A 72,089-nucleotide genomic window follows, 5' to 3' on the forward strand; every position below is an offset into this window, starting at 1 on the left:
TACTGCACTAGCCCTCCAGGAGACTCTCACCCAGTTTCTAAGCATGTTCAGCACCTTGGCTTAGGCAGGATTGATACCACTTGCTCCTGCCACATCTCAGGTCAGGGGAAGAGCACATACTCCCATTGCTGGTACCCTAGAGTAGCGGGTTGAGGTCGATCAGGTTCCAGTGATCAAACCGATGCAGCCGTTAGCTCCAGTTCAGCCCGAGGATAAGGTAATAGTTTCTGAGGAGCAACTCAGGTTTGAGAGGTACAAGGAGTACCACCATCCTACTTTCAGTGGCTTGGCATCAGAGGATGAATAGGGTTTTCTTTATGAGTGCCACCGTATCCTCCATACTATGGGTGTTGCGGTGTCTATTGGGCTTTCTTTGACTACGTCCAGCTTAGAGGAGCGACTTATCAGTGGTGGAAAGCATATGAGTTGGGTAGTGCGGCCGAGGCAAATTCACTCACTTGGACTCAGCTCTCATATATGTTCTTGAGGGAGTATGTCCCCCAGATTTTCAAAGATGCATGTCAAGAAGAGTTTGAGTAGTTGTGCCATGGTTCTATGACCATGTCAGAGTATGCAGTTCGGTTTAATGTTTTGGCCAGGCATGAACCAGCCTTGGTTTCTACTATGCGGGACCAAGTTCATCAATTTATTGAAGGGCTCAACCCTAGTATCAGATTTAGCATGGCCCGAGAGCTGGAGATGGACATTAGATACCAGCAGGTAGTAGGGATCGCCAGGAGATTTGAGGGTAATCTGACTAGGGAGAGAGAGGAGAGAGAGGCCAAGAGGTCTCGAAAGGTTGGCACTTATAGTGGTACTTGTGCCCCAGCTGCAGCCCGTCAGGGCAAGGTTAATGTGGGTTGTCTTGTTCATTCAGCACTACCATCCACTAGTGGTGCTCCGGCCACTCCTAGGCCCCAGGATCCCTATTATACACCGCCAGTGCCTAGTGTACCTCCTGTATGGGGTGCTTTCAGCAGTCAGTCCAGCCGATTAGGCCCGAATAAGTCACAGTAGCCACATCCTCCGAGAGCTTGTTTTGAGTGTTGTGACACTCTTCATATAGTGAGGGATTTCCCTAGACTTAGGAGGGGTGTACCTCCACAGAACATTTAGCAACGACATGCTCCATCGGGTCCTCAGGCTATGGTTACAGCACCAGCTACCACCCCACCTGAGCTTAGCCCCATGCGCACGGTACCTTGCGGCGCTACTTGCACGAGGCTTCGCTGTTCCGTTGCCAAAGGCCATCAGCCGCCACGAGCGATGCCAGACACAACTCACAAAAACCGATGGAAATCGACATGTACTAAGCTTAGCCCCATGCGCACGACACCTTGTGGCGCTACTTGCACGAGGCCTCGCCGTTCCGTTGCCAAAAGCCATCAGCCGCCACGAGCGATGTCGCCTCCCGATGTTGCCTACAACAACCGATAGATATCGACATGTACTGCGTTTAGCTCCAATCACACGGCACCTTGCCGCGCTAATTGCATGAGGCCTCGCCATTCCGTTGACAAAAGCCATCAGCCGCCACAAGCGATGCCAGACACAACTCACAACAACCGATGGCAATCGACACGTACTAAGTTTAGCCCGATGCGCACGGCACCTTTGTGGCACTATTTGCACGAGGCCTCGCCGTTCCATTGCCAAAAGCTATCAGCCGCCACACCGATGTTGCCTCCTGATGTTGCCCCAACAACCGATGGCAATCGGCATGTACTGAGCTTAGCCCCATGCGCACGGCACCTTGCGGCGCTACTTGCACGATGCTTCACCGTTCCGTTGCTAAAAGCCATCAGCCGCCACGAGTGATGTCGCCTCCCGATATTTCCCACAACAACCGATGGCATTCGGAATGTACTGAGTTTAGCCCCATGTGCATGGCACCTTGCGACGCTACTTGCACGAGGCCTCGGCGTTCCGTTGCCAAAATCCATTAGCCACCACGAGTGATGCCAGACATAACTCACAACAACCTATGGCAATCGGCACGTACTGAGTTTAGCCCCATGCGCATGGCACCTTATGGCGCTACTTACATGAGGCTTCGCCGTTCCGTTTCCAAAAGCCAACAGTCGCCACGAGCGATGTCGTCTCCCGATGTTGCCCCCAAAAATCGATGGCAATCGACACGTACTGAGCTTAGCCCGATGCGCACAGCACCTTGTGGCGCTACTTGCACGAGGCCTTGCCGTTTCGTTGCCAAAAGCCATCAGCTGCTACGAGCGCTGTCGCCTCCCGATGTTGCCCACAACAACCGATGGCATTCGGAACGTACTGAGTTTAGCCCCATGCACAAGGCACCTTGCGGCGCTACTTGCATGAGGCCTAGCCGTTCCGTTGCCAGAAGCCATCAGCCACCACGAGCGATGTCGCCTCCTGATGTTGTCCCCAACAACCGGCGGCAATCAGCACATACTGAGCTTAGCCCCATGCGCACAGCACCTTGCGGCGCTACTTGAACGATGCTTCGCCGTTCTGTTGCCAAAAGCCATCAGCCACCACGAGCGATGCCATACACAACTCAAAAACACCGATGGCAATTGGCATGTACTAAGCTTAACCCCATGCGCACGACACCTTGTGGCGCTACTTGCACGAGGCCTCGTCGTTCCGCTGCCAAAAGCCATCAGCCGCCACGAGCGATGTCGCCTCCCGATGTTGCCCACAACAACCGATGGAAATCGGCACGTATTGAGTTTAGCCCCATGCACACGGCACCTTGCGGCGCTAATTGCACGAGGCCTCGCCGTTCCGTTGACAAAAGCCATCAGCCGCCACAAGCGATGTCGCCTCCCGATGTTGCCCACAACAACCGATGGCATTCAGAACGTACTGAGTTTGGCCCCATGCGCACGGCACCTTGCGGCGCTACTTGCATGAGGCCTAGACGTTCCATTGCCAAAAGCCATCAGCCGCCACGAGCGATGTCGCCTCCCGATGTTTCACACAACAACCGATGGCAATCGGCACGCACTGATCTTAGCCCCATGCGCATGGCACCTTGCAGCGCTACTTGCATGAGGCTTCACCGTTCCGTTGCCAAAAGCCATCAGCCACCACGAGCGATGTCGCCTCCCGATGTTGCCTACAACAACCGATGGCATTCTGAACGTACTAAGTTCAGCCCCATGCGCACGACACCCTGCGGTGCTACTTGCATGAGGTCTAGCCATTCCGTTGCCGAAAGCCATCAGCCGCCGCGAGCGATGTCGCCTCCCGATGTTGCCCCCAACAACCGATGGCAATCAGCACATACTGAGCTTAGCCCCATGCGCACGGCACCTTGTGGCGCTACTTGCACGAGGTTTCGCTGTTCTGTTGCCAAAAGCCATCAGCTGCCACGAGCGATGCCAGACACAACTCACAAAAACTGACTGCAATCGGCATGTACTAAGCTTAGCCCCATGCGCACGAAACCTTACGGCGCTACTTGCACGAGGCCTCGCCGTTCCGTTGCCAAAAGCCATCAGCCGCCATGAGCGATGTCGCCTCCCGATGTTTCCTAAAACAACCGATGGAAATCGGCACGTACTGCGTTTAGCTCCATGCACACGGCACCTTGCGGTGCTAATTGCACGCGGCCTCGCTGTTCCGTTGACAAAAGCCATCAGCCGCCACAAGCAATGCCAGACACAACTCACAACAAACGATGGCAATCGACATGTACTAAGTTTATCCCGATGCACACTGCACCTTTGCGGCGCTATTTGTATGAGGCCTCGCCATTCCGTTGCCAAATGCTATCAGCCGCTACACCGATATCGCCTCCCGATGTTGCCCCCAACAACCGATGGCAGTTGGCACGTACTGAGCTTAGCCCCATGCGCACGGCACCTTGCGGCGCTACTTGCACGATGCTTCGCCGTTCCACTGCTAAAAGCCATCAGCCGCCACGAGCGATGTGGCCTCCCAATGTTTCCCACAACAACCGATGGAATTTGGAACGTACTGAGTTTAGTCCCATGCGCATGGCTCCTTGCGGCGCTACTTGCACGAGGACTCAGCGTTCCGTTGCCAAAAGCCATCAGCCGCCACGAACGACGCCAGACACAACTCACAACAACCTATGGCAATCGGCACATACTGATTTTAGCCCCATGCGCACGGCACCTTGCGGTGCTACATTCACAAGGCTTTGCCGTTCCATTTCCAAAAGCCAACAGTCGCCACGAGCGATGTCGCCTCCCGATGTTGCCCCCAAAAACCAATGGCAATCGACACGTACTGAGCTTTTCCCCATGTGCACTGCACCTTGTGGTGCTACTTGCACGAGGCCTTGCCGTTCCATTGCCAAAAGCCAGCATCCGACACGAGCGATGTTGCCTCCCGATGTTGCCCCCAACAACCGATGGCATTCGGAACGTACTGAGTTTAGCCTCATGCGCATGGCACCTTGCGGTGCTACTTGCACGAGGCCTCGTCGTTCCGTTGCAAAAAGCCATCAGCCGCCACGAGCGATGCCAGACACAACTCAAAACAACCGATGGCAATCGGCACGTACTAAGCTTAGCCCCATGCGTACGGCACCTTACGGCGCTACTTGCACGAGGCCTCGCCGTTCCGTTGCCAAAAGCCATCAGCCGCCACGAGCGATGTCGCCTCCCATACGCACGGCACCTTTGCGGTGCTATTTGCACGAGGCCTCGCAGTTCCATTGCCAAAAGCTATCAACCGCCACACCAATGTCGCCTTCCGATGTTGCCCCTAACAACCGATGGCAGTCAGCACGTACTGAGCTTAGCCCCATGCGCACGGCATCTTGCGGCGCTACTTGCACGACACTTCGCCGTTCCGTTGCTAAAAGCCATCAGCCGCCACGAGCGATGTCGCCTCCCAATGTTTCCCACAATAACTGATGGCATTCGGAACGTACTGAGTTTAGTCCCATGCGCATGGCTCCTTACGGCGCTACTTGCACGAGGCCTCGGTGTTCCGTTGCCAAAAGCCATCAGCCGCCACGAGCGACGCTAGACACAACTCACAACAACCTATGGCAATCGGCACGTACTGAGTTTAGCGCCATGTGCATGGCACCTTGCGGCGCTACTTGCACGAGGCTTTGCCATTCCATTTCCAAAAGCCAATAGTCGCCGCGAGCGATGTCGCCTCCTAATGTTGCCCCCAAAAACCGATGGCAATCGACACGTACTGAGCTTAGCCCCATGCGCACAACACCTTGTGGCGCAACTTGCACGAGGCCTTGCTGTTCCGTTGCCAAAATCTAGCATCCGACACGAGCGATGTCGCCTCCCGATGTTGCCCCCAACAACCGATGGCAATCAGCACATACTGAGCTTAGCCCCATGCGCATGGCACCTTGTGGCGCTACTTGCACGAGGCTTCGCTGTTCCGTTGCCAGAAGCCATCAGCTGCCACGAGCGATGCCAGACATAACTCACAAAAACTGACTGCAATCGGCATGTACTAAGCTTAGCCCCATGCGCACGAAACCTTGCGGCGCTACTTGCACGAGGCCTCGCCGTTCCGTTGCCAAAAGCCATCAGCCGCCATGAGCGATGTCGCCTCCCGATGTTGCCTACAACAACCGATGGAAATCGGCACGTACTGCGTTTAGCTCCATGCACACGGCACCTTGCGGTGCTAATTGCACGCGGCCTCGCTGTTCCGTTGACAAAAGCCATCGGCCGCCACAAGCGATGCCAGACACAATTCACAACAAACGATGGCAATCGACACGTACTAAGTTTATCCCGATGCACACTGCACCTTTGCGGCTCTATTTGCACGAGGCCTCGCCATTCCGTTGCCAAAAGCTATCAGCCGCTACACCGATGTCGCCTCCCGATGTTGCCCCCAACAACCGATGGCAGTCGGCACGTACCGAGCTTAGCCCCATGCGCACGGCACCTTGCGGCGCTACTTGCACGATGCTTCGCCGTTCCGTTGCTAAAAGCCATCAGCCGCCATGAGCGATGTCGCCTCCCAATGTTTCCCACAACAACCGATGGAATTTTGAACGTACTGAGTTTAGTCCCATGCGCATGGATCCTTGTGGCGCTACTTGCACGAGGCCTCGGCGTTCCGTTGCCAAAAGCCATCAGCCGCCACGAGCGACGCCAGACACAATTCACAACAACCTATGGCAATCGGCACATACTGATTTTAGCCCCATGCGCACGGTACCTTGTGGCGCTACATGCACAAGGCTTTGCCGTTCCGTTTCCAAAAGCCAACAGTCGCCATGAGCGATGTCGCCTCCCGATGTTGCCCCCAAAAACCAATGGCAATCGACACGTACTGAGCTTTGCCCCACGTGCACTGCACCTTGTGGCGCTACTTGCACGAGGCCTTGCCGTTCCGTTGCCAAAAGCCAGCATCCGACACGAGCGATGTTGCCTCCCGATGTTGCCCCCAACAACCGATGTCATTCGGAACGTACTGAGTTTAGCCTCATGCGCATGGCACCTTGCGGTGCTACTTGCACGAGGCCTCGCCGTTCCGTTTCCAAAAGCCATCAGCCGCCACGAGCGATATCTCCTCCCGATGTTTCCCACAACAACCGATGGCAATCGGCACGTACTAAGCTTAGCCCCATACGCACGGCACCTTTGCGGCGCTATTTCCACGAGGCCTCGCCGTTCCGTAGCCAAAAGCTATCAGCCCCCACACAATTGTCGCCTTCCGATGTTGCCCCCAACAACCGATGGCAGTCGGCACGTACTGAGCTTAGCCCCATGCGCACGGCATCTTGCGACGCTACTTGCACGACGCTTCGCCGTTCCGTTGCTAAAAGCCATCAGCCGCCACGAGCGATGTCGTCTCCCAATGTTTCCCACAACAACCGATGGCATTCGGAACGTACTGAGTTTAATCCCATGCGCATGGCTCCTTGCGGCGCTACTTGCACGAGGCCTCGGCGTTCGTTGCCAAAAGCCATCAGCCGCCACGAGCGATGCTAGACACAACTCACAACAACCTATGGCAATCGGCACGTACTGAGTTTAGCGCCATGCGCATGGCACCTTGCGGCGCTACTTGCACGAGGCTTCGCCATTCCGTTTCCAAAAGCCAACAGTCGCCGCGAGCGATGTCGCCTCCTGATGTTGCCCCCAAAAACCGATGGCAATCGACACGTACTGAGCTTAGCCCCATGCGCACAACACCTTGTGGCGCAACTTGCACGAGGCCTTGCCGTTCCGTTGCCAAAATCTAGCATCCGACACGAGCGATGTCACCTCCCAATGTTGCTCCCAACAACCGATGGCAGTCGGCACGTACTGAGCTTAGCCCCATGCGCACGGCACCTCGTGGCACTTCTTGCAGGACGCTTCACCGTTCCATTGCCAAAATCCATCAACCGCCACGAGCAATGTCGCCTCCCGATGTTGCCCACAACAACCGATGGCATTCGGAATGTACTGAGTTTATCCCTATACGCACGGCACCTTGCGGCGCTACTTGCACGAGGCCTTGCCGTTCCTTTGCCAAAAGCTATCAGCTGCCACACCGATGTCGCCTCCCGATGTTGCCCCAACAACCGATGGCAGTCGGCACGTACTGAGCTTAGCCCCATGCGCACGGCACCTTGCGGTGCTACTTGCACGACGCTTCACCGTTCCGTTGCCAAAAGCCATCAGCCGCCACGAGCAATGTTGCCTCCCGATGTTGCCCACAATAATCGATGGCATTCGGAACGTACTGAGTTTATCCCCATGCGCATGGCACCTTGCGGCGCTACTTGCACGAGGCCTTGCCATTCCATTGCCAAAAACCATCATCCGCCACGAGCGACGCCAAACACAACTCACAACAACCTATGGCAATCGGCACGTATTGAGTTTAGCCCCATGCGCACGGCACCTTGCAGCGCTACTTGCACGATGCTTCGCTGTTCTGTTGCCAAAAGCCATCAGCCGCCACAAGCGATGCCGCCTCCTGATGTTGCCCACAAAAACCGATGGCATTCGGAACGTAATGAGTTTAGCCTCATGCGCACGGCACCTTGCGGTGCTACTTGCACGAGGCCTCTCCGTTCCATTGCCAAAAGCCATCAGCCGCCACGAGCGATGCAAGACACAACTCACAACAACCGATGGCAATCGACACGTACTGAGTTTAGCCCCATGCGCACGGCACCTTGCAGCGCTACTTGCATGAGGCCTCGCCGTTTCGTAGCCAAAAGCCATCAGCCGCCATGAGCGATGGCGCCTCCTGATGTTGCCTGTAACAACCGATGGCATTCTGAACGTACTGAGTTTAGCCCCATGAGCATGGCACCTTGCGGCGTTACTTGCACGAGGCCTCGCCGTTCCGTGGCCAAAATCCATCAGCCGCCACGAGCGATGTCTCCTCCCGATGTTGCCCACAACAACCGATGGCATTCGGAACGTACTGAGTTTAGCCCCATGCGCATGGCACCTTGCGGCGCTACTTGCATGACGCCTCGCCGTTCCGTTGCCAAAAGCTATCAGCCGCCACACCGATGTCGCCTCCCGATGTTTCCCCCAACAACCGATAGCAGTCGGCATGTACTGAGCTTAGCCCCATGCGCACGGCACCTTGCGGTGCTACTTGCACGACGCTTCACCGTTCCGTTGCCAAAATCCATCAGTCGCCACGAGCGATGTCGCCTCTCGATGTTTCCCACAATAATCGATGGCATTCAGAACGTACTGAGTTTATCCTCATGCGCATGGCACCTTGCGGCGCTACTTGCACGAGGCCTTGCCATTCTGTTGCCAAAAACCATCATTCGCCACGAGCGACGCCAAACACAACTCACAACAACCTATGGAAATCGACACGTATTGAGTTTAGCCCCATGCGCATGGCACCTTGCAGCACTACTTGCACGATGCTTCGCTGTTCCGTTGCAAAAAGCCAACAGCCGCCACAAGCGATGCCGCCTCCTGATGTTGCCCACAATAACTGATGGCATTCGGAACGTACTGAGTTTAGCCTCATGCGCACGGCACCTTGCGGTGCTACTTGCACGAGGCCTCTCCGTTCCATTGCCAAAAGCAATCAGCCGCCATGAGCGATGCCAGACACAACTCACAACAACCGATGGCAATCGGCACATACTGAGTTTAGCCCCATGCGCACGGCACCTTGCGGTGCTACTTGTACGAGGCCTCGTCGTTCCGTAGCCAAAAGCCATCAGCCGCCACGAGCGATGGCGCCTCCCGATACTGCCTGTAACCACCGATGGCATTTGGAACGTACCGAGTTTAGCCCCATGAGCATGGCACCTTGCGGCACTACTTGCATGAGGCCTCACCGTTCCGTTGCCAAAATCCATCAGCCGCCACGAGCGATGTCGCCTCCCGATGTTGCCCACAACAACCGATGGCATTCGGAACGTGTTGAGTTTAGCCCCATGTGCATGGCACCTTGCGGCGCTACTTGCACGAGGCCTCGCCGTTCCATTGCCTAAAGCTATCAGCCGCCACACCGATGTCGCCTCCCGATGTTTCCCCCACCAACCGATGGCAGTCGGCACGTACTGAGTTTAGCCCCATCCGCATGGCACCTTGCGGCGCTACTTGCACGAGGCCTCGCCGTTCCGTTGTCAAAATCCATCAGCCGCCACGAGCGACGCCAGACACAAATCACAACAACCTACGGTTACGTTGCCAAAAGCTATTAGCCGCCACACCGATGTCACCTCCCGATGTTGCCCCTAACAACTGATGGCAGTCGGCACGTACTGAGCTTAGCCCCATGCGCACGGCACCTTGCAGCGCTAATTGCACGACGCTTCGCCGTTCCGTTGCCCAAAGCCATCAGCCGCCACGAGCGATGTCGCCTCCCGATGTTGCCCACAACAACCGATGGCATTCGGAACATACTTTGTTTTGCCCTATGCGCACGGCACCTTACGGCGCAACTTGCACGAGGTCTCACCGTTTCGTTGCCAAAAGTCATCAGCCACCACGAGCGACGCAAGACACAATTCACAACAACAGATGGCAATCGACACGTACTGAGTTTAGCCCCATGCGCATGGCACCGTGCGGCGCTACTTGCACGATACCTCACCGTTCCGTTGCCAAAAGATATCAGCCGCCACACCGATGTCGCCTCCCGATGTTGCCCCTAACAACTGATGGCAGTCGGCACGTACTGAGCTTAGCCCCATGCGCACGGCACCTTGCAGCGCTACTTGCACGACGCTTCGCCGTTTCGTTGCCGAAAGCCATAAGCTGCCACGAGCAATGTCGCCTCCCGATGTTGCCCACAACAACCAATGGCATTCGGAACATACTTTGTTTTGCCCCATGCGCACGGTACCTTACGACGCAACTTGCACGAGGTCTCGCCGTTCTGTTGCCATAAGTCATCAGCCACCACGAGCGACGCCAGACACAACTCACAACAACCGATGGCAATCGACACGTACTGAGTTTAGCCCCATGCGCACGGCACCGTGCAGCGCTACTTGCACGATACCTCACCGTTCCGTTGCCAAAAGCTATCAGCCGCCACACCGACGTCGCCTCCCGATGTTGCCCCTAACAACTGATGGCAGTCGGCACGTACTGAGCTTAGCCCCATGCGCACGGCACCTTGCAGCGCTACTTGCACGACGCTTCGCTATTCCGTTGCCAAATGCCATCAGCCGCTACGAGCGATGTCACCTCCCGATGTTTTCCACAACAACCGATGGCATTCGGAACGTACTGAGTTTAGCCCCATGCGCATAGCACCTTGCGGCGCTACTTGCACGAGGCCTCGCCGTTCCGTTGCCAAAATCTATTAGCCGCCACACCGATGTCGCCTCCTGATGTTGCCCCCAATAACCGATGGCAGTCGGCACGTACTGAGCTTAGCCCCATGCGCACGACACCTTGCAGCGCTACTTGCGCGACGCTTCGCTGTTCCGTTGCCAAAAGCCATCAGCCGCCACGAGCGATAGTGCCTCCCGATGTTGCCTATAACAACTGATGGCATTTAGAACATACTGATTTTAGCCCCATGCGCATGGCACCTTGCAGCGCTACTTGCACGAGGCCTCGCCGTTCTGTTAACAAAATCCATCAGCCGCCACGAGCGACGCCAGACACAACTCACAACAACCTATGGCAATCGGCACGTATTGAGTTTAGCCCCATGCGCACGGCACCTTGCGGCACTACTTGCAAGATGCTTTGCCATTCCGTTGCCAAAATCCATCTGCCGCCACAAGCGATGTCGCCTCCCGATGTTGCCCCCAACATCCGATGTCAGTCGGCACGTACTGTGCTTAGCCCCATGCGCACGGCACCTTGCCGCGCTACTTGCACGACGCTTCGCTGTTACGTTGCCAAAAGCCATCAGTCGCCACGAGCGATGTTGCCTCCCGATGTTGCCCATAACAACCGATGGCATTCAGAACGTACTGAGTTTAGCCCCATGTGCACGGCACCTTGCAGCGCTACTTGCACGAGGCCTCGCTATTCCATTGCAAAAAGCCATCAGCCGCCACGAGCGACACCAGACACAACTCACAACAACCGATGGCACTCAGCACGTACTGAGTTTAGCCCCATGCGCACGGCACCTTGTGGCGCTACTTGCACGAGGCCTCGCCGTTCCGTTGGCAAAAGCCATCAGCCGCCACGAGCGATGTCGCCTCCCGATGTTGCCCACAAAAACCGATGGCAATCGGCACGTACTAAGCTTAGCCCCATACGCACGGCTCCTTGCGACGCTACTTGCACGAGGCTTCGCAGTTCCATTTCCAAATGCCATCAGTCGCCACGAGCGATGTTGACTCCCGATGTTGCCCCTAAAAACCGATTGCAATCGGCACGTACTGAGCTTAGGCCCATGCGCATAGCACCTTGTGGCACTACTTGCACGAGGCCTCGCCGTTCCGTTGCCAAAAGCCATCAGCCGACACGAGCGATGTCTCCTTCCGATGTTGCCCCCAACAACCGATGGCAGTCGTCACGTACTAAGCTTAGCCCCATGCGCACGGCACCTTGCGGCACTTCTTGTAGGATGCTTCGCAGTTCCGTTGCCAAAAGGCATCAGCCACCACGAGCGATGTCGCCTCCCGATGTTGCCCACAACAACCGATGGCAATCGGCACGTACTGAGCTTAGCCCCATACGCACGGTACCTTGCGGCACTTCTTGTAGGACGCTTCGCCTTTCTGTTGCCAAAAGCCATCAGCCGCCACGAGCGATGTCGCATCCCGATGTTGCCCACAACAACAGATGGCATTCGGAACGTACTGAGTTTACCCCATGCGCATGGCACCTTGCGGCGCTACTTGCACGAGGCCTCGCTGTTCCGTTGCCAAAAGCTATCAGCCGCCGCACCGATGTCGCCTCCCGACATTTCCCCCAACAACCGATGGCAGTCGGAACGTACTGAGCTTAGCCCCATGCGCACGGCACCTTGCGGTGATACTTGCAGGAGACCTCGCCGTTCCGTTGCCAAAAGCCATCATCCGCCACGAGCGATGTTGCCTCCCGATGTTGCCCACACCAACTGATGGCAATCGGCATGTACTGAGCTTAGCCCCATACGCACGGCACCTTGCGGCGCTACTTGCACGACGCTTCGCCGTTCCGTTGCCAAAAGCCATCAGCCGCCACGAGCGATGTCGCCTCCCAATGTTGCCCACAACAACCGATGGCATTCGGAACGTACTGTGTTTAGCCCCATGCGCACGGCACCTTATGGCGCAACTTGCACGAGGCCTCGCCATTCCGTTGCCAAAAGCCATCAGCCGCCACGAGCGACGCTAGACACAACACACAACAACCGATGGCAATCGACACGTACTGAGTTTAGCCCCATGCGCACGGCACCTTGTGGCGCTACTTGCACGAGGCCTCGCCGTTCCGTTGCCAAAATCTATCAGCCGCCACACCGATGTCGCCTCCCGATGTTTCCCCCAATAACCGATGGCAGTCGGTACGTACTAAGCTTAGCCCTATACGCACGACACCTTACAGCGCTACTTGCACGACGCTTCGCCGTTCCGTTGCCAAAAGCCATTAGCCGCCACGAGCGACGCCAGACACAACTCACAACAACCTATGGCAATCGACACGTACTGAGCTTAGCCCCATGCGCACGACACCTTGCAGCGCTAGTTGCACGATGCTTCGCCTTTCTGTTGCCAAAAGCCATCAGCCGCCACAAGCGATATCGCCTCCCGATGTTGCCCACAACAACCGATGGCATTCGGAACGTACTGTGTTTTGCCCCGTGCACACGACACCTTACGGCGCAACTTGCACGAGGCCTCACCATTCCATTGCCAAAAGCCATCAGCCGCCACGAGCGACGGGAGACACAACTCACAACAACCGATGGCAATCGACACGTACTGAGTTTAGCCCCATGCGCACGGCACCTTGCGGCGCTACTTGCACGAGGCCTCGCCGTTCCGTTGTCAAAAGCCATCAGCCGCCATGAGCGATGTCGCCTCCCGATGTTGCCCACAAAAACCGATGGCAATCAGCATGTACTGAGCTTAGACCCATACGCACGAATCCTTTTGGCGCTTCTTGCACGAGGCTTCGCCATTCCGTTTCCGAAAGCCATCAGTCGCCACGAGCGATGTCGACTCCCGATGTTGCCACAAACACCGATTGCAATCGGTACGTTTTGAGCTTAGCCCCATGCGCACAGCACCTTGTGGCACTACTTGCACGAGGCCTCGCCGTTCCGTTGCCAAAAGTCATCAGCCGACACGAGCGATGTCGCCTCCCGATGTTGCCCCCAACAACCGATGGCAGTCGGCACGTACTGAGCTTAGCCCCATGTGCACAGCACCTTGCGGCACTTCTTGTAGGACGCTTCGCTGTTCCGTTGCCAAAAGCCATCAGCCAACACGAGCGATGTCGCCTCCCGATGTTGCCCACAACAACCGATGGCAATCGGCACGAACTGAGCTTAGCCCCATACGCACGACACCTTGCGACGCTACTTGCACGATGCTTCGCCGTTCCGTTGCCAAAAGCCATCAGCCGCCACGAGCGACGCCAGACACAACTCACAACAACCTATGGCAATAGACACGTACTGAGCTTAGCCCCATGCGCACGACACCTTGCAGCGCTACTTGCACGATGCTTCGCCTTTTTGTTGCCAAAATCCATCAGCCGCCACAAGCGATGTCGCCTCCCGATGTTGCCCACAACAACCGATGGAATTCGGAACGTACTGTGTTTAGCCCCATTGGTACGACACCTTATGGTGCAACTTGCACGAGGCCTCGCCGTTCCATTGCCAAAAGCCATCAGCCGCCACGAGCGACGGGAGACACAACTCACAACAACCGATGGCAATCGACACGTACTGAGTTTAGCCCCATGCGCACGGTACCTGCGGCGCTACTTGCACAAGACCTCGCCGTTCTGTTGCCAAAAGCTATCAGCCGCCACACCAATGTCGCCTCCCGATGTTGTCCCCAACAACTGATGGCAGTCGGCACGTATTGAGCTTAGCCTCATGCGCACGGCACCTTGCGGTGCTACTTGCACGACGCTTTGCCATTCCGTTGCCAAACGCCATCAACTGCCTCGAGCGATGGCGCCTCCCGATGTTGCCTATAACAACCGATGGCATTCAGAACGTACTGATTTTAGCCCCATGCGCATGGCACCTTGCGGCGCTACTTCCACGAGGCCTCGCCGTTCCGTTGCCAAAATCTATCAGCCGCCACACCGATGTCGCCTCCCGATGTTGCCCCCAATAATCGATGGCAGTCGGCACGTACTGAGCTTAGCCCCATGCGCACGACACCTTGCAGCGCTAGTTGCACGATGCTTCGCCTTTCTGTTGCCAAAAGCCATCAGCCGCCACAAGCGATATCACCTCCCGATGTTGCCCACAACAACCGATGGCATTCGGAACGTACTGAGTTTTTCCCCATGCGCATGGTACCTTGCGGCGCTACTTGCACGAGGCCTCGCCGTTCCGTTGCCAAAATCTATCAACCGCCACACCGATGTCGCCTCCCGATGTTCCCCCCAACAACCGATGGCAGTCGGCACGTACTGAGCTTAGCCCCATGCGCACGGCTCCTTGCGGCGCTACTTGGGCGACGCTTCGCCGTTCCGTTGCCAAAAGCCATGAGCCGCCTCGAGCGATGGCGCCTCCCGATGTTGCCTATAACAACTGATGGCATTCAGAACGTACTGAGTTTAGCCCCATGCGCATGGCACCTTGCGGCGCTACTTCCACGAGGCCTCGCCATTCCGTTGCCAAAATCTATCAACCGCCACACCGATGTCGCCTCCCGATGTTTCCCCCAACAACCGATGGCAGTCGGCACGTACTGAGCTTAGCCTCATGCGCACGGCACCTTGCGGCGCTACTTGGGCGACGCTTCGCCGTTCCGTTGCCAAAAGCCATCAGCCGCCTTGAGCGATGGCGCCTCCCAATATTGCCTATAACAACCGATGGCATTCGGAACGTACTGAGTTTTGCCCCATGCACATGGCACATTGCGGCGCTACTTGCACGAGGCCTCGCCGTTCCATTGCCAAAATCCATCAGCCGCCACGAGCGATGCCAGACACAACTCACAATAACCTATGGAAATCGGCACGTACTGAGTTTAGCCCCATGCGCACGGCACCTTGCGGCGCTACTTGCACGATGCTTCGCCGTTCCGTTGCCAAAAGCTATCAACCGCCACAAGCGATGTCGCACCCAACATCCGATGGCAGTCAGCACGTACTGTGCTTAGCCCCTTGCATGATGCATCGGCGTTCTGTTACCAAAAGCCATCAGCCGCCACGAGCGATGTTGCCTCCCAATGTTGCTCATAACAACCGATGGCTTTCGGAACGTATTAAGTTTAGCCCCATGCGCACGTCACCTTGCGACCCTACTTGCACGAGGCCTCGCCGTTCCATTGCCCAAAGCTATCAGCCGCCATGAGCGAGACCAGACACAACTCACTACAATTGATGGCAATCAGCACGTACTGAGTTTAGCCCCATGCGCACGGCACTTTGCGGCACTACTTGCACGAGGCGTCGCCGTTCCGTTGCCAAAACCATCAGCCGCCACGAGCGATGTCGCCTCTCGATGTTGCCCACAAAAACCGATGGCAATCGGCACGTACTGATCTTAGCCACATACGCACGGCTCCTTGCGGTGCTACTTACATGAGGCTTCGCCGTTCCGTTTCCAAAAGCCATCAGTCGCCACGAGCGATGTCGACTCCCGATGTTGCCCCCAAAAACCGATTGCAATCGGCATGCACTGAGCTTAGCCCCATGCGCACAACACCTTGTGGCACTACTTGCACGAGGCCTCGCCGTTCCGTTGCCGAAAGCCATCAGCCGACACGAGCGATGTCGCCTCCCGATGTTGCCCCCAACAACCGATGGCAGTCGGCACGTACTGAGCTTAGCCCCATGTGCACGGCACCTTGCGGCACTTCTTGTAGGACGCTTCGCAGTTTCGTTGCCAAAAGCCATCAGCCACCACGAGCGATGTCGCCTCCCGATGTTGCCCACAATAACCGATGGCATTCGGAACGCAGTGAGTTAAGCCCCATGCGCACGGCACCTTGCGGCGCTACTTGCACAAGGCTTCGTAGTTCCGTTTCCAAAATCCATCAGCCGCCACGAGCGATGCCAGACACAACTCACAAAAACCTATGGCAATCGGCACGTACTGAGTTTAGCCCCATGCACACGGCACCTTGCGGCGCTACTTGCACGATGCTTCGCCGTTCTGTTGCCAAAATCCATCAGCCACAACGAGCAATGTCGCCTCCCGATGTTGCCCACAACAACCGATGGCAATCGGCACGTACTGAGCTTAGCCCCATATGCACGGCACCTTGCGACGCTACTTACATGAGGCTTCGCCGTTTCGTTTCCATAATCCAACAGTCGCCACGAGCGATGTCGTCTCCCAATGTTGCCCCCAAAAATCGATGGCAATCGACACGTACTGAGCTTAGCCCCATGCGCACGGCACCTTGCGACGCTACTTGGGCGACGCTTTGCCGTTCCGTTGCAAAAAGCCATCAGCCGCCTCGAGCGATGGCGCCTCCCGATGTTGCCTATAACAACCGATGGCATTCAGAACGTGCTGAGTTTAGCCCCATGCGCATGGCACCTTGCGGCACTACTTCCACGAGGCCTCGCCGTTCCGTTGCCAAAATCTATCAACCGCCACACCGATGTCGCCTCCCGATGTTGCCCCCAACAACCGATGGCAGTCGGCACGTACTGAGCTTAGCCCCATGCGCACGGCACCTTGCGGCGCTACTTGGGCGACGCTTCGCCGTTCCGTTGCCAAAAGCCATCAGCCGCCTCGAGTGATGGCGCCTCCCGATGTTGCCTATAACAACCGATGGCATTCGGAACGTACTGAGTTTTGCCCCATGCACATGGCACCTTGCGGCGCTACTTGCATGAGGCCTCGCCGTTCCATTGCCAAAATCCATCAGCCGCCACGAGCGACGCCAGACACAACTCACAATAACCTATGGAAATCAGAACGTACTGAGTTTAGCCTCATGCGCACGGCACGTTGCGGCGCTACTTGCACGATGCTTCGCCGTTCCGTTGCCAAAAGCCAACAGTCGCCACGAGCGATGTCGTCTCCCGATGTTGCCCCCCAAAATCGATGGCAATCGACACGTACTGAGCTTAGCCCCATGCGCACAGCACCTTGTGGCGCTACTTGCACGAGGCCTTGCCGTTCCGTTGCCAAAAGCCATCAGCTGCTCTGAGCGTTGTCGCCTCCCGATGTTGCCCACAACAACCGATGGCATTCAGAACGTACTGAGTTTAGCCCCATGCACAAGGCACCTTGCGGCGCTACTTGCATGAGGCCTAGCCATTCCGTTGCCAAAAGCCATCAGCCGCCACGAGCGATGTCGCCTCCTAATGTTGTCCCCAACAACCGATGGCAATTAGCACATACTGAGCTTAGCCCCATGCGCACAGCACCTTGCGGCGCCACTTGCACGACGCTTCACCGTTCCGTTGCCAAAAGCCATCAGCCACCACGAGCGATGCCATACACAACTCAAAAACACCGATGGCAATCGGCATGTACTAATCTTAACCCCATGCGCACGACACCTACTTGCACGAGGCCTCGTTGTTCCGCTGCCAAAAGCCATCAGCCGCCACGAGCGATGTCGCCTCCCGATGTTGCCCACAATAACCGATGGAAATCGGCACGTACTGAGTTTAGCCCCATGTACACGGCACCTTGCGGCGCTAATTGTACGAGGCCTCGCCGTTCCGTTGACAAAAGCCATCAGCCACCACAAGCGATGTCACCTCCCGATGTTGCCCTCAACAACCGATGGCATTCAGAACGTACTGAGTTTGGCCCCATGCGCACGGCACCTTGCGGCGCTACTTGCATGAGGCCTAGCCGTTCCGTTGCCAGAAGCCATCAGCCGCCACGAGCGATGTCGCCTCCCGATGTTTCCCACAACAACCGATGGCAATCGGCACGTACTGATCTTAGCCCAATGCGCATGGCACCTTGCAGCGCTACTTGCATGAGGCTTCGCCATTCCGTTGCCAAAAGCCATCAGCCGCCACGTGCGATGTCGCCTCCCGATGTTGCCTACAACAACCGATGGCATTCGTAATGTACTAAGTTCAGCCCCATGCGCACGACACCCTGCGGTGCTACTTGCATGAGGCCTAGCCATTCCGTTGCCGAAAGTTTCAGCCGCCACGAGCGATGTCGCCTCCCGATGTTGCCCCCAACAACCGATGGCAATCAGTACATACTGAGCTTAGCCCCATGCGCACGGCACCTTGTGGCGCTACTTGCACGAGGCTTCACTGTTCCGTTGCCAAAGGCCATCAGCTGCCACGAGCGATGCCAGACACAACTCACAAAAACCGACTGCAATCGACATGTACTAAGCTTAGCCCCATGCGCACGGCACCTTGCGGCGCTACTTGCACGATGCTTCGCCATTCCGTTGCTAAAAGCCATCAGCCGCCACGAGCGATGTCGCCTCCCAATGTTTCCCACAACAACCGATGGAATTCGGAACATACTGAGTTTAGTCCCATGCGCATGGCTCCTTGCGGCGCTACTTGCACGAGGCCTCGGCGTTCCGTTGCCAAAAGCCATCAGCCGCCACGAGCGATGCTAGACACAACTCACAACAACCTATGGCAATCGGCACATACTGATTTTAGCCCCATGCGCACGGCACCTTGCGGCGCTACTTGCACGAGGCTTCGCCATTCCATTTCCAAAAGCCAACAGTCGCCACGAGCGATGTCGCCTCCCGATGTTTCCCCTAAAAACCGATGGCAATCGACACGTATTGAGCTTTGCCCCATGTGCACTGCACCTTGTGGTGATACTTGCACGAGGCCTTGCCGTTCTGTTGCCAAAAGCCAGCATCCGACACGAGCAATGTTGCCTCCCGATGTTGTCCCCAACAACCGATGGAATTCGGAACGTACTGAGTTTAGCCTCATGCGCATGGCACCTTGCGGTGCTACTTGCACAAGGCCTTGCCGTTCCATTTCAAAAAGCCATCAGCCGCCACGAGCGACGCCAGACACAACTCACAACAATCGATGGCAATCGGCACGTACTAAGGTTAGCCTCATGCGCACGGCACCTTGCGGCGCTACTTACACGAGGCCTCGCCGTTCCGTTGCCAAAAGCCATCAGCCGCCACGAGCGATGTCGCCTCCCGATGTTGCCCACAACAACCGATGGCAATCGGCACGTACTAAGCTTAGCCCCATACGCACGGCACCTTTGCGGCGCTATTTGCATGAGGCCTCGCCGTTCTGTTGCCAAAAGCTATCAGCCGCCACACCGATGTCGCCTTCCGATGTTGCCCCAAACAACCGATGGCAGTCGGCACGTACTGAGCTTAGCCCCATGCGCACGGCATCTTGCGGCGCTACTTGCACGATGCTTCCCCGTTCCATTGCTAAAATCCATCAGCTGCCACGAGCGATGTCGCCTCCCAATGTTTCCCACAACAACCGATGGCATTCGGAACGTACTGAGTTTAGTACCATGCGCATGGCTCCTTGCGGCGCTACTTGCACGAGGCCTCGGCGTTCCGTTGCCAAAAGCTATCAGCCGCCACGAGCTTTGCCAGACACAACTCACAACAACCTATGGCAATCGGCACGTACTGAGTTTAGCGCCATGCGCATGGCACCTTGCGGCGCTACTTGCACGAGGCTTCGCCATTCCGTTTCCAAAAGCCAACAGTCGCCGCGAGCGATGTCGCCTCCTGATGTTGCCCCCAAAAATCGATGGCAATCGACACGTACTGAGCTTAGCCCCATGCGCACAACACCTTGTGGCACAACTTGCATGAGGCCTTGCCGTTCCGTTGCCAAAATCCAGCATCCGACACGAGCGATGTCGCCTCCCGATGTTGCTCCCAACAACCGATGGCAGTCGACAGGTACTGAGCTTAGCCCCATGCGCACGGCACCTCGCGGCACTTCTTGCAGGACGCTTCGCCGTTCCATTGCCAAAAGCTATCAGCCTTCATGAGTGATGTCGCCTCCCGATGTTGCCCACAACAACCGATGGCATTCGGAGCGTACTGAGTTTAGCCCTATACGCACGGCACCTTACGGCGCTACTTGCACGAGGCCTTGCCGTTCCTTTGCCAAAAGCTATCAGCTGCCACACCGATGTCGCCTCCCGATGTTGCCCCCAACAACCGATGGCAGTCGGCACGTACTGAGCTTAGCCCCATGCGCACGGCACCTTGCGGTGCTACTTGCACGACGCTTCACCGTTCCGTTGCCAAAAGCCATCAGCCGCCACGAGCGATGTTGCCTCCCGATGTTGCCCACAATAATCGATGGCATTCGGAACGTACTGAGTTTATCCCCATGCGCATGGCACCTTGCGGCGCTACTTGCAAGAGGCCTTGCCATTCCGTTGCCAAAAACCATCATCCGCCACGAGCGACGCCAAACACAACTCACAACAACCTATGGCAATCGGCACGTATTGAGTTTAGCCCCATGCGCACGGCACCTTGCAGCGCTACTTGCACGATGCTTCGCCGTTCCGTTGCCAAAAGCCATCAGCCGCCACAAGCGATGCTGCCTCCTGATGTTGCCCACAACAACCGATGGCATTCAGAACGTACTGAGTTTTGCCCCATGCGCACGGCACCTTGCGGCGCTACTTGCATGAGGCCTAGCCATTCCGTTGCCAAAAGCCATCAGCCGCCATGAGCGATGTCGCCTCCCGATGTTTCCCACAACAACCGATGGCAATCGGCACGTACTGATCTTAGCCCCATGCGCATGGCACCTTGCAGCGCTACTTGTGTGAGGCTTCGCCGTTCCGTTGCCAAAAGCCATCAGCCGCCACGAGCGATGTTGACTCCCGATGTTGCCTACAACAACCGATGGCATTCGGAACGTACTAAGTTCAGCCCCATGCGCACGACACCCTGCGGTGCTACTTGCATGAGGCCTAGCCATTCCGTTGCCGTAAGCCATCAGCCGCCACGAGCGATGTCGCCTCCCGATGTTGCCCCCAACAACCGATGGCAATCAGCACATACTGAGCTTAGCCCCATGCGTACGACACCTTGTGGCGCTACTTGCACGAGGCTTCACTGTTCCGTTGCCAAAAGCCATCAGCTGCCACGAGCGATGCCAGACACAACTCACAAAAACCGACTGCAATCGACATGTACTAAGCTTAGCCCCATGCGCACGAAACCTTGCGGCGCTACTTGCACGAGGCCTCACCGTTCCGTTGCCAAAAGCCATCAGCCGCCATGAGCGATGTCGCCTCCCAATGTTTCCTACAACAACCGATGGAAATCGGCACGTACTGCGTTTAGCTCCATGCACATGGCACCTTGCGGTGCTAATTGCACGCGGCCTTGCTGTTCCGTTGACAAAAGCCATCAGCCGCCACAAGCGATGCCAGACACAACTCACAACAAACTATGGCAATCGACACGTACTAAGTTTATCCCGATGCACACTGCACCTTTGCGGCGCTATTTGCACGAGGCCTCGCCGTTCAGTTGCCAAAAGCTATCAGCCTCTACACCGATGTCGCCTCCCGATGTTGACCCCAACAACCGATGGCAGTCGGCACGTACCGAGCTTAGCCCCATGCGCACGGCACCTTGCGGCGCTACTTGCACGATGCTTCGCCATTCCGTTGCTAAAAGCCATCAGCCGCCACGAGCAATGTCGCCTCCCAATGTTTCCCACAACAACCGATGGAATTCGGAACATACTGAGTTTAGTCCCATGCGCATGGCTCCTTACGGCGCTACTTGCACGAGGCCTCGGCGTTCCGTTGCCAAAAGCCATCAGCCGCCACGAACGATGCCAGACACAACTCACAACAACCTATGGCAATCGGCACATACTGATTTTAGCCCCATGCGCACGGCACCTTGCGGCGCTACTTGCACGAGGCTTCGCCATTCCATTTCCAAAAGCCAACAGTCGCCACGAGCGATGTCGCCTCCCGATGTTTTCCCTAAAAACCGATGGCAATCGACACGTACTGAGCTTTGCCCCATGTGCACTGCACCTTGTGGTGATACTTGCACGAGGCCTTGCCGTTCCGTTGCCAAAAGCCAGCATCTGACACGAGCGATGTTGCCTCCCGATGTTGCCCCCAACAACCGATGGAATTCGGAACGTACTGAGTTTAGCCTCATGCGCATGGAACCTTGCGGTGCTACTTGCACAAGGCCTTGCCGTTCCGTTGCAAAAAGCCATCAGCCGCCACGAGCGACGCCAGACACAACTCACAACAACCGATGGCAATCGACACGTACTAAGGTTAGCCTCATGCGCACGGCACCTTGCGGCGCTACTTGCACGAGGCCTCGCCGTTCCGTTGCCAAAAGCCATCAGCCGCCACGAGCGATGTCGCCTCCCGATGTTGCCCACAACAACCGATGGCAATCGGCACGTACTAAGCTTAGCCCCATACGCACGGCACCTTTGCGGTGCTATTTGCATGAGGCCTCGCCGTTCCGTTGCCAAAAGCTATCAGCCGCCACACCGATGTCGCTTTCCGATGTTGTCCCCAACAACCGATGGCAGTCGGCACGTACTGAGCTTAGCCCCATGCGCACGGCATCTTGCGGTGCTACTTGCACGATGCTTCCCCGTTCCGTTGCTAAAAGCCATCAGCTGCCACGAGCGATGTCGCCTCCCAATGTTTCCCACAACAACCGATGGCATTCGGAACGTACTGAGTTTAGTACCATGCGCATGGCTCCTTGCGGCGCTACTTGCACGAGGCCTCGGCGTTCTGTTGCCAAAAGCCATCAGCCGCCATGAGCTTTGCTAGACACAACTCATAACAACCTATGGCAATCGGCACGTACAGAGTTTAGCGCCATGCGCATGGCACCTTGCGGCGCTACTTGCACGAGGCTTCGCCATTCCGTTTCCAAAAGCCAACAGTCGCCGCGAGCGATGTCGCCTCCTGATGTTGCCCCCAAAAATCGATGGCAATCGACACGTACTGAGCTTAGCCCCATGCGCACAACACCTTGTGGCACAACTTGCATGAGGCCTTGCCGTTCCGTTGCCAAAATCCAGCATCCGACACGAGCAATGTCGCCTCCCGATGTTGCTCCCAACAACCGATGGCAGTCGGCAGGTACTGAGCTTAGCCGCATGCGCACGGCACCTCGCGGCACTTCTTGCAGGACGCTTCGCCGTTCCATTGCCAAAAGCTATCAGCCTCCACGAGCGATGTCGCCTCCCGATGTTGCCCACAACAACCGATGGCATTCGGAGCGTACTGATTTTAGCCCTATACGCACGGCACCTTACGGCGCTACTTGCACGAGGCCTTGCTGTTCCTTTGCCAAAAGCTATCAGCTGCCACACCGATGTCGCCTCCCGATGTTGCCCCCAACAACCGATGGCAGTCAGCACGTACTGAGCTTAGCCCCATGCGCACGGCACCTTGCGGTGCTACTTGCACGACGCTTCACCGTTCCGTTGCCAAAAGCCATCAGCCGCCACGAGCGATGTTGCCTCCCGATGTTGCCCACAATAATCGATGGCATTCGGAACGTACTGAGTTTATCCCCATGCGCATGGCACCTTGCGGCGCTACTTGCAAGAGGCCTTGCCATTCCGTTGCCAAAAACCATCATCCGCCATGAGCGACGCCAAACACAACTCACAACAACCTATGGCAATCGGCACGTATTGAGTTTAGCCCCATGCGCATGGCACCTTGCAGCGCTACTTGCACGATGCTTCGCCGTTCCGTTGCCAAAAGCCATTAGCCGCCACAAGCGATGCTGCCTCCTGATGTTGCCCAGAACAACCGATGGCATTCGTAACGTACTGAGTTTAGCCTCAAGCGCACGGCACCTTACGGTGCTACTTGCACGAGGCCTCTCCGTTCCATTGCCAAAAGCCATCAGCCGCCACGAGCGACGCCAGACACAACTCACAACAACCGATGGCAATCGGCACGTACTGAGTTTAGCCCCATGCGCACGGCACCTTGCGGCGCTACTTGCACGAGGCCTCGCCGTTCCGTAGCCAAAAGCCATCAGCCGCCACGAGTGATGGCGCCTCCCGATGTTGCCTGTAACAACCGATGGCATTCGGAACGTACTGAGTTTAGCCCCATGAGCATGGCACCTTACGGCGTTACTTGCATGAGGCCTCGCCGTTCCGTTGCCAAAATCCATCAGCCGCCACGAGCGATGTCGCCTCCCGATGTTGCCCACAACAACCGATGGCATTCGAAACGTACTGAGTTTAGCCCCATGCGCATGGCACCTTGCGGCGCTACTTGCACGAGGCCTCGCCGTTCCATTGCCAAAAGCTATCAGCCGCCACACCGATGTCGCCTCCCGATGTTTCCCCAACAACCGATGGCAGTCGGCACGTACTGAGCTTAGCCCCATGTGCACGGCACCTTGCGGTGCTACTTGCACGACGCTTCACCGTTCCGTTGCCAAAATCCATTAGCCGCCACGAGCGATGTCGCCTCCCGATGTTGCCCACAATAATCGATGGCATTCGGAACGTACTGAGTTTATCCCCATGCGCATGGCACCTTGCGGCGCTACTTGCACGAGGCCTTGCCATTCCATTGCCAAAAACCATCATCCGCCACGAGCGAAGCCAAACACAACTCACAACAACCTATGGCAATCGGCACGTATTAAGTTTAGCCCCATGCGCACGGCACCTTGCAGCGCTACTTGCACGATGCTTCGCCATTCTGTTGCCAAAAGCCAATAGCCGCCACAAGCGATGCCGCCTCCTGATGTTGCCCACAACAACCGATGGCATTCAGAACGTACTGAGTTTAGCCTCATGTGCACGGCACCTTGCGGTGCTACTTGCACGAGGCCTCTCCGTTCCATTGCCAAAAGCCATCAGCCGCCACGAGCGACGCCAGACACAACTCACAACAACCGATAGTAATCGGCACGTACTGAGTTTAGCCCCATGCGCACGGCACCTTGCGGTGCTACTTGCACGAGGCCTCGCCGTTCCGTAGCCAAAAGCCATCAGCCGCCACGAGCGATGGCGCCTCCCGATGTTGCCTGTAACAATCGATGGCATTCGGAACGTACTGAGTTTAGCCCCTTGAGCATGGAACCTTGTGGCGCTACTTGCATGAGGCCTCGCCGTTCCGTTGCAAAAATCCATCAGCCGCCACGAGCGATGTTGCCTCCTGATGTTTCCCACAACAACCTGACTCAATGATCCTCAGACGAGGAAGTAGTTGCATTAGATTGATAGATCATCTCACGCTGTTCCTGCTGTATCTTTTCAAACTTGTCCTCCTCAGCAGTCCTGGCATCGTAAATCATTTTCAACTGATCGTTGAAAAACTTCTCTAGATACTCCATCTCTTCCTTGTTCCCTTCATGGTGCATCTTAGTTCTCAGTCTGACAATCTTGTTCTCTTCGATTGTCTGACGGAGCTTTTCACTTACCAGTTTTAAAGACTCTTCAGAAGCCTTAGCCCACTTTTGGTGCTTAGCAGCTTTGTTCTTGTACCATATGAGCTGTTGATTATCCTCCGACATCTGCATCGCTGGATTCCCAACAGTTTCTTGATATGACCGAATCTCGAACTTCAGCCTTGATTTCCCACGTGAATGCCGATTAAAGTTGTCCATGTCTCTTTTCTCTGTCATGTAACCATAAAGCTTACGTTTGCCCCCCCGGATAAAAGAGATCTGGATTGTGTTCCCATGCATCTCTATCTCTTCCTTTTGCAGAAAACTGCTCACATTCGGAACGTGTTGAGTTTAGCCCCATGCACATGGTACCTTGCGGCGCTACTTGCATGAGGCCTCGCCATTCCGTTGCCAAAAGCTATCAGCCGCCACACTGATGTCACCTCCCGATGTTTCCCCCAACAACCGATGGCAGTCGGCACGTACTGAGTTTAGCCCCATGCGCATGGCACCTTGCGACGCTACTTGCACGAGGCCTCGCCGTTCCGTTGTCAAAATCCATCAGCCGCCACAAGCGACGCCAGACACAAATCACAACAACCTACGGCAATCAGCACGTACTGAGTTTAGCCCCATATGCACGGCACCTTGCAGCGCTACTTGCACGATGCTTCGCCATTCCGTTGCCAAAAGCCATCTGCTGCCACAAGCAATGTCGCCTCCCGATGTTGCCCCCAACATCCGATGGCAGTCGGCACGTACTGTGCTTAGCCCCATGCGCACGGCACCTTGCTGTGCTACTTGCACGACGCTTTGCCGTTACGTTGCCAAAAGCCATCAGCCACCACGAGCGATGTCACCTCCCGATGTTGCCCACAATAATCGATGGCATTCGGAACGTAGTGAGTTTAGCCCCATGCGCACACCACCTTGCGGTGCTACTTGCATGAGGCCTTGTAGTTCTGTTTCCAAAAGCCATCATCCGCCACGAGCGACGCCAGACATAACTCACAACAACCGATGGTGATCGCCACGTACTGAGTTTAGCCCCATGCGTACGGCACCTTGTGGCTCTACTTGCAGAAGGCCTCGCCATTCCGTTGCCAAGATCTATCAGCCGCCACACTGATGTCGCCTCCCGATGTTGCCCCAAACATCCGATGGCAGTCGGCATATACTATGCTTAGACCCATACGCACGGCACCTTGCGGCGCTACTTGCACGACGCTTTGTCGTTTCGTTGCCAAAAGCCATCAGCCGCCACGAGCGATGTTGCCTCCCGATGTTTTCCATAACAACCGATGGCATTCGAACGTACTGAGTTTAGCCCCATGCGTATGGCACCTTGTGGCGCTACTTGCACGAGGCCTCGCCATTTCGGTGCCAAAGGCCATCAGCCGCCACGAGCGACACCAGACACAACTCATAACAACCTATGGCAATCAGCACGTACTGAGTTTTGCCCCATGCGCACGGCACCTTGCGGCGCTACTTGCACAATGCTTCACCATTCCGTTGCCAAAAGCCATCAGCCGCCACAAACGATGTCGCCTCCCGATGTTGCCCCCAACATCCGATGGCAGTCGGCATATACTATGCTTAGACCCATGCGCACGGCACCTTGCGGCGCTACTTGCATGATGCTTTGCCGTTTCGTTGCCAAAAGCCATCAGCCGCCACGAGCGATGTTGCCTCCCGATGTTTTCCATAACAACCGATGGCATTCGGAACGTACTGAGTTTAGCCCCATGCGTATGGCACCTTGCGGCGCTACTTGCACGAGGCCTCGCCGTTTCGGTGCCAAAGGCCATCAGCCGCAACGAGCGACACCAGACACAACTCATAACAACCTATGGCAATCGGCACGTACTGGGTTTTGCCCCATGCGCACGGCACCTTGCGGCACTACTTGCACAATGCTTCGCCATTCCGTTGCCAAAAGCCATCAGCCGTCACAAGCAATGTCGCCTCTCGATGTTTCCCACAACAACCGATGGCATTCGGAACGTATTGAGTTTAGCCTCATGCGTACGACACCTTGCGGCGCTACTTGCACGAGGCCTCGCCATTCCGTTGCCAAAAGCCATCAGCCGCCACGAGCGACACCAGACACCACCCACAACAACCGATGGCAATCAGCACGTACTAAGTTTATCCCTATGAGCACGGCACCTTGCGGTGCTACTTGCACGAGGCCTCGCCGTTCTATTGCCAAAAGTCATCAGCCGCCACGAGCAATGTTGCCTCCCGATGTTGCCCAAAATAATCGATGGCATTCGGAACGTACTGAGTTTATCCCCATGCGCATGGCACCTTGCGGCGCTACTTGCACGAGGCCTTGCCATTCCATTGCCAAAAACCATCATCCGCCACGAGCGACGCCAAACACAACTCACAAAAACCTATGGCAATCGGCACATATTAAGTTTAGCCCCATGCGCACGGCACCTTGCAGCGCTACTTGCACGATGCTTCGCCGTTCCATTGCCAAAAGCCATCAGCCACCACAAGCGATGCCGCCTCCTGATGTTGCCCACAACAACCGATGGCATTCGGAACATACTGAGTTTAGCCTCATGTGCACGGCACCTTAAGGTGCTACTTGCACGAGGCCTCTCCGTTCCATTGCCAAAAGCCATCAGCCGCCACGAGCGACGCCAGACACAACTCACAACAACCGATAGCAATCGGCACGTACTGAGTTTAGCCCCATGCGCACGGCACCTTGCGGTGCTACTTGCACGAGGCCTCGCCGTTCCGTAGCCAAAAGCCATCAGCCGCCATGAGCGATGGCGCCTCCCGATGTTGCCTGTAACAACCGATGGCATTCGGAACGTACTGAGTTTAGCCCCTTGAGCATGGAACCTTGTGGCGCTACTTGCATGAGGCCTCGCCGTTCTGTTGCCAAAATCCATCAGCCGCCACGAGCGATGTTGCCTCCTGATGTTGCCCACAACAACCTGACTCAATGATCCTCAGACGAGGAAGTAGTTGCATTAGATTGATAGATCATCTCACGATGTTCCTGCTGTATCTTTTCAAACTTGTCCTCCTCAGCAGTCCTGGCATCGTAAATCATTTTCAACTGATCGTTGAAAAACTTCTCTAGATACTCCATCTCTTCCTTGTTCCCTTCATGGTGCATCTTAGTTCTCAGTCTGACAATCTTGTTCTCTTCGATTGTCTGACGGAGCTTTTCACTTACCAGTTTTAAAGACTCTTCAGAAGCCTTAGCCCGCTTTTGGTGCTTAGCAGCTTTGTTCTTGTACCATATGAGCTGTTGATTATCCTCCGACATCTGCATCGCTAGATTCCCAACAGTTTCTTGATATGACCAAATCTCGAACTTCAGCCTTGATTTCCCACGTGAATGCCGATTAAAGTTGTCCATGTCTCTTTTCTCTGTCATGTAACCATAAAGCTTACGTTTGCCCCCCGGATAAAAGAGATCTGGATTGTGTTCCCATGCATCTCTATCTCTTCCTTTTGCAGAAAACTGCTCACATTCGGAACGTGTTAAGTTTAGCCCCATGCGCATGGCACCTTGCGGCGCTACTTGCACGAGGCCTCGCCATTCCGTTGCCAAAAGCTATCAGCCGCCACACTGATGTCGCCTCCCGATGTTTCCCCCAACAACCGATGGCAGTCGGCACGTACTGAGTTTAGCCCCATGCGCATGGCACCTTGCGACGCTACTTGCACGAGGCCTCGCCGTTCCGTTGTCAAAATCCATCAGCCGCCACAAGCGACGCCAGACACAAATCACAACAACCTACGGCAATCGGCACGTACTGAGTTTAGCCCCATACGCACGGCACCTTGCAGCGCTACTTGCACGATGCTTCGCCATTCCGTTGCCAAAAGCCATCTGCTGCCACAAGCAATGTCGCCTCCCGATGTTGCCCCCAACATCCGATGGCAGTCGGCACGTACTGTGCTTAGCCCCATGCGCACGGCACCTTGCTGTGCTACTTGCACGACGCTTTGCCGTTACGTTGCCAAAAGCCATCAGCCACCACGAGCGATGTCACCTCCCGATGTTGCCCACAATAATCGATGGCATTCGGAACGTAGTGAGTTTAGCCCCATACGCACACCACCTTGCGGTGCTACTTGCACGAGGCCTCGTAGTTCCGTTTCCAAAAGCCATCATCCGCCACGAGCGATGCCAGACATAACTCACAACAACCGATGGTGATCGCCACGTACTGAGTTTAGCCCCATGCGTACGGCACCTTGTGGCTCTACTTGCAGAAGGCCTCGCCGTTCCATTGCCAAGATCTATCAGCCGCCACACCGATGTCGCCTCCCGATGTTGCCCCCAACATCCGATGGCAGTCAGCATATACTATGCTTAGACCCATGCGCACGGCACCTTGCGGCGCTACTTGCACGGCGCTTTGCCGTTTCGTTGCCAAAAGCCATCAGCCGCCACGAGCGATGTTGCCTCCCGATGTTTTCCATAACAACCAATGGCATTCGAACGTACTGAGTTTAGCCCCATGCGTATGGCACCTTGCGGCGCTACTTGCACGAGGCCTCGCCATTTCAGTACCAAAGGCCATCAGCCGCCACGAGTGACACCAGACACAACTCATAACAACCTATGGCAATCGGCACGTACTAAGTTTTGCCCCATGCGCACGGCACCTTGCGGCGCTACTTGCACAATGCTTCGCCATTCCGTTGCCAAAAGCCATCAGCCGCCACAAGCGATGTCGCCTCCCGATGTTGCCCACAACAACCGATGACATTCGGAATGTATTGAGTTTAGCCCCATGCGCACGGCACCTTGCGGCTTTACTTGCAGAAGGCCTCGCCGTTCCGTTGCCAAGATCTATCAGCCGCCACACCGATGTCGCCTCCCGATGTTGCCCCCAACATCTGATGGCAGTCGGCATATACTATTCTTAGACCCATGCGCACGGCACCTTGCGGCGCTACTTGCACGATGCTTTGCCGTTTCGTTGCCAAAAGCCATCAGCCGCCACGAGTGATGTTGCCTCCCGATGTTTTCCATAACGACCGATGGCATTCGGAACGTACTGAGTTTAGCCCCATGCGTATGGCACCTTACGGCGCTACTTGCACGAGGCCTCGCCGTTTCGGTGCCAAAGGCCATCAGCCGCCACGAGCGACACCAGACATAACTCATAACAACCTATGGCAATCGGCACGTACTGGGTTTTGCCCCATGCGCACGGCACCTTGCGGCGCTACTTGCACAATGCTTCGCCATTCCGTTGCCAAAAGCCATCAGCCGTCACAAGCAATGTCGCCTCTCGATGTTTCCCACAACAACCGATGGCATTCGGAACGTATTGAGTTTAGCCTCATGCGTACGACACCTTGCGGCGCTACTTGCACGAGGCCTCGCCGTTCCGTTGCCAAAAGCCATCAGCCGCCACGAGCGACACCAGACACCACCCACAACAACCGATGGCAATCAGCACGTACTGAGTTTATCCCTATGAGCACGGCACCTTGCGGTGCTACTTGCACGAGGCCTCGCCGTTCTGTTGCCAAAAGTCATCAGCCGCCACGAGCGATACCCCTATAGCCAAAAGGAAAGGCCAAAATACCAATAATAAACAAAAGAATAATAAACAAAGAAATACAAGATATAAAAGCAAAATAAGTGCAATAAAAGGAAATCTCATATATCAAAAATTTAAATTTATAATAAGTGCCAATTATTCAATAGCAATAAACGATAAGAATATAGATAAATCATTAGTATTATACTGAAAAATGTCAGGAATAGAATTAACACCTGGAAGTAAAATATTTACAGCTAGATGTAAAAACTTATACGTCTTAACAACAAAACATAAAATAGCAGCAAAAAATAAAATTAATAAAATCAAAATAGAAAACCCGTTTGAAAGAATAGTTACAGTTATTGACAATAATGAATATAGCTATAAAGAAATTGACATGGAAGAAGATTTAGAAATAGTAAAAGAAAGATTAAGTACATCAAGTATACCAAACCAATTAACTTATGAAACACCAACATCATCAAGGATAAGTACATCAAGAAGAGAGTATATAATCCCAAAAAATTTAAATAGAAACACAAAAGAAAAAATAAATACATACCACTATTATATAACTGGAATCATGGAACAAAGAAAATATCAAATATTAATAAATACAGGACAAGAAGAAAACTATATTACAAGAGAATTAGTAACAGAAACTGAAATAATAACTACTGAACAATTATGCCCTGAATTACCTAAAGAATTAATAATAAATGAAGAAATAACAGAAAAAGAAATAATTATTGCAGGAATACCTCTAATAATACAATTTAAAATATACCAAGAAAACGAAAATGAAAATATTACACTAGAATAAAATGGTTAGAAAAGGTAAAACCATACAGTCTAGGAGATAAGCAATTAACCATAACATACAAAGATAAGAAAATAATAATAAAAAGGACAGAAGAATGAAAATATATATACTCGCAAAAATCATAGTAGAAGGATATTATAATAGATACTATACACCAATGATAGATACAGGGGCAGAAGCTAATATATGTAAATATAATTGTTTACCAACGGATAAATGAAAAAAATTAAAAACACCTATGGTAGTAACAGGATTTAATAATGAAGGAAGTATGATTAACTATAAAGCCAAGAATATAAAAATACAAATATGGGATAAAATATTAATTATAGAAGAAATATATAACTTTGAATTTACTACGAAAGATATGTTACTAGGAATGCCATTTTTAGAAATATTATACCCACACATAATAACAAAAACACACTGGTGGTTTACCACACCATGTAAAAATAAAGTGGGAGCAAAAAGGGTAAACAATAAACAACGAAAAACTACAGAATGGATACGAGGAAATGAAAAAATCACACAAAAATTAGAAAATATAAGTAAAAATACAACTACCCAATTAGAAATTATCATATTTACAATAGACAAAGTAAAAATAATCCAGAATGAATTAGAAAAATTATATAATGATAACCCTCTAAAAGGATGGAATAAACATAAGACAAAAATAAAAATAGAATTAATAGAAGAAAATAGTATAATAACACAAAAACCCTTAAAATATAACTTTGATGATTTAGCAGAATTTAAAATGCATATAAAAGAATTATTAGATAACAAGTATATACAAGAAAGTAATAGTAAACATACAAGTCCAGCATTTATAGTAAATAAATATAGTAAACAAAAAAGAGGAAAAAGCAGAATGGTTATAGATTATCGAAATTTAAATGCAAAAACTAAAACATATAATTACCCAATACCTAACAAGATATTAAAAATAAGACAAATCTAAGGATATAATTACTTTAGTAAATTCGACTGTAAATCAGGATTTTACCATCTAAAACTAGAAGATGAATCTAAAAAACTAACAGCATTTACAGTACCACAAGGATTTTATGAATGGAATGTCGTAGTATTCTTCTTTTTGTCTTTTAAACCAATTTTTTATTGTAGGTACTTCAAATACTTTTTCGACACTGAGGTCTAATTCTTTTCCTTTTATTTGTTCAAATATATTATTATCAAATATAATTTTTTGTTCTGAGGATTCTTTATCTTTATATTCTTCACGTGTTATTACTTCTATTTCTTTTTCAGTCATTGGATTTCATTATCTTCTTTAGTTATCTCATTTTCTATTTCTTCTTCTGTATCTGATATTTCGTATATACTATCTTCACTGTCTATTTCATAATCTATATATTCCATTTGCATATATTCTTCATCATCAATTATGATTTCGGTTATTTGCTTTTTCTTTAGGTTTCTAGGTGCTTTACAGTCTTTAGCTATATGTCCTAATTTTTCACAGTTATAACAAGTACATTCTGTTGGTTTCTTTTTTGGTCTAAATGATCTTTTAGTCTGATAATCTTTTATATAGTATCTTTTTCTTGGTTTTTTATTTTTATATTTTGATCTATATTTATTATATTTCTTCTTTTTCCATTTTTTATTATTATATTTATCTGTACATCCAAATTGTGGTGCTGTTTTATTTTTACAACATTTTAAGTTTTTTATTAATGTTTTTTCTATTTTTGTTTCTTCTTTATATTTTTCACATAATTGTGCAAACCATTGTTGTTGAAATTTTATCCTAGCTCCTAAAGTATCTGTTACTCCTGCTTCATTCCAATCTTTTATTATTTTAGAATTAAAAGGTTCTGGTAATTTTGTGAAATATAATTTTCTTATTTCTTTGCCTTCTTCTGTATTATATGTTCCTTTATAATAATATTCTTTAAATGCACAAGTATATTCATCTATATAGCACATATTACATATTGCTAATTTTGTTATTAGGTTTCTATTTACTTGTTTTTCCTTATTTTGTTCTTCAATTTCTGTAGTCATACTACTAAATTCGTTTCTTATGGCTATTTCATATTTGTATAATATTTCTATATTTGTTGTTGCTAATTCACCATTGAATTTTTTATTACTTCTTAAGGTATCTATACTTTCTTTTGATAAATTGTGCAACCATAATTTTACTGTTCCTATGAGTATTCTTTCTATATATCCTGGTGTTTCTGCCATTCCTATTTTATTATCTACCAATTGTTTAGATATATATCCTATCCATAGTTGGATTGTTTTATTTATATCTGCTACGCAATCTAAATCTAAAAAATTACATTGTTCTGATATTAGTTTTGGTGTCCATTTTCTATTTAATCTACTATCCCATAGCGTATTATTTCTATCAAATTGTTCATAGTTAACCGTATAATAATTTGGGTTTATTCCTTTTGGGGTTTTTTACACCTGATGTACTAGGTTTTTCTTCCATATTTACATCTCCTGTATTTATTTCTACATTTTTTATTTTTTCTATATTTTCTAAAAGTTCTGTATATGTTTCACTTATTTCACTTGGTTCTGACTTTTGGTCGTCTATATTGTTATCTATTTCTTCAATTCTGGGAATTTCTTCTGGTTGTAATATTTGTTTAAATTTATTTATCTCATCTGTTAATTCTATTTCTTTATTCTTTTCTCTTTGCTTATTTTCATATAGTGTTTTTAACATGTTTAATTCTTTTTCTAATGCTATAATTTTTGTGTTTTTAGTTTCTTCTAATTGTTGTATTTCCCTGTTTGCTTGATTTTTGATATTTTCAATTTCTTTTTTCTTATCAATTTCTTCATTTTCTTTACTTATTCTTGTCATGGCTGTCAAGCTATCTTCTAATCTTGCTATTTCTTTTTCTATCATTAGGTATAATTGACTCTAATATACTTGCACGACGCTTCGCTGTTCTGATACCATTTATTGAGGATCTTAGAAATTTCATTTATAATTTAGTCAAATGTAAAAGCTTTTTCATAATATTCTTTTTGTAGTGGAATTAATCTAATTATTTCTTTTAAGCTTTCTAGTATATATTCTATATATTCTATATCTTGGGTTCTTTGGTATTCTTCTATATTAGTTTTTACTAAATTTGTCAGTAGTTCTATGCTGTCGGTAGTTTGTTGCCAATATTGTAGATATATATTATTCATTATGTGTTATCAGAATATAGATCTAATTCATATAAGTCTATTTCTGGTATAATTAATTCTGTCCAATTTTGATCCATTATTTCTATTATTTCAAAAGTAAGTAATTTCTCATAGATTATTCTTCTTACATCATTATCAATATTTTTTAGTATATATAATATAAGTATTTTATAGCTAAGATCATCATTTATTAAGTAAGTGTTCATTTTATCATATGATTTGCTAAATATATTCCTTTTAATCTCTATGTCTATTATCCTTATTCATCATATTATAATAAGTTATTTTGATCATCTTTTCTAGTCACTACCATGATTTTCTGCTTCAATCAGTTACCCTAACAACGCTTCAACTTTGTTTACTCCCCTAAACGGCCTCTCTGCCTACCGGTTTCAACCTTAGGATGCATAGTCTGGGCTTACCTACTCTTAGCATATTTTCATGGCAAACTTTCTCAAGATGATTTCTATAACAGTACTATTATATGATGGATAATTATAATTTACATATTAAAGATTATCAGGAATATAATAATTTAGCTACTCATAATTATAATATGACATACCTGTTTTTGTAGGTTCTTGATATCTCCTTATTGATTCATAACTTTCATATCTTCTTGTTGGTCCATAGCTTTCCTGTATTTTTATCTTTTAGTATATCTAGAGAGTAAGAGAAGAGAGAAGTCTTTGGATGCCTGAATATGCAGCCTGTCTTTTATTCATAATCGAAGGGCTATTTAAAGATTACAAAATGACTCTTACTATTCATGAACGACCTTTACTGTTCATGAAACTGACTCTTACTATTCATGAACGACCCTTACTGTTCATGAAACTGACTCTTACTATTCATGAACGACCTTTACTGTTCATGAAACTGACTCTTACTTTTTGTAAAGTAAGGAACTATTTACTTTACGACTTTTACAAAAAATAAAATAACATTAAAGAAAAGAAAAGAATCTAATAAATCTTTTACTTTATCTTGTCTGCCATAGTTTTTGTTGTTTTAGCTTGTCGTCTTCTTCTCGATTATTCCAATTGTACGTCTGGAACAATGTTATCTTCTCCTTTGCATTTTGAGCATATGTGGTCTGGGTATTTGTGACTGATTAGTTTGCAATATCTTGTTAACAGTTCCGGAGAGATGAAATTCGTCCTTATAGCTCTTGTGATTGTAGGTTGTTCTGGTTTTAAAAGACTTAAGACCCATTGTCTTAATTCCTCCATATCTGCTTCTCGTATTTCTCTGCAATTTGAATATATCATTGTTTGTTCTCTTGAATAATAACTCCAAATCGCATTCTGGTTTAGGTAGTTGTTTGCTAGTTCATTTAGTATAGTGGATATTCCAATAATCCTTTTATTTGCATAAAAGTCTGGAATATCTATTTTTTCTATCTCTTCTTGTTCTTCTATTCTTTCTGGTATGAGCATTTCTCTTGTAAGTCCGATCTTGATAACTTGTATGATAGGCTTTATTTCTTCATATAATATCTCTGCTGTAGCTGAATAAAATCGTATATAGAATAATGTTCCTTAGTTATTCTTCTGTATTGCATAAATGCTCTGTGTAACTCAGGTATGGTGGCTATCTCCTGTCCTGTTTGTATATATACAGTATCTAGTAATCCATAATTATAGCAGGTGGCTATTAGTTTTGCACTTGTATTTGGTAGTGCTATTAATTTATTGTATCCTGTTAGATAATGGGTAATATAATCTTCATTTGGATTCTGGGTAGTTTGGGATCTTGGGTTTTTGTTTAAAAAGTTTTGTATTTTGTGTATATTGTCTATATATGTACGGGTTATATAGTTATATGTCTTCTTGGCTTGGTTCAGACTTTCTTTGTAGGTATTTATCTGTGGTGGTAGGAATATTTCGTTCTGGGTATTTTGGATTTTCTGTACGAATGGTTTTGAAATTAAATTGTTCATATTTATGTTTGTATATCTAGGTTTAATTTCTTCCTTCTTCTTTGCAGATGAACTGCTAGCTGTGCTGTTTCCTGCAACTGTATTTAACAAACTGTTATGAGTTTTTAGTGGCGAGGCTTGATACCATTTATTGAGGATCTTAGAAATTTCATTTGTAATTTAGTCAAATGTAAAAGCTTTTTCATAATATTCTTTTTGTAGTGGAATTAATCTAATTATTTCTTTTAAGCTTTCTAGTATATATTCTATATATTCTATATCTTGGGTTCTTTGGTATTCTTCTATATTAGTTTTTACTAAATTTGTCAGTAGTTCTATGCTGTCGGTAGTTTGTTGCCAATATTGCAGATATATATTATTCATTATGTGTTATCAGAATATAGATCTAATTCATATAAGTCTATTTCTGATATAATTAATTCTGTCCAATTTTGATCCATTATTTCTATTATTTCAAAAGTAAGTAATTTCTCATAGATTATTCTTCTTACATCATTATCAATATTTTTTAGTATATATAATATAAGTATTTTATAGCTAAGATCATCATTTATTAAGTAAGTGTTCATTTTATCATATGATTTGCTAAACATATTCCTTTTAATCTCTATGTCTATTATCCTTATTCATCATATTATAATAGGTTATTTTGATCATCTTTTCTGGTCACTACCATGATTTTCTGCTTTAATCAGTTACCCTAACAACGCTTCAACTTTGTTTACTCCCCTAAACGGCCTCTCTGCCTACCGGTTTTAACCTTAGGATGCATAGTCTGGGCTTACCTACTCTTAGCATATTTTCATGGCAAACTTTCTCAAGATGATTTCTATAACAGTACTATTATATGATGGATAATTATAATTTACATATTAGAGATTATCAGGAATATAATAATTTAGCTACTCATAATTATAATATGACATACCTGTTTTTGTAGGTTCTTGATATCTCCTTGTTGATTCATAGCTTTCATATCTTCTTGTTGGTCCATAGCTTTCCTGTATTTTTATCTTTTAGTATATCTAGAGAGTAAGAGAAGAGAGAAGTCTTTGGATGCCTGAATATGCAGCCTGTCTTTTATTCATAATCGAAGGGCTATTTAAAGATTACAAAATGACTCTTACTATTCATGAACGACCTTTACTGTTCATGAAACTGACTCTTACTATTCATGAACGACCTTTATTGTTCATGAAACTGACTCTTACTTTTTGTAAAGTAAGGAACTATTTACTTTACGACTTTTACAAAAAACAAAATAACATTAAAGAAAAGAAAAGAATCTAATAAATCTTTTACTTTATCTTGTCTGCCATAGTTTTTGTCGTTTTAGCTTGTCGTCTTCTTCTCGATTATTCCAATTGTACGTCTGGAACAATGTTATCTTCTCCTTTGCATTTTGAGCATATGTGGTCTGGGTATTTGTGACTGATTAGTTTGCAATATCTTGTTAACAGTTCCGGAGAGATGAAATTCATCCTTATAGCTCTTGTGATTGTAGGTTGTTCTGGTTTTAAAAGACTTAAGACCCATTGTCTTAATTCCTCCATATCTGCTTCTCGTATTTCTCTGCAATTTGAATATATCATTGTTTGTTCTCTTGAATAATAACTCCAAATCGCATTCTGGTTTAGGTAGTTGTTTGCTAGTTCATTTAGTATAGTGGATATTCCAATAATTCTTTTATTTGCATAAAAGTCTGGAATATCTATTTTTTCTATCTCTTCTTGTTCTTCTATTCTTTCTGGTATGAGCATTTCTCTTGTAAGTCCGATCTTGATAACTTGTATGATAGGCTTTATTTCTTCATATAATATCTCTGCTGTAGCTGAATAAAATCGTATATAGAATAACATTCCTTTAGTTATTCTTCTGTATTGCATAAATGCTCTGTGTAACTCAGGTATGGTAGCTATCTCCTGTCCTGTTTGTGTATATACAGTATCTAGTAATCCATAATTGTAGCAGGTGGCTATTAGTTTTGCACTTGTATTTGGTAGTGCTATTAATTTATTGTATCCTGTTAGATAATGGGTAATATAATCTTCATTTGGATTCTGGGTAGTTTGGGATCTTGGGTTTTTGTTTAAAAAGTTTTGTATTTTGTGTATATTGTCTATATATGTACGGGTTATATGGTTATATGTCTTCTTGGCTTGGTTCAGACTTTCTTTGTAGGTATTTATCTGTGGTGGTAGGAATATTTCGTTCTGGGTATTTTGGATTTTCTGTACGAATGGTTTTGAAATTAAATTGTTCATATTTATGTTTGTATATCTAGGTTTAATTTCTTCCTTCTTCTTTGCAGATGAACTGCTAGATGTGCTGCTTCCTGCAACTGTATTTAACAAACTGTTATGAGTTTTTAGTGGCGAGGCCTGATACCATTTATTGAGGATCTTAGAAATTTCATTTGTAATTTAGTCAAATGTAAAAGCTTTTTCATAATATTCTTTTTGTAGTGGAATTAATCTAATTATTTTTTTTAAGCTTTCTAGTATATATTCTATATATTCTATATCTTGGGTTCTTTGGTATTCTTCTATATTAGTTTTTACTAAATTTGTCAGTAGTTCTATGCTGTCGGTAGTTTGTTGCCAATATTGCAGATATATATTATTCATTATGTGTTATCAGAATATAGATCTAATTCATATAAGTCTATTTCTGGTATAATTAATTCTGTCCAATTTTGATCCATTATTTCTATTATTTCAAAAGTAAGTAATTTCTCATAGATTATTCTTCTTACATCATTATCAATATTTTTTAGTATATATAATATAAGTATTTTATAGCTAAGATCATCATTTATTAAGTAAGTGTTCATTTTATCATATGATTTGCTAAACATATTCCTTTTAATCTCTATGTCTATTATCCTTATTCATCATATTATAATAGGTTATTTTGATCATCTTTTCTGGTCACTACCATGATTTTCTGCTTCAATCAGTTACCCTAACAACGCTTCAACTTTGTTTACTCCCCTAAACGGCCTCTCTGCCTACCGGTTTTAACCTTAGGATGCATAGTCTGGGCTTACCTACTCTTAGCATATTTTCATGGCAAACTTTCTCAAGATGATTTCTATAACAGTACTGTTATATGATGGATAATTATAATTTACATATTAGAGATTATCAGGAATATAATAATTTAGCTACTCATAATTATAATATGACATACCTGTTTTTGTAGGTTCTTGATATCTCCTTGTTGATTCATAGCTTTCATATCTTCTTGTTGGTCCATAGCTTTCCTGTATTTTTATCTTTTAGTATATCTAGAGAGTAAGAGAAGAGAGAAGTCTTTGGATGCCTGAATATGCAGCCTGTCTTTTATTCATAATCGAAGGGCTATTTAAAGATTACAAAATGACTCTTACTATTCATGAACGACCTTTACTGTTCATGAAACTGACTCTTACTATTCATGAACGACCTTTACTGTTCATGAAACTGACTCTTACTATTCATGAACGACCTTTATTGTTCATGAAACTGACTCTTACTTTTTGTAAAGTAAGGAACTATTTACTTTACGACTTTTACAAAAAACAAAATAACATTAAAGAAAAGAAAAGAATCTAATAAATCTTTTACTTTATCTTGTCTGCCATAGTTTTTGTCGTTTTAGCTTGTCGTCTTCTTCTCGATTATTCCAGTTGTATGTCTGGAACAATGTTATCTTCTCCTTTGCATTTTGAGCATATGTGGTCTGGGTATTTGTGACTGATTAGTTTGCAATATCTTGTTAACAGTTCTGGAGAGATGAAATTCGTCCTTATAGCTCTTGTGATTGTAGGTTGTTCTGATTTTAAAAGACTTAAGACCCATTGTCTTAATTCCTCCATATCTGCTTCTCGTATTTCTCTGCAATTTGAATATATCATTGTTTGTTCTCTTGAATAATAACTCCAAATCGCATTCTGGTTTAGGTAGTTGTTTGCTAGTTCATTTAGTATAGTGGATATTCCAATAATCCTTTTATTTGCATAAAAGTCTGGAATATCTATTTTTTCTATCTCTTCTTGTTCTTCTATTCTTTCTGGTATGAGCATTTCTCTTGTAAGTCCGATCTTGATAACTTGTATGATAGGCTTTATTTCTTCATATAATATCTCTGATGTAGCTGAATAAAATCGTATACAGAATAACGTTCCTTTAGTTATTCTTTTGTATTGCATAAATGCTCTGTGTAACTCCGGTATGGTAGCTATCTCCTGTCCTGTTTGTGTATATACAGTATCTAGTAATCCATAATTGTAGCAGGTGGCTATTAGTTTTGCACTTGTATTTGGTAGTGCTATTAATTTATTGTATCCTGTTAGATAATGGGTAATATAATCTTCATTTGGATTCTGGGTAGTTTGGGATCTTGGGTTTTTGTTTAAAAAGTTTTGTATTTTGTGTATATTGTCTATATATGTACGGGTTATATGGTTATATGTCTTCTTGGCTTGGTTCAGACTTTCTTTGTAGGTATTTATCTGTGGTGGTAGGAATATTTCGTTCTGGGTATTTTGGATTTTCTGTACGAATGGTTTTGAAAATAAATTGTTCATATTTATGTTTGTATATCTAGGTTTAATTTCTTCCTTCTTCTTTGCAGATGAACTGCTAGCTGTGCTGCTTCCTGCAACTGTATTTAACAAACTGTTATGAGTTTTTAGTGGCGAGGCTTGATACCATTTATTGAGGATCTTAGAAATTTCATTTGTAATTTAGTCAAATGTAAAAGCTTTTTCATAATATTCTTTTTGTAGTGGAATTAATCTAATTATTTCTTTTAAGCTTTCTAGTATATATTCTATATATTCTATATCTTGGGTTCTTTGGTATTCTTCTATATTAGTTTTTACTAAATTTGTCAGTAGTTCTATGCTGTCGGTAGTTTGTTGCCAATATTGTAGATATATATTATTCATTATGTGTTATCAGAATATAGATCTAATTCATATAAGTCTATTTCTGGTATAATTAATTCTGTCCAATTTTGATCCATTATTTCTATTATTTCAAAAGTAAGTAATTTCTCATAGATTATTCTTTTTACATCATTATCAATATTTTTTAGGATATATAATATAAGTATTTTATAGCTAAGATCATCATTTATTAAGTAAGTGTTCATTTTATCATATGATTTGCTAAACATATTCCTTTTAATCTCTATGTCTATTATCCTTATTCATCATATTATAATAGGTTATTTTGATCATCTTTTCTGGTCACTACCATGATTTTCTGCTTCAATCAGTTACCCTAACAACGCTTCTACTTTGTTTACTCCCCTAAACGGCCTCTCTGCCTACCGGTTTCAACCTTAGGATGCATAGTCTGGGCTTACCTACTCTTAGCATATTTTCATGGCAAACTTTCTCAAGATGATTTCTATAACAGTACTATTATATGATGGATAATTATAATTTACATATTAGAGATTATCAGGAATATTATAATTTAGCTACTCATAATTATAATATGACATACCTGTTTTTGTAGGTTCTTGATATCTCCTTGTTGATTCATAGCTTTCATATCTTCTTGTTGGTCCATAGCTTTCCTGTATTTTTATCTTTTAGTATATCTAGAGAGTAAGAGAAGAGAGAAGTCTTTGGATGCCTGAATATGCAGCCTGTCTTTTATTCATAATCGAAGGGCTATTTAAAGATTACAAAATGACTCTTACTATTCATGAACGACCTTTACTGTTCATGAAACTGACTCTTACTATTCATGAACGACCTTTACTGTTCATGAAGCTGACTCTTACTTTTTTTAAAGTAAGGAACTATTTACTTTACGACTTTTACAAAAAATAAAATAACATTAAAGAAAAGAAAAGAATCTAATAAATCTTTTACTTTATCTTGTCTGCCATAGTTTTTGTCGTTTTAGCTTGTCGTCTTCTTCTCGATTATTCCAGTTGTACGTCTGGAACAATGTTATCTTCTCCTTTGCATTTTGAGCATATGTGGTCTGGGTATTTGTGACTGATTAGTTTGCAATATCTTGTTAACAGTTCTGGAGAGATGAAATTCGTCCTTATAGCTCTTGTGATTGTAGGTTGTTCTGGTTTTAAAAGACTTAAGACCCATTGTCTTAATTCCTCCATATCTGCTTCTCGTATTTCTCTGCAATTTGAATATATCATTGTTTGTTCTCTTGAATAATAACTCCAAATCGCATTCTGGTTTAGGTAGTTGTTTGCTAGTTCATTTAGTATAGTGGATATTCCAATAATCCTTTTATTTGCATAAAAGTCTGGAATATCTATTTTTTCTATCTCTTCTTGTTCTTCTATTCTTTCTGGTATGAGCATTTCTCTTGTAAGTCCGATCTTGATAACTTGTATGATAGGCTTTATTTCTTCATATAATATCTCTGCTGTAGCTGAATAAAATCGTATACAGAATAACGTTCCTTTAGTTATTCTTTTGTATTGCATAAATGCTCTGTGTAACTCCGGTATGGTAGCTATCTCCTGTCCTGTTTGTGTATATACAGTATCTAGTAATCCATAATTGTAGCAGGTGGCTATTAGTTTTGCACTTGTATTTGGTAGTGCTATTAATTTATTGTATCCTGTTAGATAATGGGTAATATAATCTTCATTTGGATTCTGGGTAGTTTGGGATCTTGGGTTTTTGTTTAAAAAGTTTTGTATTTTGTGTATATTGTCTATATATGTACGGGTTATATGGTTATATGTCTTCTTGGCTTGGTTCAGACTTTCTTTGTAGGTATTTATCTGTGGTGGTAGGAATATTTCGTTCTGGGTATTTTGGATTTTCTGTACGAATGGTTTTGAAATTAAATTGTTCATATTTATGTTTGTACAACATTTTAAAGGATATAACCTAAAACCTTTACAAAAGAAACTAAAATATAGTTTATAACCTAAAACCTTTACAAAAGAAACTAAAATAAAAAATCAAGAAAAAGATACTATATAAAAGATTATCAGACTAAAAGATCATTTAGACCAAAAAAGAAACCAACAGAATGTACTTGTTATAACTGTGGAAAATTAGGACATATAGCTAAAGACTGTAAAGCACCTAGAAACCTAAAGAAAAAGCAAATAACCGAAATCATAATTGATGATGAAGAATATATGCAAATGGAATATATAGATTATGAAATAGACAGTGAAGATAGTTTATACGAAATATCAGATACAGAAGAAGAAATAGAAAATGAGATAACTAAAGAAGATAATGAAATCCAATGACTGAAAAAGAAATATAAATAATAACATGTGAAGAATATAAAGATGAAGAATCCTCAGAACAAAAAATTATATTTGATAATAATATATTTGAACAAATAAAAGGAAAAGAATTAGACCTCAGTGTCGAAAATATATTTGAAGTACCTACAATAAAAAATTGGTTTAAAAGACAAAAAGAAGAATACTACGTAGTTAGCCAAAAAGAACATATATTGTCTATATATGTACGGGTTATATGGTTATATGTCTTCTTGGCTTGGTTCAGACTTTCTTTGTAGGTATTTATCTGTGGTGGTAGGAATATTTCGTTCTGGGTATTTTGGATTTTCTGTACGAATGGTTTTGAAAATAAATTGTTCATATTTATGTTTGTATATCTAGGTTTAATTTCTTTCTTCTTCTTTGCAGATGAACTGCTAGCTGTGCTGCTTCCTGCAACTGTATTTAACAAACTGTTATGAGTTTTTAGGTGTTTCTCAACGTCACCTTCTAGCTCTGAAATTTTAGAGACTTCCGATCGTCTTATCTCCGCATTTTTTGAGTCATGCTGCTGACTACTAGTAGCTGTTTTTCTTATTATCTGTATCTCTTCTTCCATACTTTTCACTTTATTACAAAGTGTAGTCATGGCTAAGAGTAGATTTTCCATTGTATTATCTGGGTCAGTTTGGGTAGCTTTGTCTTGACAAGTAATCTGTAACAACATTCTTGTTAGTAGTGATTATTTCAATTGTAAATATAAAGTTTAATATATTTAATACCAGTCTGCGTATTTCTTTTGTTGTAACTGAGTCTTGTACCTTTCTGGTTATCCACCATTTTACTTGGGTATTATCTGTTCTTACAATAAATCTATTGTAAACTATATATGGTTCAAATGCTAATAAACATTTATATAATGCAAATAATTCTTTTCTATTTATTTCCCATTTTTCTTGTGGTTCAGTATAAGATCCTGAATAATACCTGCAATGATGTTCTATTTTTTCTTTATCATATTTATATTTAAGAACTCCTCCATAACTATGATTACTCGAATCTGTTTCTACAATATAAGTAAATTTCTTATTTTCATCTGGGAAGTATAGTTTTGGTAGTTTCTTACACAATATTTTAATCTTCCTTATTTGTTCCTTATCTTTTTCATCGAACCCATATTCTACATCCTTTTTTAGTTTTTTCTGTAAAGGTTTTAGGTTTTCTGCTAATTTAGGTATATATTCTCTTACTTGGTTTACTAATCCTAAAAATGATTGTAATTTCTTTTTTGTATCTATGTTTTCATCAAGATTGATTATTTTTTGTACTATGTGTGTTTGCATTTTTATTCCATTTTTATCTATTTGTATTCCTAAAAATTCTATCTGATTTTTCATAATTTCTGCTTTGGTTTTGCTTAAGCTTATACCAGAGTTTTCTATAATATGTATGAATTTTTCTAATAATTTTATATGTTCATCTTGTGTTCTTGAATATAGTAAAGCTATCAGCCACCAAACCGATGTCACCTCCCGATGTTGCCCACACCAACCGATGGCAATCGGCACGTACTGAGCTTAGCCCCATACGCACGGCACCTTGCGGCGCTACTTGCACGACGCTTCGTTGTTCTGTTGCCAAAAGCCATCAGCCGCCACGAGCGATGTCGCCTCCCAATGTTGCCCACAACAACCGATGGCATTCAGAACGTACTGAGTTTAGCCCCATGCACATGGCACCTTGCGGTGCAACTTGCACGAGGCCTCGCCATTCCTTTGCCAAAAGCTATCAGCCGCCACACCGATGTCACCTCCCGATATTGCCCGCGACAACCGATAGCAGTCGGCACGTACTGAGCTTAGCTCCATGCGCACGACACCTTGCGGCGCTACTTGCACGACGCTTTGCCGTTCCGTTGCCAAAAGCCATCAGCCGCCACGAGCGATGTCGCCTCCCGATGTTGCCGACAATAACCAATAGCATATGGAACGTACTATGTTTAGCCAGATGCGCACGGCACCTTACGACGCTACTTAAACGAGGCCTCGCCATTCCATTGCAAAAAGCCATCAGCCGCCACGAGCGACGCCAGACACAACTCACAACAACCGATGGCAATCGACACGTACTGAGTTTAGCCCCATGCGCACGGCACCTTGCGGCACTACTTGCACAATGCTTCGCCGTTCTGTTGCCAAAAGCCATCAGCCGCCACAAGTGATGTCGCTTCCCGATGTTTTCCACAACAAGCGATGGCATTCGGAACGTACTGAGTTTAGACTCATGCGCACGGCACCTTGCGGCGCTACTTGCACGAGGCCTCGTCGTTACGTTGCCAAAACCCATCAGCCGCCACGAGCGACACCAGACACAACTCACAACAACCGATGGGAATCAGCACGTACTGAGTTTATCCCCGTGCTCACGGCACCTTGCGGTGCTACTTGCACGAGGTCGCGCCGTTTCGTTGCCAAATGCCATCAGCCGCCACAGGCGATGTTGCCTCCTGATGTTGCCCACACCAACCGATGGCAATCGACACGTACTGAGCTTAGCCCCGTACGCACGGCACCTTGCGGCACTACTTGCATGACGCTTCGCCGTTCCGTTGCCAAAAGCCATCAGCCACCACGAGCGATGTCGCCTCCCGATGTTACCCAAAATAACCGATGGCATTCAGAACGTACTGAGTTTAGCCCCATGCACATGGCACTTTGCGGCGCTACTTGCACGAGGCCTCGCCGTTCCGTTGCCAAAAGCCATCGGCCGCCACACCGATGTCACCTCCCGATGTTGCCCGCAACAACCGATAGCAGTCGGCACATACTGAGCATAGCCCCATGCGCATGACACCTTGCGGCGCTACTTGCACGACGCTTTGCCGTTCCGTTGCCAAAAGCCATCAGCCACCACGAGCGATGTCACCTCCCGATGTTGCCGACAACAACCAATGGCATTCGGAATGTACTGTGTTTAGCCCCATGCGCATGGCACCTTACGGCGCTACTTGCAGGAGGCCTCGCTGTTCCGTTGACAAAAGCTATCAGCCGCCACACCGATGTCACCTCCCGATGTTGCCCGCAACAACCGATAGCAGTCGGTACGTACTGAGCTTAGCCCCATGTGCAGACACCTTGCGACGCTACTTGCACGACGCTTCGACGTTCCGTTGCCAAAAGCCATCAGCTGCCACGAGCGATGTCGCCTCCTGATGTTGCCCACTACAACCGATGGCATTTGGAAAGTACTGTGTATAGCCCCATGAGCACGGCACCTTACGACGCTACTTGCACGAGACCTCGCCGTTCCGTTGCCAAAAACTATCAGCCGCCACATCGATGTCGCCTCCCGATGTTGCCCCCAACAACTGATGGCAGTCGGCATGCACTGAGCTTAGCCCCATGCGCACGGCACCTTGCGGCACTACTTGCACGACGCTTCGCCGTTCCGTTGCCAAACACCATCCGCCGCTACGAGCGATGTCGCCTCCCAATGTTGCCCACAACAACCGATGGCAGTCGGCATGTACTGAGCTTAGCACCATGCACACGGCACCTTGCGGCACTACTTACTCAAGGCCTCGCTGTTCCGTTGCCAAAAGCCATCAACCACCACGAGCGATGTCGCCTCCCGATGTTGCCCACAACAATCGATGGCATTCAGAACGTACAGAGTTTAGCCCCATACGCACGGCACCTTGCGGCGCTACTTGCATGAGACCTCGCCGTTCCATTGCCAAAAGCTATCAGCCGCATTACCGATATCGCCTCCCGATGTTGCCCACAACAAAAGATGGCATTCAGAACGTACTGAGTTTAGCCCCATGCGCATGGTACCTTGCGACGCTACTTGCACGAGGCCTCGCCGTTCCGTTTCCAAAAGCTATCAGCCGCCACACCGATGTCGCCTCCCGATGTTGGCCCCAATAACCGATGGCAGTCGGCACATACTGAGTTTAGCCCCATGCGCACAGCACCTTGCGGCGCTACTTGCACGAGACCTCGCCGTTCCGTTGCCAAAAACTATCAGCCGCCACACCGATGTCGCCTCCCGATGTTGCCCCCAACAACTGATGGCAGTCGGTATGTACTGAGCTTAGCCCCATGTGCACGGCACCTTGCGGCGCTACTTGCACGATGCTTCGCCGTTTCGTTGCCAAACACCATCAGCCGCTACGAGTGATGTCGCCTCCCAATGTTGCCCACGACAACCGATGGCAGTCAGCACGTACTGAGCTTAGCCCCATGCGCACGGCACCTTGCGGCACTACTTACACGAGGCCTCACTGTTCCATTGCCAAAAGCCATCAGCCGCCACGAGCGATGTTGCCTCCCGATGTTGCCCACACCAACCGATGGCAATCGGCACGTACTAAGCTTAGCCCCATACGCACGGCACCTTGCGGCGCTACTTGCACGATGCTTCGCTGTTCTGTTGCCAAAAGCCATCAGCCGCCACGAGCGATGTCGCCTCCCAATGTTACCCACAAAACCGATGGCATTCAGAACGTAATGAGTTTAGCCCCATGCACATGGCACCTTGCGGCGCTACTTGCACGAGGCCTCGCCGTTCTGTTGCCAAAAGCTATCAGCCGCCACACCGATGTCACCTCCCAATGTTGCCCGCAACAACCTATAGCAGTCGGCACGTACTGAGCTTAGCCCCATGTGCACGACACCTTGCGGCGCTACTTGCACGGCGCTTTGCCGTTCCGTTGCCAAAAGCCATCAGCCGCCACGAGCGATGTCGCCTCCCGATGTTGCCGACAACAACCAATGGCATATGGAACGAACTGTGTTTAGCCAGATGCGCACGGCACCTTACGGCGCTACTTAAACGAGGCCTCGCCATTCCATTGCAAAAAGCCATCAGCCGCCACGAGCGACGCCAGACACAACTCACAACAACCGATGGCAATCGACACGTACTAAGTTTAGCCCTATGCGCACGGCACCTTGCGGCGCTACTTGCATGAGACCTCACCGTTCCGTTGCCAAAAGCTATCAGCCTTCACACCGATGTCGACTCCCGATGTTGCCCCCAACAACTGATGGCAGTCGGCATGTATTGAGCTTAGCCCAATGCGCACGGCACCTTGCGGTGCTACTTGCATGACGCTTCGCCGTTACGTTGCCAAACACCATCAGCCGCTACGAGCGATGTCGCCTCCCAATGTTGCCCGCAACAACCGATGGAATTCAGAACGTACTGAGTTTAGCCCCATGCGCATGGCACCTTGCGGCGCTACTTGCATGAGGCCTCGCCATTCCGTTGCCAAAAGCTATCAGCCGCCACACCGATGTTGCCTCCCGATGTTGCACCCAACAACCGATGGCACTCGGCACATACTGAGTTTAGCCCCATGCGCACGACACCTTGCGGCGCTACTTGCACGAGACCTCGCCGTTCCGTTTCCAAAAACCATCAGCCGCCACACCGATGTCATCTCCCGATGTTGCCTACACCAACCGATGGCAATCGGCACGTACTAAGCTTAGCCCCATACGCACGGCACCTTGCGGCGCTACTTGCATGATACTTCGTCGTTCCGTTGCCAAACACCATCAGCCGCTATGAGCAATGTCACCTCCCGATGTTGCCCACAACAACGGATGGCATTCGGAACGTAATGAGTTTAGCCCCATGCGCATGGCACCTTGCAGCGCTATTTGCATGAGGCCTCGCCGTTCCTTTGCCAAAAGCTATCAGCCGCCACACCGATGTCACCTCCCGATGTTGCCCGCGACAACCGATAACAGTCAGCACGTACTAAGCTTAGCCCCATGCGCACGACACCTTGCGGCGCTACTTGCACGACGCTTTGCCGTTCCGTTGCCAAAAGCCATCAGCCGCCACGAGCGATGTCGCCTCCCGATGTTGCCGACAACAACCAATGGCATATGGAACGTACTGTGTTTAGCCAGATGCGCACGGCACCTTACGGCACTACTTGAACGAGGCCTCGCCATTCCATTGCCAAAAGCCATCAGCCGCCACGAGCGACGCCAGACACAACTCACAACAACCGATGGCAATCGACACGTACTGAGTTTAGCCCCATGCGCACGGCACCTTGCGGCGCTACTTGCACAATGCTTCGCCGTTCCGTTGCCAAAAGCCCTCAGCCGCCACAAGTGATGTCGCCTCCCGATGTTTTCCACAACAAATGATGGCATTCGGAACGTACTAAGTTTAGCCTCATGCGCACGGCACCTTGCGGCGCTACTTGCACGAGGCCTCATTGTTACATTGCCAAAACCCATCAGTCGCCACGAGCGACACCAGACACAACTCACAACAACCGATGGGAATCAGCACGTACTGAGTTTATACCCATGCTCACGGCACCTTGCGGTGCTACTTGCACGAGGTCGCGCCGTTTCGTTGCCAAAAGCCATCAGCCGCCACGAGCGATGTTGCCTCCTGATGTTGCCCACACCAACCGATGGCAATCGGCACGTACTAAGCTTAGCCCCATACGCACGGCACCTTGCGGCACTACCTGCACGACGCTTCGCCGTTCCGTTGCCAAAAGCCATCAGCCACCACGAGCGATGTCGCCTCCCGATGTTGCCCACAATAACCGATGGCATTCAGAACGTACTGAGTTTAGCCCCATGCGCATGGCACCTTGCGGCGCTACTTGCACGAGGCCTCGCCGTTCCGTTGCCAAAAGCCATCAGCCGCCACACTGATGTCACCTCCCGATGTAGCCCGCAACAACCGATAGCAGTCGGCACATACTGAGCTTAGCCCCATGCGCACGACACCTTGCGGCGCTACTTGCACGACGCTTTGCCATTCCGTTGCCAAAAGCCATTAGCCGCCACGAGCGATGTCGCCTCCTGATGTTGCCGACAATAACCAATGGCATTCGGAACGTACTGTGTTTAGCCCCATGCGCACGGCACCTTACGGCACTACTTGCACGAGGCCTCGCTGTTCTGTTGACAAAAGCTATCAGCCGCCACACCGATGTCACCTCCCGATGTTGCCCGCAACAACCGATAGCAGTCAGTACATACTGAGCTTAGCCCCATGCGCAGACACCTTGCGACGCTACTTACACGACGCTTCGTCGTTCCGTTGCCAAAAGCCATCAGCCGCCACGAGCGATGTCGCCTCCCGATGTTGCCCACTACAACCGATGGCATTTGGAAAGTACTGTGTATAGCCCCATGCGCACGGCACCTTACGGCGCTACTTGCACGAGACCTCGCTGTTCCGTTGCCAAAAACTATCAGCCGCCACATCGATGTCGCCTCCCGATGTTGCCCCCAACAACTGATGTCAGTCGGCATGTACTGAGCTTAGCCCCATGCGCACGGCACCTTGCGGCACTACTTGCACGAGGCTTTGCCGTTCCGTTTCCAAACACCATCAGCCGCTACGAGCGATGTCGCCTCCCAATGTTGCCCACAACAACCGATGGCAGTCGACACGTACTGAGCTTAGCCCCATGCGCACGGCACCTTGCGGCACTACTTACTCAAGGCCTCGCCGTTCCGTTGCCAAAAGCCATCAACCACCATGAGCGATGTCGCCTCCCGATGTTGCCCACAACAATCGATGGCATTCAGAACGTACAGAGTTTAGCCCCATGTGCACGGCACCTTGTGGCGCTACTTGCATGAGACCTCGCCGTTCCATTGCCAAAAGCTATCAGCCGCCACACCGATATCGCCTCTCGATGTTGCACCCAACAACTGATGGCAGTCGGCATGTACTGAGCTTAGCCTCATGCGCATGGCACCTTGCGGCGCTACTTGCACGACGCTTCGCCATTCCGTTTCCAAACACCATCAGCCGCTACGAGCGATGTCACCTCCCAATGTTGCCCACAACAATAGATGGCATTCAGAACGTACTGAGTTTAGCCCCATGCGCATGGCACCTTGCGGCGCTACTTGCACGAGGCCTCGCCATTCCGTTTCCAAAAGCTATCAGCCGCCACACCGATGTCGCTTCCCGATGTTGGCCCCAACAACTGATGGCAGTCGGTATATACTGATCTTAGCCCCATGCGCACGGCACCTTGCGGCGCTACTCGCACGACGCTTCGCCATTCCGTTGCCAAACACCATCAGCCGCTACGAGCGATGTCGCCTCCCAATGTTGCCCACGACAACCGATGGCAGTCAGCACGTACTGAGCTTAGCCCCATGCGCACGGCACCTTGCGGCACTACTTACATGAGGCCTCGCCGTTCCATTGCCAAAAGCCATCAACCGCCACGAGCGATGTTGCCTCCCGATGTTGCCCACACCAACCAATGGCAATCGGCACGTACTGAGCTTATCCCCATACGCACGGCACCTTGCGGCGCTACTTGCACGATGCTTCGCTGTTCTGTTGCCAAAAGCCATCAGCCGCCACGAGCGATGTCGCCTCCCAATGTTACCCACAAAACCGATGGCATTCAAAACGTACTGAGTTTAGCCCCATGCGCATGGCACCTTGCGGCGCTACTTGCACGAGGCCTCGCCGTTCTGTTGCCAAAAGCTATCAGCCGCCACACTGATGTCACCTCCCGATGTTGCCCGCAACAACCTATAGCAGTCGGCACGTACTGAGCTTAGCCCCATGTGCATGACACCTTGCGGCGCTACTTGCACGATGCTTTGCCGTTCCGTTGCCAAAAGCCATCAGCCGCCACGAGCGATGTCGCCTCCCGATGTTGCCGACAACAACCAATGGCATTCAGCACGTACTGTGTATAGCCCCATGCGCACGGCACCTTACGGCGCTACTTGCAGGAGGCCTCGCTATTCCGTTGCCAAAAGCCATCAGCCGCCATGAGCGATGCCAGACACAACTCACAACAACCGATGGCAATCGACACGTACTGAGTTTAGCCCCATGCGCACGGCACCTTGCGACGCTACTTGCACAATGCTTCGCCGTTCCGTTTCCAAAAGCCATCAGCTGCGACAAGTGATGTCGCCTCCCGATGTTGCCCACAACAAGCGATGGCATTCGGAACGTACTGAGTTTAGCCTCAAGCGCACGGTACCTTGCAGCGCTACTTGCACGAGGTCGCACCGTTCCATTACCAAAAGCCATCAGCCGGCATGAGCGATGTTGCCTCCCGATGTTGCAAAAGCCATCAGCCGCCACGAGCGATGTCGCCTCCCAATGTTGCCTACAACAAACGATTGCATTCGGAATGTACTGAGTTTAGCCCCATGCGCATGGCACCTTGCGGCGCTACTTGCACGAGGCCTCGCTGTTCCGTTGACAAAAGCTATCAGCCGCCACACCGATGTCACCTCCCAATGTTGCCCGCAACAACCGATAGCAGTCGGCACGTACTGAGCTTAGCCCCATGTGCACGACACCTTGCGGCACTACTTACACGATGCTTCGCCGTTCCGTTGCCAAAAGCCATTAGCCGCCACGAGCGATGTCGCCTCCCGATGTTGCCCACTACAACCGATGGCATTTGGAAAGTACTGTGTATAGCCCCATGCACACGGCACCTTACGACGCTACTTGCACAAGGCCTCGCCATTCTATTGCCAAAAGCCATCAGCCGCCACGAGCGACACCAGACACAACTCACAACAATCGATGGCAATCGACACGTACTAAGTTTAGCCCCATGCGCACGGCACCTTTCGGCGCTACTTGCATGAGACCTCGCCGTTCCGTTGCCAAAAGCTATCAGCCTCCACACCGATGTCGACTCCCGATGTTGCCCCCAACAACTGATGGCAGTCGGCATGTACTGAGCTTAGCCCAATGCGCACGGCACCTTGCGGCGCTACTTGCACGTCGCTTCGCCGTTCCGTTGCCAAACACCATCAGCTGCTACGAGCGATGTCGCCTCCCAATGTTGCCCGCAACAACCGATGGAATTCAGAACGTACTGAGTTTAGCCCCATGCGCATGGCACCTTGCGGCGCTACTTGCACGAGGCCTCGCCATTCCGTTGCCAAAATCTATCCGCCGCCACACCGATGTTGCCTCCCGATGTTATCATTGTTGGGTTGAGTGGTATGAGATTGTGAGCCCTTGAGACATGAGATATTGATGATTGAGGTGGGCCTTAGAGCCGTGTTGAGAGTGTTATTGTTGATCGGACTGCACGCTGCAGTAGGCCATATTGGCTTTATTACTATTATTATTATGTGGATTGGCCTGCATGCCACATCAGGCTTTTATTAGCGCTTGGGCAGGATCCGCCCCTGCGGAATCTAACATATCAATAGTTAGCATATGCAACGTGATATGTACATGTGCATTGGTGAAGGGCATTGATACCAGACATTTGTACAGTGATGAGTGATTGCGTGCGTATGATGAGTGGGCATTTGAGACAGGCAGATTGAGTATTTTGAGAGTGAGAGTACTTGGGAATATTACTGCGAAATCATTCATTTGACATGCATATTTGACATGTAGGCATAGAGATGTACAATTGACATGTTGAACTTGAAATCATGTCTAAATTTCTGTAATATAAACGAGTCGACTATGTTAATTCCTTTGAGTTATTTATTGTTATTGTCATTGCCATACTTGTGTTGTCATTACATTTGAAGCTGACTGTCTTCTTCTGAGCTCTTGGCTACTTTCAGCCCAAGGTTAGTTCTGTTATTTATTGAGTACATGGGGTCGATTGTACTCATACTACACTCTGCACTCCGTGTGCAGATCCAGGTGCATCGGCACGTGGTGATCGCTAGATGTGTGCTAGTACCTGCTTGGAGACTTAAAGGATGTTATGACGTCAGCATTCCTTGACTCTCTTTTCCTTTATTTTCTTCAGTACTATTCTATTACTCAGGCAGTTCTACTAGGGATTTGTTTATGTTTGATACTCAATAGTGCACATGTAGTCATTGACACCAGATTTTGGTATGGTTGTAGAAATGTTTCAATTATTGTTATCAGATACTTGATGGCAAGTAGTGTTAGGAAATATCGCGGCTCTGGTGGGAGTTAGATCGTGACAAGTTAGTATTGGAGCACTAGGTTGCTTAGGTCTCACGAGTCATGAGCAGGTTTAGTAGAGTCTTGCGGATCAGTATGATGAATTCTTTACTTATCTTTGAAAGTCTACCGAACTACTAGGAAATTTCACTTTCTTGCATTTACCCACTCAATGCGGTTGTATGTTTCTCCTAACAATTTCCTACTGTTCTAGATAACTAGCACAATATGGTTGATGTAGATAGGGTTGCTTCCATCCCCGTGAATAATTACCTCTTGATGATTCCTCTCAAATTTCACAACCCGGCACAGGGTAGAAGCGACTTCCCCATCTACGTGTATCCATGGTCGTACCGATAACAAATTGTAGGTGGCGGATATGTCTAGAACTAGGAATTTGACATCAAACCAGGTCACGCCTATCTGATGATCATGATTGATTTCCCTAATACTGGCTCTCTGAGATCCATCGAACACTTTCACATTAATGCTTCCAATTCGTTTCTCATGCAGGCCTTTTGAAGTCTTTTCAAAGTAGTTAGTGAGCATATGTTCAAGCACGAACCTCCATCTATAAGGACACTGGCATTGAACTTGTCTTCAAATTGCACAGTGATGAGCAACATTTTGTTGTGACTCAACCCTTTCGGCGGTAGCTCACTTCGTGGAAAGTAATTTTGTGACTCTCCAGTACCTGTCCAACCATGTTAGCCATCTCCCCGCTAGTGATACTGGTAGGCGCATATGCTTCACTTAATACTTAAATCAAGGCATTCTTGTGTCACGCCCTGACCTCGAGGAGCGTGACCGACGCTTACCCGAGATAACCCGGCCAAGCAAGCATGTACAATGCCCTCTACCCAAACATACCCATGAGTAAAGAGAGGATATATTCTCATTAATTAGACTAAGAAGATCATGTGAACAATACCAAATTAATTACCAATAATTATGCCATTTATAAGTCTCCAAAATAATACATTGCACATTCATAGTTTAGGAGTGGAATGCGTGATACAATTACAACATCACTAGTTTGACTTCCCCATAACCAAGGTACAACCCGCACTATGTCTACGGAGCTTCTAATAGATACAAAAATAGTAGCGTGATAGTGCCGGCAACAAGGCTCCGGCTATACCTCAAAACAATATACATAGAGGACAGGAGATACAAGACCCCGAAATGAAGGGGGCTCACCAAGTCAAATGAGGAGAGGGTGTACTGCTACCACTGATCAATACCGCCTGATGTGGAACCACCTACATCCATTAAAGGTGCAGCACCCCCGACAAATGGGACGTTAGTAGATATGGAATAATACTAATGTGTAAAACTAAACACCCTTTCAATTGAATGAGTAACGGTAAAATGAGAAGGAAACATGAAATCAACGAGATCCTTAAACAGTATTAAAGTGCCAGCTTAAGAAAAAGATACATTTTAGGTAAGTTTCAATATTTTTAAGTTGGGAGATCTTTAGTTCTAATACACCACCATGTGCCAGCTTTTAGCACGAAGTCCGATCTCAGCCCGATCAGGTAAGCTGTCTCTCCTCGAAACATCCAATTACAACACCACCATGTGTGCTACATGGCGTCCGATCTATGCACGATCGGCTAAGCCATCTCACCACAATTCTGTTTGGGTCGACATCATATCAAATCTCGCTAGAAATAATTTCATCTCATTTAAGGAGAAATATCCCAACGCATCAATCTCATCCCATATAAGGGGAAAATAATCTCATCAAATCAACACGGGGATTTACCCCTCAATCACTCCTACATTGGCATGTGTAGTTTCGGGGTTAGGTTATTTTGACCTACCATTTCTCGATGAATAAACGATACTCCCAAACCATGTATTATTTTAAGGATTTACAACTCACTTCATAATCTTTCACACATATTCCCATTTCATTGGCACTAGCGGCCATAATTGTAATATTATTCTCGGCACGTCGACCGTATTTCATATTTCATACTCACCCCTATAACATTCAAGCATTACCATGGATTATCATCAATAAGTGAATTTCAAATCAAGACTTTAAATACACATATGGGCAATTAGGTATACTAACTTGCAATTGAAACATAATTTTAAATCACAAGACCTTTTGTACATTGATCATACTAGATTACATTCTCGGAGGGAATCATGATATGATAGGAACATTTGGAATACATTTTGAGTGCATACATCTTTCAACACAATACTTATTTTAGAATAATCAATTTTATTAGGAAGGACTCAAAACATGAGAAATAAGAAATTGAGCCAACCATAATCGCAACTTACGAGGATATCACGGAAATTGATTCTACAATAGGAGTTTATCCAACATACCTCGCTAGTGCTTCCTTACATTACTACAATGATCCAGGAATACTTGCGACTTCAATCTATTTGAAACATGGCAAATTTGAACCATAATTAGGAAGATATTCAGGGTTTCAGCTCATTTTAGTATTTTATCAAGCACTAGGTGTGCATTAAGGTTTCACGGTTCTCCTATGGTGGATTCCTTAATCCCACAACCCAATTTTTACCCATTTTAGCTCAATAAACTTCCCACCAACCTTGATGGTACATGCATGCATAAATAATACTTAAGAATCACACTTCTCATTACCTACTTTTAGTCCAATCCCGAAATTGAGGGCTAGAGTGTAGAACCTTACCTCTTGGATGAAGACCTTGCAATTTTTACTTGTTGAATTTCAAAGCTTAAGCAAGGGTTGATGAACAAAGTACTTAGGGCTTCCTCCTCTCTCTCTAAAGAACTCCCCTCACTCTAAAATTGAAGATCTTTGCCTTTGAAACGAGACCCAATGGCTTTTAATCAAATGGGGTCGGATTTTAAAAATTAGAAAATGCACCCTCCGAACTAAACTCTACGGTCGTAGAGTGCACCGAAGATCAGGTCTGCGGCCTGCAACATGGACCGCAACAACGGTCCCAAAAATTGGGCTGCTCTGGTCCAGTCCGCGGCCCGCATATCAATTATGCGGCCACATAATGGGCCGTAGAATCTCCCTTCGAAAATCCTCATTTTGGTTCTGCGACGGATGTGCGGCCCATGAAACGATTATGCAGTCGTATATTTGACCGCAAAACAACCTCCAAATTTATCCCATTTATCTGCTTCACTCTGCGGCGGATCTGCGGTCAGCGGAGAAGTTCTGCAGCCGCATAATGGATCGTATAAATGCCTTGTTATGCAACAATTTTTTCTTCAACTCCCCATAACCCCAGGTTTTAGGTGATTTTTTACAGGGCCTCACATCCTTCCCCTCTTAGGATCATTCGTCCTCAAATGAGGGTCAAAATCCGCAATTAGCATCCAATATGACCGCCACCATTACTTCTCACACCAGCGGTTCCAAATTCTTTCCTAACTCCCTGAATTTTCAAAACTTTTGCAAGAGTCTCCCCTGTAATTGGGCCTATCCACCTGCCAGAGAATCCCAGAACAAGTCCTAACAGCATGACCACAACACAATGATGTAAAATAACATGGAAACAATACCGGCCACAATGCCATAAACATTACATTAAAAAAGAGTATCCTTAACATAAGCTGTACATGGGAAACATAATTTGTAGAAAAGATAGATTTTAACATTTTTCATGGACACAACTACATAGCTACTCAAACAAATGAGGATATGCCTTCTTCATCTCTTCCTCGGCTTCCCAGGTGGACTCTTCGACCTGTTGCTTTCACCATAACACTTTCATGAAGGTAATCTATTTGTTTCTCAGCATTCGGACTTGCCTATCAAGAATGGTAACTAGAATCTCTTCATAAGTCAATTCCGCATTAACCTCAATAGTCTCCACTAGAACAATAAGCGACAGATCTCCAACCATCTTCTTCAACATGGATACATGAAACATCAGGTGCACTAAAGACATCTCTAAAGGGAGTTCTAACATGTAATCCACCTGACCAATCCTTTGAATAATTCTGTATGGTCAGACATAACTCGGACTCTATTTTCCTATCTTACCAAATCGTATTACACCTTTCATGGGGGAAACCTTAAAGAATACACAATCATCCTCTTGGAACACCAATTCCCTACGACGTACACCCCGATAGGACTTCTGACGGCTTTGGGCAGTTTTCAACCATTCCTTAATTATCTTAACCTTCTCCACAGCTTGATGCACGAATTCAGGCCCTACCAACTCCGCTTCCCCAATTTCGAAATACCCAATAGGTGATTTACATCTCCTGCCATATAGAGCCTCAAAAGGCGCCATCTGAATACTATCACAATAACTGTTGTTGTAGGCAAATTCTATGAGTGGCAAGTGATCATCCCAGCTACTTAAAGTCGAGAACACAAGCGCGCAGTATACCCTCAAGCATCTGAATGGTCCGCTCTGCATGCTCGTTGGTCTGTGGATGGAAAGTTGTACTAAGATTCACTTGAGTACCCAAACCTTGCTGAACTTTCCTCCAAAAGTTAGTTGTGAAATATGACCTTCGATCGGAGATAATAGAAACTAGAGTGCCATGCAACCTGACTATTTACTTCATATACAAATGAGCATACTGCTAATTTTGTGAGTCGGTCCAAAAGCACCGAAATCTAGTCGAACTTGTGAGGCATGCGAGGTAGTCCCACCACAAATTCCATATTAATCCTCTCCCATTTCCACATCAGAATTTCTATGTTCTGTGCCAACCCACCGGACTTTTGATATTCGGCCTTTACTTGTTGATAATGTGGACATATTTCCACAAAGTCCGCTACATTCCTCTTTATATCGTTCCACCAATAGATTTCCTTAAGATCATGGTACATCTTTGTACAACCTAGATGGACGGAATACTTGGAAGTGTGAGCCTCGATCATGATTCTTTCCCAAAGACCATCTACATCATGAACACATAATCACTCTTGGTACCTTAGCATACAATAATCCATGCTAAGAGAAAAAGCCATGGTCTTATTTTTATGAATTCCCTCCTTCAAATGTACCAATAACGGATCGTCCTACTGCTTCCCCTTGACTTCCACAACAAGCGATGATTCTGCCATATTTTGCACAGTTACTCCTCCTTCACTAGAGTTCACAAGAAGAACTCAAAAACTAGCCAACCGGTGAACTCCCTTGGCCAACGGCATTTGATTTGTCCCTAAGTGTGCCAAACTACCTATGGATTTTTGGCTAAGAGTATCCGCCCCGACATTAGCCTTCCTCGGATGATATAGAATATTGGTGTCATAGTTCTTGAGTAACTCAAGCCATCTTCTTTGACTTAGATTCTATTCCTTTTGTTTGAAAATACATTTAAGTCTCTTATAGTCCGTGAATATATTCACATGGACCCCATACAAATAATGACGCCAAATCTTCACTGCAAAAACCACCGTCGTGAGTTCTAAGTCATGTGTTAGATAGTTCTTCTCATGATTTTTGAGCTGCCAAGAAGTGTAAGCAATCATCTTGCCATGTTGCATCAATACATACCCTAGTCCAATTCTTGAAGCATCACAATATACCACAAACCTATATGTACCTTCTGGTAGGGTCAACATCGGTGTTGTAGTCAATCTTGATTTCAACTCCTAGAAGCTCTTTTCACAAGGACCATTGGAACTTAACTACCTTCTACGTCAATTTAGTCAATGGGGAGGAAAGAGTAGAAAACCACTACACAAACTTTCTATAATACCCAGCTAAACCAAAGAATCTGCAAATCTCTATCGGTGTTGTAGTCCTCGGCCAATTCTTCACAACTGCGATATTCTGCGGATCAACCTTAAGTCCTTCTCTGTCGACGAAATGACCCAAGAATATGACATATGCCTTCTTCATCTCTTCCTCGGCTTCCCAGGTGGCCTCTTCGACCTGTTGCTTTCACCATAACACTTTTATGAAGGCAATCTATTTGTTTCTCAGCATTCGGACTTGCCTATCAAGAAGGGTAACTAGAATCTCTTCATAAGTCAATTCCGCATTAACCTCTATAGTCTGCACTAGAACAATAAGCGACAGATCTCCAACCATCTTCTTCAACATGGATACATGAAACATCGGGTGCACTAAAGACATCTCTAAAGGGAGTTCTAACCTGTAATCCACCTGACCAATCCTTTGAATAATTCTGTATTGTCAGACATAACTCGGACTCTATTTTCCTATCTTACCAAATAGTATTACTCCCTTCATGGGGGAAACCTTAAAGAATACCCAATCATCCTCTTGGAACACCAATTCCCTACGACGTACACCCCGATAGGACTTCTGACGGCTTTGGGCAGTTTTCAACCATTCCTTAATTATCTTAACCTTCTTCATAGCTTGATGCACGAATTCAGGCCCTACCAACTCCGCTTCCCCAATTTTGAAATACCCAATAGGAGATTTACATCTCCTACCATATAGAGCCTCGAAAGGCGCCATCTGAATACTATCACGATAACTGTTGTTGTAGGCAAATTCTATGAGTGGCAAGTGATCATCCCAGCTACTTAAAGTCGAGAACACAAGCGCGCAACATACCCTCAAGTGTCTGAATGGTCCGCTCTGCATGCTCGTTGGTCTGTGGATGGAAAGTTATACTAAGATTCACTTGAGTACCCAAACCTTGCTGAACTTTCCTCCAAAAGTTAGTTGTGAAATGTGACCTTCGATCGGAGATAATAGAAACTAGAGTTCCATGCAACCTGACTATTTACATCATATACAAATGAGCATACTGCTAATTTTGTGAGTCGGTCCAAAAGCACCGAAATCTAGTCGAACTTGTGAGGCATGCGAGGTAGTCCCACCACAAATTCTATAATGATCATCTCCGATTTCCACATCGGAATTTCTATGTTTTGTGCCAACCCACCGGACATTTGATATTCGGCCTTTACTTGTTGATAATGTGGACATATTGCCACAAAGTCCGCTACATTCCTCTTTATATAGTTCCACCAGTAGACTTCCTTAAGATCATGGTACATGTTTGTACAACCTAGATGCATGAAATACTTGGAAGTGTGAGCCTCGATCATGAGTCTTTCCCAAAGACCTTCTACATCATGAACACATAATCACCCATGGTACCTTAGCATACAATCATCCATGCTAAGAGAAAAAGCCATGGTCTTATGTTTATGAATTCCCTCCTTGAACTGTACCAATAACGGATCGTCCTACTGCTTCCCCTTGACTTCCACAACAAGCGATGATTCTGCCATATTTTGCACCATTACTCCTCCTTCACTAGAGTCCGCAAGTCGAACTCCAAACCTAGCCAACCGGTGAACTTCCTTGGCCAACGGCCTTTGCTGGGTCTCTAAGTGTGCCAAACTACGTATGGACTTTTGGCTAAGTGTATCTGCCCCGACATTAGCCTTCGCCGGATGATATAGAATATTGCTGTCGTAGTCCTTGAGTAACTCAAGCCATCTTCTTTGCCTTAGATTCTATTCCTTTTGTTTGAAAATACATTGAAGGCTCTTATAGTCCGTGAATATATTCACATGGACCCCATACAAATAATGACGCCAAATCTTCACTGCAAAAACCACCGTCGCGAGTTCTAAGTCATGTGTTGGATAGTTCTTCTCATGATTTTTGAGCTGCCTAGAAGTGTAAGCGATCATCTTGCCATATTGCATCAATGCATACCCTAGTCCGATTCTTGAAGCATCACAATATACCACAAACCTATATGTACCTTCTGGTAGGGTCAACATCGGTGTTGTAATCAATCTTGATTTCAACTCCTAGAAGCTCTTTTCACAAGGACCATTGGAACTTAACTACCTTCTACGTCAATTTAGTCAATGGGGAGGAAAGAGTAGAAAACCACTACACAAACTTTCTATAATACCCAGCTAAACCAAAGAATCTGCAAATCTCTATCGGTGTTGTAGTCCTCGGCCAATTCTTCACAACTGCGATATTCTGCGGATCAACCTTAAGTCCTTCTCTGTCGACGACATGACCCAAGAATATGACATATGCCTTCTTCATATCTTCCTCGGCTTCCCAGGTGGCCTCTTCGACCTGTTGCTTTCACCATAACACTTTCACGAAGGCGATCTATTTGTTTCTCAGCATTCAGACTTGCCTATCAAGAATGGTAACTGAAATCTCTTCATAAGTCAATTCCTCATTAACCTCTATAGTCTCCTCTGGAACAATAAGCGATAGATCTCCAACCAACTTCTTCAACATGGATACATGAAACACCGAGTGCACTAAAGACATCTCTAGAGGTAGTTCTAGCCTGTAAGCCACCTGACCAATCCTCTGAATGATTCTATATGGTCAAACATAACTCAGACTGTATTTTCCTTTCTTACCAAATCCTATTACACCCTTCATGGGGGAAACCTTTTAAGAATACCCAATTATCCTCTTGGAACACCAATTCCCTACGACGTACATCCTGATAGGACTTCTGATGGCTTTGGGCAATTTTCAACAATTCCTTAAAGATCTTAACTCTGCCTCATGGGGGAAACCAACATAGCTTGATGCACGAGTTCGGGCCCTATCAACTCTGCTTCCCCAATCTCGAACCACCCAATAGGAGATCAACATCTCCTACCATATAAAGCCTCGAATGGCGCCATCTGAATGTTATCATGATAACTGTTGTTGTAGGAAAATTCTATGAGTGGCAAGTGATCATCCCAGCTACCCTTAAAATCGATAACAAAAGCACGCAACATACCCTCAAGCATCTGAATGGTCCGCTCTGCATGCTTGTCGATCTGTGGATGGAAAGTTGTACTAAGATTCACCTGATTACCCAAACCTTGCTGATATTTCCTCAAAAAGTTAGTTGTGAAATGTGCCCTTCGATCGGAGATAATAGAAACTGGAGTGCCATGCAACCTGACTATTTCCTTCATATACAACTGAGCATACTGTTTCACGGTGTTGGTAGCCTTAACAAGTAAGAAGTGTGCCGATTTGGTAAGTCGGTCCACAATCACCTAAATCTAGTTGAACTTGTGAGGCATGCGAGGTAGTCCCACCACAAAATCCATATTGATCATCTCCCATTTCCACATTGGAATTTCTATGTTCTGTGCCAACCCACCAGACTTTTGATGTTCGGCCTTTACTTGTTGACAATGTGGACATCTTGCCACAAATTCTATTACATTCCTTTTCATTTCATTCCACTAGTAGGCTTCCTTAAGATCATGGTACATCTTTGTACAGCATGGATGCACGGAATACCTGGAAGTGTGAGCCTCGATCATGATTCTTTCCCAAAGACCATCTACATCAAGAACACATAATCGCCCTTGGTACCTTAGCATACAATCATCCAGGCCAAGTGAAAAAACCATAGTCTTATGTTTATGAATTTCCTCCTTCAACTGTACCAACAACGGATCGTCATATTGCTTCTCCTTGACTTCCACAACAAGCGATGATTCGGCCATATTTTTCACAATTACTCCTCCTTCACTAGAGTCCCCAAGAAAAACTCCAATACTAGAAAACCGGTGAAGTTCCTTAGCCAACGAACTTTGATGTGTCTCTAAGTGAGCCAAACTACCCATGGACTTTTGGCTAAGTGTATCCGCCCCGACATTAGCCTTCGCCGGATGATATAGAATATTGGTGTCGTAGTCCTTGAGTAACTCAAGCCATCTTCTTTGCCTTAGATTCTATTCCTTTTGTTTGAAAATATATTGAAGGCTCTTATAGTCCGTGAATATATTCACATGGACCCCATACAAATAATGACGCCAAATCTTCACTGCAAAAACCACCGTCACGAGTTCTAAGTCATGTGTTTGATAGTTCTTCTCATGATTTTTGAGCTGCCTAGAAGTATAAGCGATCATCTTGCCATGTTGCATCAATGCATACCCTAATCCGATTCTTGAAGCATCACAATATACCACAAACCTATATGTACCTTCTGGTACGGTCAACATCGGTGTTGTAATCAATCTTGATTTCAACTTCTAGAAGCTCTTTTCACAAGGACCATTGGAACTTAACTACCTTGTACGTCAATTTAGTCAATGGAGAGGCAAGAGTAGAGAACCCCTACACAAACTTTCTATAATACCCAGAAGTAAAATATTTACAGCTAGATGTAAAAACTTATACGTCTTAACAACAAAACATAAAATAGCAGCAAAAAATAAAATTAATAAAATCAAAATAGAAAACCCGTTTGAAAGAATAGTTACAGTTATTGACAATAATGAATATAGCTATAAAGAAATTGACATGGAAGAAGATTTAGAAATAGTAAAAGAAAGATTAAGTACATCAAGTATACCAAACCAATTAACTTATGAAACACCAACATCATCAAGGATAAGTACATCAAGAAGAGAGTATATAATCCCAAAAAATTTAAATAGAAACACAAAAGAAAAAATAAATACATACCACTATTATATAACTGGAATCATGGAACAAAGAAAATATCAAATATTAATAAATACAGGACAAGAAGAAAACTATATTACAAGAGAATTAGTAACAGAAACTGAAATAATAACTACTGAACAATTATGCCCTGAATTACCTAAAGAATTAATAATAAATGAAGAAATAACAGAAAAAGAAATAATTATTGGAGGAATACCTCTAATAATACAATTTAAAATATATCAAGAAAACGAAAATGAAAATATTACACTAGGAATAAAATGGTTAGAAAAAGTAATCTTTGCACAAGTAATATCAATAATGATGTAAGAAGAATAATCTAATAATAATAAAAAGGACAGAAGAATGAAAATATATATACTCGCAAAAATCATAGTAGAAGGATATTATAAGAGATACTATACACCAATGATAGATACAGGGGCAGAAGCTAATATATGTAAATATAATTGTTTACCAACGGATAAATGAGAAAAATTAAAAACACCTATGGTAGTAACAGGATTTAATAATGAAGGAAGTATGATTAACTATAAAGCCAAGAATGTAAAAATACAAATATGGGATAAAATATTAATTATAGAAGAAATATATAACTTTGAATTTACTACGAAAGATATGTTACTAGGAATGCCATTTTTAGAAAAATTATACCCACACATAATAACAAAAACAACTGGTGGTTTACCACACCATGTAAAAATAAAGTGGGAGCAAAAAGGGTAAACAATAAACAACGAAAAACTACAGAATGGATACGAGGAAATGAAAAAATCACACAAAAATTAGAAAATATAAGTAAAAATACAACTACCCAATTAGAAATTATCATATTTATAATAGACAAAGTAAAAATAATCCAGAATGAATTAGAAATATTATATAATGATAACCCTCTAAAAGGATGGAATAAACATAAGACAAAAATAAAAATAGAATTAATAGAAGAAAATAGTATAATAACACAAAAACCCTTAAAATATAACTTTGATGATTTAGCAGAATTTAAAATGCATATAAAAGAATTATTAGATAACAAGTATATACAAGAAAGTAATAGTAAACATACAAGTCCAGCATTTATAGTAAATAAACATAGTGAACAAAAAAGAGGAAAAAGTAGAATGGTTATAGATTACCGAAATTTAAATGCAAAAACTAAAACATATAATTACCCAATACCTAACAAGATATTAAAAATAAGACAAATCCAAGGATATAATTACTTTAGTAAATTCGACTGTAAATCAGGATTTTACCATCTAAAACTAGAAGATGAATCTAAAAAACTAACAGCATTTACAGTACCACAAGGATTTTATGAATGGAATATTTTACCATTTGGATATAAAAATGCACCAGGAAGATACCAACATTTTATGGATAATTATTTTAACCAACTAGAGAATTGTATAGTATATATAGATGATATATTACTATATTCAAGAACACAAGATGAACATATAAAATTATTAGAAAAATTCATACATATTATAGAAAACTCTGGTATAAGCTTAAGCAAAACCAAAGCAGAAATTATGAAAAATCAGATAGAATTTTTAGGAATACAAATAGATAAAAATGGAATAAAAATGCAAACACACATAGTACAAAAAATAATCAATCTTGATGAAAACATAGATACAAAAAAGAAATTACAATTATTTTTAGGATTAGTAAATCAGGTAAGAGAATATATACCTAATTTAGCAGAAAACCTAAAACCTTTACAAAAGAAACTAAAAAAAGATGTAGAATATGAGTTCGATGAAAAAAATAAGGAACAAATAAGGAAGATTAAAATATTGTGTAAGAAACTACCAAAACTATACTTCCCAGATGAAAATAAGAAATTTACTTATATTGTAGAAACAGATTCGAGTACTCATAGTTATGGAGGAGTTCTTAAATATAAATATGATAAAGAAAAAATAGAATATCATTGCAGGTATTATTCAGGATCTTATACTGAACCACAAGAAAAATGGGAAATAAATAGAAAAGAATTATTTGCACTATATAAATGTTTATTAGCATTTGAACCATATATAGTTTACAATAGATTTATTGTAAGAACAGATAATGCCCAAGTAAAATGGTGGATAACCAGAAAGGTACAAGATTCAGTTACAACAAAAGAAATACGCAGACTGGTATTAAATATATTAAACTTTACATTTACAATTGAAATAATCACTACTAACAAGAATGTTGTTGCAGATTACTTGTCAAGACAAAGCTACCCAAACTGACCCAGATAATACAATGGAAAATCTACTCTTAGCCATGACTACACTTTGTAATAAAGTGGAAAGTATGGAAGAAGAGATACAGATAATAAGAAAAACAACTAGTAGTCAGCAGCATGACTCAAAAAATGCGGAGATAAGACGATCGGAAGTCTCTAAAATTCCAGAGCTAGAAGGTGACGTTGAGAAACACCTAAAAACTCATAACAGTTTGTTAAATACAGTTGCAGGAAGCAGCACAGCTAGCAATTCATCTGCAAAGAAGAAGGAAGAAATTAAACCTAGATATACAAACATAAATATGAACAATTTATTTTAAAAACTATTCGTGCAGAAAATCCAAAATACCCAGAACGAAATATTCCTACCACCATAGATAAATACCTACAAAGAAAGTCTGAACCAAGCCAAGAAGATATATAACCATATAACCCGTACATATATAGACAATATACACAAAATACAAAACTTTTTAAACAAAAACCCAAGATCCCAAACTACCCAGAATCCAAATGAAGATTATATTACCCATTATCTAACAGGATACAATAAATTAATAGCACTACCAAATACAAGTGCAAAACTAATAGCCACCTGCTACAATTATGGATTACTAGGTACTGTATATACACAAACAGGACAGGAGATAGCTACCATACCTGAGTTACACAGAGCATTTATGCAATACAGAAGAATAACTAAAGGAACGTTATTCTATATACGATTTTATTCAGCTACAGCAGAGATATTATATGAAGAAATAAAGCCTATCATACAAGTTATCAAGATCGGACTTACAAGAGAAATGCTCATACCAGAAAGAATAGAAGAACAAGAAGAGATAGAAAAAATAGATATTCCAGACTTTTATGCAAATAAAAGGATTATTGGAATATCCACTATACTAAATGAACTAGCAAACAACTACCTAAACCAGAATGCGATTTGGAGTTATTATTCAAGAGAACAAACAATGATATATTCAAATTGCAGAGAGATACGAGAAGCAGATATGGAAGAATTAAGACAATGGGTCTTAAGTCTTTTAAAACCAGAACAACCTACAATCACAAGAGCTATAAGGACGAATTTCATCTCTCCAGAACTGTTAACAAGATATTGCAAACTAATCAGTCACAAATACCCAGACCACATATGCTCAAAATGCAAAGGAGAAGATAACATTGTTCCAGACGTACAACTGGAATAATCGAGAAGAAGACGACAAGCTAAAACGACAAAAACTATGGCAGACAAGATAAAGTAAAAGATTTATTAGATTCTTTTCTTTTCTTTAATGTTATTTTGTTTTTTGTAAAAGTCGTAAAGTAAATAGTTCTTTACTTTACAAAAAGTAAGAGTCAGTCTCATGAACAGTAAAGGTCGTTCATGAATAGTAAGAGTCAGTCTCATGAATAGTAAAGGTCGTTCATGAATAGTAAGAGTCATTTTGTAATCTTTAAATAGCCCTTCGATTATGAATAAAAGACAGGCTGCATATTCAGGCATCCAAAGACTTCTCTCTTCTCTTACTCTCTAGATATACTAAAAGATAAAAATACAGGAAAGCTATGGACCAACAAGAAGATATGAAAGCTATGAATCAACAAGGAGATATAAAGAACCTACAAAAACAGGAAAGCTATGGACCAACAAGAAGATATGAAAGCTATGAATCAACAAGGAGATATCAAGAACCTACAAAAATAGGTATGTCATATTATAATTATGAGTAGCTAAATTATTATATTCCTGATAATCTCTAATATGTAAATTATAATTATCCATCATATAATAGTACTGTTATAGAAATCATCTTGAGAAAGTTTGCCATGAAAATATGCTAAGAGTAGGTAAGCCCAGACTATGCATCCTAAGGTTGAAACCGGTAGGCAGGAGGCCGTTTAGGGGAGTAAACAAAGTTGAAGCGCTGTTAGGGTAACTGATTGAAGCAGAAAATCATGGTAGTGACCAGAAAAGATGATCAAAATAACTTATTATAATATGATGAATAAGGATAATAGACATAGAGATTAAAAGGAATATGTTTAGCAAATCATATGATAAAATGAACACTTACTTAATAAATGATGATCTTAGCTATAAAATACTTATATTATATATACTAAAAAATATTGATAATGATGTAAGAAGAATAATCTATGAGAAATTACTTACTTTTGAAATAATAGAAATAATGGATCAAAATTGGACAGAATTAATTATACCAGAAATAGACTTATATGAATTAGATCTATATTCTGATAACACATAATGAATAATATATACCTACAATATTGGCAACAAACTACCGACAGCATAAAACTACTGACAAATTTAGTAAAAACTAATATAGAAGAATACCAAAGAACCCAAGATATAGAATATATAGAATATATATTAGAAAGCTTAAAAGAAATAATTAGATTAATTTCACTACAAAAAGAATATTATGAAAAAGCTTTTACATTTGACTAAATTATAAATGAAATTTCTAAGATCCTCAATAAATGGTATCAGAGCTATAGGTTAAAAATGAACAAAGAAGAATTTGCTATAGATGAAAAGACATATGAAAACCAAGATGGATTGAAAATAAAAATAATATTTTCAAATTTAGGCAGAAGATATAAAAAAATAGGAGACCAATTATACCTAATGATAGAAAAAGAAACAGCAAGATTAGAAGATAGCTTGACAGCTATGACAAGAATAAGTAAAGAAAATGAAGAAATTGATAAGAAAAAAGAAATTAAAAATATCAAAAATCAAGCAAACAGGGAAATACAACAATTAGAAGAAACTAAAAACACAAAAATTATAGCATTAGAAAAAGAATTAAACATGTTAAAAACACTATATGAAAATAAGCAAAGAGAAAAGAATAAAGAAATAGAATTAACAGATGAGATAAATAAATTTAAACAAATATTACAACCAGAAGAAATTCCTAGAATTGAAGAAATAGATAACAATATAGACGACCAAAAGTTAGAACCAAGTGAAATAAGTGAAACATATACAGAACTTTTAGAAAATATAGAAAAAATAAAAAATGTAGAAATAAATACAGGAGATGTAAATATGGAAGAAAAACCTAGTACATCAGGTGTAAAAAATCCAAAAGGAATAAACCCAAATTATTATACGGTTAACTATGAACAATTTGATAGAAATAATACGCTATGGGATAGTAGATTAAATAGAAAATGGACACCAAAACCAATATCAGAACAATATAATTTTTTAGATTTAGATTGCGTAGTAGATATAAATAAAACAATCCAACTATGGATAGGATATATATCTAAATAATTGGTAGATAATAAAATAGGAATGGCAGAAACACCAGGATATATAGAAAGAACACTCATAGGAACAGTAAAATTATGGTTGCATAATTTAACAAAAGAAAGTATAGATACCTTAAGAAGTAATAAAAAATTCAATGGTGAATTAGCAACAACAAATATAGAAATATTATACAAATATGAAATAGCCATAAGAAACGAATTTAGTAGTATGACTACAGAAATTGAAGAACAAAATAAGGAAAAACAAGTAAATAGAAACCTAATAACAAAATTAGCAATATGTAATATGTGCTATATAGATGAATATACTTGTGCATTTAAAGAATATTATTATAAAGGAACATATAATACAGAAGAAGGCAAAGAAATAAGAAAATTATATTTCACAAAATTACCAGAACCTTTTAATTCTAAAATAATAAAAGATTGGAATGAAGCAGGAGTAACAGATACTTTAGGAGCTAGGATAAAATTTCTACAACAATGGTTTGCACAATTATGTGAAAAATATAACGAAGAAACAAAAATAGAAAAAACATTAATAAAAAACTTAAAATGTTGTAAAAATAAAACAGCACCACAATTTGGATGTACAGATAAATATAATAATAAAAAATGGAAAAAGAAGAAAT

General features: G+C 45.7%; 4 protein-coding genes and 1 pseudogene across 4 annotated transcripts; 1 reads left to right on the top strand and 4 right to left on the bottom strand.

Moving 5' to 3' along the window:
- Window positions 1–25,645: 25,645 nt before the first annotated feature.
- On the bottom strand, window positions 25,646–26,089 carry LOC138896780 (protein SUPPRESSOR OF GENE SILENCING 3-like). The gene has a single exon (XM_070182093.1). The coding sequence runs from the start codon at window positions 26,087–26,089 to the stop codon at window positions 25,646–25,648; it is 444 nt and encodes a 147-aa protein (XP_070038194.1).
- A 2,728-nt stretch (window positions 26,090–28,817) lies between these two features.
- Window positions 28,818–29,384, bottom strand: LOC138896781 (protein SUPPRESSOR OF GENE SILENCING 3-like). The gene has a single exon (XM_070182094.1). It carries the CDS (start codon window positions 29,382–29,384, stop codon window positions 28,818–28,820), a length of 567 nt encoding a protein of 188 aa, XP_070038195.1.
- An 11,620-nt stretch (window positions 29,385–41,004) lies between these two features.
- LOC138896782 (uncharacterized) lies at window positions 41,005–42,907 on the bottom strand. Its single transcript, XM_070182095.1, has 2 exons — window positions 42,842–42,907; window positions 41,005–42,051 (listed from the first exon to the last, which is right to left on the bottom strand). Exons 1-2 carry the CDS (start codon window positions 42,905–42,907, stop codon window positions 41,005–41,007), a joined length of 1,113 nt encoding a protein of 370 aa, XP_070038196.1.
- A 361-nt stretch (window positions 42,908–43,268) lies between these two features.
- Window positions 43,269–45,291, bottom strand: LOC138898291 (uncharacterized). The gene is made up of 2 exons (XM_070184353.1): window positions 44,920–45,291; window positions 43,269–44,144 (listed from the first exon to the last, which is right to left on the bottom strand). The coding sequence occupies exons 1-2, from the start codon at window positions 45,289–45,291 to the stop codon at window positions 43,269–43,271; spliced, it is 1,248 nt and encodes a 415-aa protein (XP_070040454.1).
- A 22,811-nt stretch (window positions 45,292–68,102) lies between these two features.
- Window positions 68,103–72,089, top strand: part of LOC138896783 (uncharacterized) — a 5,029-nt pseudogene continuing 1,042 nt past the window's right edge.

The sequence above is a fragment of the Nicotiana tomentosiformis genome, chromosome 8 (assembly GCF_000390325.3).
Source record: "Nicotiana tomentosiformis chromosome 8, ASM39032v3, whole genome shotgun sequence".
NCBI classification, from domain to species: Eukaryota; Viridiplantae; Streptophyta; class Magnoliopsida; order Solanales; family Solanaceae; genus Nicotiana; species Nicotiana tomentosiformis.

Excerpts from the sequence above, each read along its gene's own strand:
- LOC138898291 (XM_070184353.1), bottom strand. The coding sequence starts at position 45,291 with ATGTTGTTACAGATTACTTGTCAAGACAAAGCTACCCAAACTGACCCA. Across the intron at positions 44,145-44,919 it reads ATTTATTTTCAAAACCATTC|AAAATCCAAAATACCCAGAA; the intron begins GTACAGAAAATC and ends CCATTCGTACAG.
- LOC138896781 (XM_070182094.1), bottom strand. The coding sequence starts at position 29,384 with ATGGGGCTAAACTTAACACGTTCCGAATGTGAGCAGTTTTCTGCAAAA.
- LOC138896782 (XM_070182095.1), bottom strand. The coding sequence starts at position 42,907 with ATGGACCAACAAGAAGATATGAAAGCTATGAATCAACAAGGAGATATC. Across the intron at positions 42,052-42,841 it reads TCAAGAACCTACAAAAACAG|ATCCTCAATAAATGGTATCA; the intron begins GTATGTCATATT and ends GAAATTTCTAAG.
- LOC138896780 (XM_070182093.1), bottom strand. The coding sequence starts at position 26,089 with ATGACAGAGAAAAGAGACATGGACAACTTTAATCGGCATTCACGTGGG.